At 42.9% G+C, this 72,089-nt stretch overlaps 3 protein-coding genes across 4 annotated transcripts; 1 reads left to right on the top strand and 2 right to left on the bottom strand.

The window, feature by feature from the left end:
* Nucleotides 1–33,211: 33,211 nt before the first annotated feature.
* zgc:171971 (uncharacterized protein LOC569690 homolog) lies at nt 33,212–43,800 on the top strand. 2 transcript variants are annotated; one of them, XM_056297150.1, is made up of 9 exons: nt 33,212–33,409; nt 34,374–34,580; nt 35,249–35,295; nt 35,417–35,571; nt 36,011–36,135; nt 36,602–36,713; nt 37,206–37,489; nt 40,577–40,729; nt 42,804–43,800. In XM_056297150.1, the coding sequence occupies exons 2-9, from the start codon at nt 34,392–34,394 to the stop codon at nt 42,945–42,947; spliced, it is 1,209 nt and encodes a 402-aa protein (XP_056153125.1). In that variant the 5' UTR covers nt 33,212–33,409; nt 34,374–34,391; the 3' UTR covers nt 42,948–43,800. The 2 variants fall into 2 exon arrangements, with proteins under 2 accessions (XP_056153125.1, XP_056153126.1); XM_056297151.1 differs by lacking the exon at nt 33,212–33,409 and adding an exon at nt 33,686–33,822.
* Nucleotides 43,801–46,967: 3,167 nt separating this feature from the next.
* Nucleotides 46,968–56,254, bottom strand: tfam (transcription factor A, mitochondrial). Its single transcript, XM_056297389.1, has 7 exons — nt 56,042–56,254; nt 54,756–54,898; nt 52,129–52,199; nt 51,101–51,250; nt 49,862–49,957; nt 49,255–49,311; nt 46,968–48,694 (listed from the first exon to the last, which is right to left on the bottom strand). The coding sequence occupies exons 1-7, from the start codon at nt 56,122–56,124 to the stop codon at nt 48,443–48,445; spliced, it is 852 nt and encodes a 283-aa protein (XP_056153364.1). The 5' UTR covers nt 56,125–56,254; the 3' UTR covers nt 46,968–48,442.
* A 5,740-nt stretch (nt 56,255–61,994) lies between these two features.
* LOC130127058 (ubiquitin-conjugating enzyme E2 D1) lies at nt 61,995–70,412 on the bottom strand. The gene is made up of 7 exons (XM_056296604.1): nt 70,208–70,412; nt 69,106–69,169; nt 68,378–68,409; nt 66,474–66,549; nt 65,909–66,016; nt 64,562–64,655; nt 61,995–63,632 (listed from the first exon to the last, which is right to left on the bottom strand). The coding sequence occupies exons 1-7, from the start codon at nt 70,229–70,231 to the stop codon at nt 63,587–63,589; spliced, it is 444 nt and encodes a 147-aa protein (XP_056152579.1). The 5' UTR covers nt 70,232–70,412; the 3' UTR covers nt 61,995–63,586.
* Between the last annotated feature and the right edge of the window lie 1,677 nt (nt 70,413–72,089).

Here is a 72,089-nt window from a genome sequence, read left to right as displayed (position 1 = left end):
ATTTCCCCCTGGTCTGGTAGACCAAGCTTTCTCTCTGTGGTCTGACAAGGGCATAAAGACTGTGGGTGACTTAATGATGGATGGCACTATGATGTCTTTTGATCAGCTCAAAAAGAAGTACGATCTTCCTCAGAATAACTTTTTTAGATATTTGCAAATACGCAGTTTTATCACCTTGGTGATCAAGTTACACTCTAATGGTTTCTCTCTTTCAGCTGTGGAGAAAGCTATTCAAAATTCTGACACCCGAAAACCTGTCACCAGGTTTTATAGGGCCCTGTCAATCTCCAAACAATGATTGTACAGCTCGTGTCAGGTCTTTCTGGGAAGTAGACTTGGGAAAGTCTATATCAGATGATGAGTGGGACAGTGTCTGGTCAAGCTCTTCAGATTGCTTATTTCCAACAAAGCCAGGGAGTTGCAATTTAGGGTCATACACAGGCTTCAAATCACTCCGGTGAAACCTAACAAGTTTAACCCTTTACATTCAAAATACTGTAATAAACGTCAAATCACTGTAGGGTCATATTTCCACTGTATTTTTTAGTGTCCTTTTATTAATGATTTCAAGGTCAAAGTATGTAAAGAAATTGATACTATATTCAAGAAAAAAACTTCCCCTTGAACCTATTGCATTCTGGGAATACATTCAGCTGCACTAAATCTTAGCCCTTCTTCACTGAAGCTGCTTAAGGTGCTTCTTTTCGGTGCAAGGAGATGTGTGCTTCTTCAGTGGATTTCGGACTCTGTCCCTACAGTTTCACATTGGATTCAGTGTGTTATGGAACTTATCCCTTTAGAAGCTATAAGCTGTATAGCTTCTAAAGGTTCAAGGACAAACCATTCAAGTTTTTTCACATCTGGGATCCCTTTCTGGACTATATTGGAGATGACGGGGCCCAGGCCCTCCAAAGTGGTCTATGGTCTAGCATGGCCTGAGATCTCGTACTACACCTCCATATAGGTCCTATTGTGATATGCCATTATCTCATCACCATACCTGATTACCCAGGTTATATAGTTAACTGTATTAACTTTCTGTCTTGATGTACGCCTGTGTTTAATTAAATTTTGGACCTCTCACCTGGCGTGTCCCCTTTGGGGCGCGTCGATATGTATATATACAGTGCATACGGAAAGTATTCACACCCCTTCACTTTCCCCACATTTTGTTATGTTACAGCCTTATTCCAAAATTTATTAAATTCCTTTTTTTCCTCATCAATCTACACACAATACCTCATAATGACGAAGGGAAAAAGGTTTTGTAGAAATTTTTGCAAATTTATTCAAAATAAAAAACTGAAATATTGCATGTACGTAAGTATTCACACCCTTTGCTTATGACACTCAGAATTGAGCTCAGGTTCATCCTGTTTCCACTGATCATCCTTGAGATGTTTCTACATCTTGATTGGAGTCCACCTGTAGTAAATTCAATTGATTGGACATGATTTGGAAAGGCACACACCTGTCTGTATAAGGTCCCACTGTTGACAGTGCATGTCAGAGCAGAAACCAAGCCATGAAGTCAAAGGAATTGTCTGTGGACCGCCGAGACAGGATTGTATCGAGGCACAGATCTGGGGAAGGGTACAAAAAAAATTCTACAGCTCTGAAGGTCCTGAGGAGCACAGTGGTCTCCATCAATCATAAATGGAAGAAGTTTGGATCCACCAGGACTCTTCCTAGAGCTGGCCACCCAGCCAAACTGAGCAATCGGGGGAGAAGGGCCTTGGTCAGGGAGGTGACCAAGAACCCGATGGTCACTCTGACAAAGCTCCAGCATTCCTCTGTGGAGATGGGAGAACCTTCCAGAAGGACAACCATCTCTGCAGCACTCCACCAATCCGGCCTTTATGGTAGAGTGGCCAGACGGAAGCCTCTGCTCAGTAAAAGGCACATGACAGCCCACTTGGAGTTTGCCAGAAAGCACCTAAAGGACTCTCAGACCATGAGAAACAAGATTCTCTGGTCTGATGAAACCAAGATTGAACTCTTTGGCCTGAATGCCAAACGTCACGTCTGGAGGAAACCAGGCACCTCTCATCACCTTGCTAATACCATCCCTACAGTGAAGCATGGTGGTGGCAGCATCATGCTGTGGGGATGTTCTTCAGCAGCAGGAACTGGGAGACTAGTCAGGATCGAGGGAAAGATGAATGGAGCAAAGTACAGAGAGATCCTTGATGAAAACCTGCTCCAGAGCGCTCAGGACCTGACTGGGGCGAAGGTTTACTTTTCAACACGATACCGACCCTAAGCACACAGCCAAGACAACGAAGGAGTGGCTTCGGGACAAGTCTGTGAATGTCCTTGAGTGGCCCAGGCAGAGCCCAGACTTGAACCCCATTGAACATCTCTGGAGAGACCTGAAAATAGCTGTGCAGCAACACTCCCCATCTAATGTTACAGAGCTCGAGAGAATCTGCAGAGAAGAATGGGAGAAATAACCCAAATATAGGTGTGCCAAGCTTGTAGCTTCATACCCAAGACTTGAGGCTGTAATCACTGCCAAGGGTGCCTCAACCAAGTACTGAGTAAAGGGTGTGAATACTTACACTACCGTTCAAAAGTTTGGGATCACCCAAACAATTTTGTGTTTTCCATGAAAAGTCACACTTATTCACCACCATATGTTGTGAAATGAATAGAAAATAGAGTCAAGACATTGACAAGGTTAGAAATAATGATTTGTATTTGAAATAAGATTTTTTTTACATCAAACTTTGCTTTCGTCAAAGAATCCTCCATTTGCAGCAATTACAGCATTGCAGACCTTTGGCATTCTAGCTGTTAATTTGTTGAGGTAATCTGGAGAAATTGCACCCCACGCTTCCAGAAGCAGCTCCCACAAGTTGGATTGGTTGGATGGGCACTTCTTGCATACCATACGGTCAAGCTGCTCCCACAACAGCTCAATGGGGTTCAGATCTGGTGACTGCGCTGGCCACTCCATTACCGATAGAATACCAGCTGCCTGCTTCTGCTCTAAATAGTTCTTGCACAATTTGGAGGTGTGTTTAGGGTCATTGTCCTGTTGTAGGATGAAATTGGCTCCAATCAAGCGCTGTCCACTGGGTATGGCATGGCGTTGCAAAATGGAGTGATAGCCTTCCTTATTCAGAATCCCTTTTACCCTGTACAAATCTCCCACCTTACCAGCACCAAAGCAACCCCAGACCATCACATTACCTCCACCATGCTTAACAGATGGCGTCAGGCATTCTTCCAGCATCTTTTCATTTGTTCTGCATCTCACAAACGTTCTTCTTTGTGATCCAAACACCTCAAACTTGGATTCATCCGTCCACAACACTTTTTTCCAGTCTTCCTCTGTCCAATGTCTGTGTTCTTTTGCCCATCTTAATCTTTTTCTTTTATTGGTCAGTCTCAGATATGGCTTTTTCTTTGCCACTCTGCCCTGAAGCCCAGAATCCCGCAGCCGCCTCTTCACTGTAGATGTTGACACTGGTGTTTTGCGGGTACTATTTAATGAAGATGCCAGTTGGGGACCTGTGAGGCGTCTGTTTCTCAAACTAGAGACTCTAATGTACTTATCTTCTTGCTCAGTTGTGCAACGCGGCCTCCCACTTCTTTTTCTACTCTGGTTAGAGCCTGTTTGTGCTGTCCTCTGAAGGGAGTAGTACACACCGGTGTAGGAAATCTTCAATTTCTTAGCAATTTCTCGCATGGAATAGCCTTCATTTCTAAGAACAAGAATAGACTGTCGAGTTTCAGATGAAAGTTCTCTTTTTCTGGCCATTTTGAGCGTTTAATTGACCCCACAAATGTGATGCTCCAGAAACTCAATCTGCTCAAAGGAAGGTCAGTTTTGTAGCTTCTGTAACGAGCTAAACTGTTTTCAGATGTGTGAACATGATTGCACAAGGGTTTTCTAATCATCAATTAGCCTTCTAAGCCAATGAGCAAACACATTGTACCATTAGAAAACTGGAGTGATAGTTGCTTGAAATGGGCCTCTATACACCTATGTAGATATTGCACCAAAAACCAGACATTTGCAGCTAGAATAGTAATTTACCACATTAGCAATGTATAGAGTGTATTTCTTTAAAGTTAAGACTAGTTTAAAGTTATCTTCATTGAACAGTACAGTGCTTTTCCTTCAAAAATATGGACATTTCAATGTGATCCCAAACTTTTGAACGGTAGTGTATATGTACATGCAATATTTCAGTTTTTTATTTTTAATAAATTTGCAAAAATGTCTACAAAACCTTCTTCGCTTTGTCATTATGGGGTATTGTATGTAGATTGATGAGAAAAAAAGGAATTTAATCCATTTTGGAATAAGGCTGTAACATAACAAAATGTGGGGAAAGTGAAGGGGTGTGAATATTTTCTGGATGCACTGTGTATATATATATGTATATAAATGGTAGTGTGGTGTGGATGCGGTTTGTAGCAGTTGTAGCTGCTTGGGGGGTCGCCAGATACTGGTTGCCTTCATGGGGTATAGGCTTAGTGTTTGAAGATTCACCTCATTCTAGGTAATGGTCTATCTAGCTGGGGGATGTGTTTGAGCTAATTTGCCACCACCTCTAGTAGTTAGCCCTTCACCAACACTCATGAGAGAGAAAGTGCACGAAGTTTGCCAGAGGTTTTCACAGGCTGCACTGTGACGCGCGCACTATGAGCCGCGCTTTACCTGATCCACAGCTTGAGCTAAGTGGTAAAAAAAGAGGACTGCACAATGCCATTGTTATCCTTACCAGATCTGTCTGACTTGCCTTTTTCTGTTTCCTTAGAGGACATGTCTAGTGCACAGCAGGCAGATTCCACCTTGAAGGAGCTCCTTGACAGTGCCTGTCCTGTGGGTGAGGGGTGTCAGGAGTGATTTGTGACAGAAGGGTACCAGCATGAGTTAAAGGGAAGGTTTACAAGATAGTTGTGAGACCAGCTATGTTCTATGGTTTGGAGACAGTGGCACTGATGAAAAGACAGGAGGCGGAGCTGGAAGTGGTAGAGCTGAAGATGTTAAGATTTTTATTGGGAGTGACGAAGAAGGACAGGATTAGGAACAAGTATATTAGAGGGACAGCTCAAGTTGGACAGTTTGGAGACAAAGCAAGAGAGGCAAGATTGAGATGGCTTGGACATGTGTGGAGGAGAGATGCTGGGTATATTGGGAGAAGGATATTCAGTAAAAAGAGAGAACAAAAAGAGAAAAAAACCCAAACATAAACTAGACCTAAAACATGAATTAACAAAAGCACAGCATCATCTCTGCGGCATTTGTGACACTAATAATTCTACAGTCCGTCAGCACATCATCAGTCCTTGAAGGAGTCAGCAAGTGACCCATTTTACAGCTCAAACCTGGAAACCAAAGAGATGTCCCTAAATGAATTATCTTGGTACAAACAGCTAAAAGAATCCAGAATGACTTTCATATTTTGGTGTTTTGCTTTGAGACAACAATGCATCCAGAGATTCCATGACATAGCTTAATCAGGCTGGTCTTACAGATTAAATAGACGTGAATATTCTTTACCAGGTTTATTTAGGAAAGCATTTTTGGGAACGTCTTTGCTGTATATGCTGGTGCTTTTTTATATTTATATATTTTTTTATCCACTTATATAAAAGAAAGAACAAAACACAGGGAAAAATGTGTACAGGTAGGGAGTGATTTTTTTCTTTACAACATAATCATTGATTTGTGAAAATAAAATCAGGCCTATGGGGTGCTACATAGTCAAACCATTTTTCCAGTACCGGGTTAATTGTTCCAATTTATGATTGGAAGATGCTGTTATCCTCTCCATTTTATAAATGTCCATTGTAATTTCCATCCATGTGTTTAAAGTTGGGCTCTCCCGTGATAACCATTTCCTGCTAAGTCTTTTTACTAGTCACCAGCAGTATATTCATTAAATATTTATCTCCTTTCAACCATTCTTGGGGTATATACCCAAAATATATGGTCTTACTATCTAGGAGTATTTCACATTTAAAAATGTCTTGTAGGGCATTGTGTATCACTCTCCAATAGTCTTTGATAACAATCCCAGAAAATATGGTAGTGGTTTGCATTTTGGTTTCCACAGTTTCTCCAGCAAACAGGGAGGTTACCATCATAATGTGATTTCTGAGAGGGTGTAATAAAATACCTTATCAAGTTTTTCCAACCAAACTCCCTCCATTTCTGCGAACTAGTACACCTCCATATTGTCTATTCTTCCTCAGATATAATTGTCCCTCCTTCCTTCTCCCATTTTGTTTGAATGTATAAAGTCGAATGTATTTTAATATTTAACAATTTCATGCATATTTAATATATGCATGAAATGATTCTGCTATCAGTATCTGAATTATATGCTTTTCTAAACAGTTATATCGGACTAGTACTTGCCTCAGTTACATTTTTCATCTTCATATTAACATAATGTCGCATCTGCAGATACCTATAAAAGTCTTGTTTTTCAAGTAAGTGTTTCTTTTTAAGCATTTCAAAACTCAGCAGTGTTCCTTCTTTCATTATATTGCATAGAGCTGTTATTTCTTTAGCTGTCCAGTCCTTAAATCTAGTATCCAGCTTATTTGGTGTAAAATCTGAGTCATATGCACACCATTTAAGAATTACAGTAACTCCCTCTAGTTTATATTATTTTACAATAATTTTCCATATTTTGAGAGTGCATTTCACCCATGGGTTATTCATAGTATTCTTTATAACTTTGTAGATTGTTATCAGCTAAGATTGCTTGTATGGGGATGGAAGGTATCCTCTCTTCAATATTTTTCCATTGAGCATCACATGATGGGTTACACCAGCATATCATAGCTCTCATCTGTGCTGCAAAATAATAATCTCTAATAGAAGGATCCCCATCCCCCCCTTTTCTTTGGCCAACTGCAAAGCTTTGAGACAAACCCTAGGTCTTTTACTTTGCCATATGTACCTTGACAACATTTTGGCCCATTCATTGAATTGGTTTTGGTTCATCTCTATTGGAGATACAATAGACTGGGCAATAAATTCATTTTAATGGATTCGATCCTTGAACGGAGACTAAGGAAAGGAATTAGGTTCCATCTTATGTCTTCCTTAATTTTTTTAGTTATAGGCTAATAATTGTATTCTGATAGTTCTGCCAAATCGTATTCTAATAATTTTTCAAATATTTGGGCATGTTGATGCCCAAATATTTGAAAGACTCCGTTTGCCATGTCAAAGGCTATCTACTTTCAATTTTTCTTCGTGGGCTATAGTTATATGAAAGTAATTGGGTTTTATCTATGTTGATCATCTGCCAAGTCTTAAACTGCTTTAATACTACTGTGACAACCCCGGAGTCAGCCCGGCTTCAGCACCATGGCCAGTGACCCAGCACAGCCCAGAAACGCACCTGGCCCCAATCGCGAGAGGGAGACTGAGCGACACACCTGGCCCCAATCGGAGGCTGATGAGCCCCAGGATAAAAGGGAGCCAGAGACAGCCGCCCAGGGGGGAGAGGGAGGTAGCGATAGTTGTGTTGGCTGCCCAGCATAGGAGCCAAGGAAGATGGGAGCCAGCCGGCTGAGACGAGGAGCAGTAGTCGTGTTGAACGTTTTTCGATTTGTCTTGTGAAGAAATGCCCACAGCGGGCCAACCTGCCGACGGTCTCTGTTTCGTTGTTGGGTCGGGTGCTAAAGTTCCCCCGTGGTTGTCACAGTCCTCTCTCTTGCAGCCGGCGTCAGGGGAACCTGCCAATAGCCTTTAGTTAAGTCCAGGCTTGTAATGAAACGGGCTGGCCCTAGCTGCTCAATGAGCTTGTCTACCCGGGGCATGGGATAGGCGTCAAACCTGGACACTGCATTCAGCTGCCTGAAATCGTTGCAAAACCTAAAAGTCCCATCTGGCTTAGGTACAAGGACTATGGGGCTAGACCAATGGCTCTGAGACTCCTCTATCACCCCCAACTTCAGCATCTTTTCTACCTCCTCCTGAATGGCTGTCCGCCTCGCCTCTAGGACCCGGTACGGCCTCACCCGAACGGTCACCCCTGGCTCGGTGTGGATGTCGTGAGTCGTCACTGTAGTTCGCCCAGGCAGCTCTGAGAAGACGTCCTGGCGCTGCAGGACCACTTCACGGAGATCCTGCTGCTGGCTGGGCCCCAACATGGCTCCCATTGGAACCTCGGGGGGGGGGGGGGGGAGTGGGTTAGAAACACTGGACCGGCCTGTGGGACAGGGTGAGAGTGCCACTTTTTAGGCAGATTGACATGGTAGAGCTGCGTAGGTTTCCGTCTCCCCGGCTGTCTTACCACATAGTTCACCTTCCCCACCTGCTCAACCACCTCGTAAGGCTCCTGCCACTTGGCCAGGAACTTACATTCAGATGAGGGGATTAGGACCACTACCTTCTCACCTGGGTGGAAGGTACGCACCTGTGCCCCTCTGTTGTACACCCGGGCCTGGGCTTGCTGGGCCTGTTCCAGGTGCGTCCGCACCACCGGCCAGATCTGGGCCAGCCTCTTCTTCATCCCCTCCACGTGTTCGATGACGGAGTGGTGGGGGGAGGGACGGCTCTCCCAGACTTCCTTGGCCAGGTCGAGCAGCCCCCTAGGTCTCCTCCCATACAGCAGCTCGAACAGGGAGAACCCAGTGGAGGCCTGGGGTACCTCCCGGATGGCGAACAGCACATGTGGCAGGAGCTGGTCCCACTTCTTCCCATCAAGGTCGATTACCTTCTTCAACATGCTCTTGAGGGTCTTGTTAAATCTCTCCACCAGCCCGTCTGTCTGGGGGTGGTACACAGACGTCCTCAGCTGCTTCACCTATAAGAGACTCAGGAGATCCTTTAAGACCCTGGACATAAAGCAGGAGCCCTGGTCTGTTAAGATTTCCCTGGCAATCCCCACCCGGCTAAACAGCAGCATCAGCTCCCTGGCTACAGACTTGGAAGAGGCGGCACGCAGTGGCACAGCTCCAGGATACCGAGTGGCGTAGTCCCCCATCACCGGTAGATATCTGTGGCCTCTGCTGGTCTTGGGGAGGGGCCCCACTATGTCCATAGCCAGTCTCTCAAATGGGGTTTCAATTATCGGCAATGGGACTAGGGGGTTGCGCACGGTAGGCCTGGGTCCATTTTTCTGACAATCGGGGCATTCCCTACAATAATCACAGACTTCCTTCTTCAATCCAGGCCAATAAAACCTTGCCTCAATTCTCTCCCAGGTCTTCTCCATTCCTAGGTGCGCCCCTAATAGGTGGGTGTGGGCCATGTACAGTACTTTGGTTACATATGGCCGGGGTACGACCAGCTGCTCTACCACGTCCCCATTGCTTTTCACTACTCTATACAGTAGATTGCCCCGAGTGGTGAAGTGAAGATAAGCAAGGGGACTCGCCGGATCTAGGGGCTTCCCATCGTGGACTTGCACCTGCGCCCAGGCATTCCTCAGGACCTCGTCCTCCAGCTGTGCCCCAGCAGCAAATGGGAAGTCTGACAGCGTGGTGAGGGGGGAGCTGTCCGGGTCCAGGCCTGTCTGCTGAGCTGGGGCTGGCAAGGCCGCGGCGGTGTCAGGGCTGTCCATGGCGGGCGGTTGCGGTCTCCGGTGTCTCCAGGAAGGCCTGTTGCTCACGCTGGGCTATGTCATCCTCTCCTCCAGACCCTTCATCAGTCGAACGCTGTTTATTCTCCGACTGCCTGACCTCCGAGGGGTCCGAAGTGCCCTGCCTACCAGTAAGAGTGGGGTGTCAGGATACGTGGGCTCTTCTCGACACGGGCAGTCACCTGTCCCTGGTCCGACCCAACCTCGTCGATGGCCCCCCAGGGGAGATGGTGGAAGTGACCTGCATACATGGCAACGTCCGCAGCTACCCAAAGGGTACGTATGCGGTCCAGGCGGGGGTGGTCCCAGAGCTGCCGGTTCCCCTCCTCCTGGGCCGAGACTGCCCCCTGCTGGAGACGTACTGGGGTGAATGCCACGACAGAGGCCGAGGCCAGCCACGCACCACCCGGAGGCGCAGGGACCGTCGTCCCGCTGCGTGCGCAGCTCTGAGATCCCCCACACACTCTCCAGACGATGGTGGCGCAGCTGGGCACCCGACACACCGTGGCGCTGCCCGGAGGGACACCAGCCAGCCATCTCACCAAACAAACACCGGAGGACGACGTGACGGCGTACCTGGAGGTCTTCGAGCGGCTGGCAACGCGAGAGGACTGGCCCGAGGCACAATGGGCGAATATCGTCACCCCGTTCCTGACGGGAGACGCGCAGCAAGCGTACCAGGACTTGGACACTGTAAGTTCAGCCGATTATAAAACTGTTAAGAAAGAGATTCTGAACATTCATGGACACAATTTGGCTACTAGGGCCCAACGGGTTTTTTTGTGGGAATATAATGGCACCGAGCCGGTGCGCAGCCAGTTGGCTCAATTGCGAAGGCTGACACGTAATTGGTTGACAGAGGGGGATGGCCCAGACGTGGTTGACAGGGTCGTACTTGATAAATGTGTACACTCCCTGCCGCCGGAGGCCCAAAGGTGGGCCACCCAGAAATCCCCGACCTCAATTGATGAACTAGCTCAAGTGCTGGAAGCATACCAGGTAGCCCAGCAGATGAAGGGCGCGGCCACCCAAAGTGCTCGCCCAAGGGAGGCGCGGCCCAAGAGACAGGTGGGGGGTGGGGAGCGGGGCACGCCAGCCCCGCCCACCACCTCCCAGAGAAGAACCCAAGCACCATCGCCCCGAAAGGACTGGCACTGCTATTCCTGTGGACAGAAGGGACATCTAGCTCGCCAGTGCCCCGGCGGAGGCGAAGCATCCATGCCCACATTCTCCACCAACTGTGACAACCACGGGGGAACTTTAGCACCCGACCCAACAACGAAACAGAGACCGTCGGCAGGTTGGCCCGCTGTGGGCATTTATTCACAAGACAAATCAAAAAACGCTCAACACGACTACTGCTCCTCATCTCAGGCTCCCGTCTTCCTTGGCTCCTATGCTGGGCAGCCAACACAACTATCGCTACCTCTCTCTCCCCCCTGGGCGGCTGTCTCTGGCTCCTTTTTATCCTGGGGCTCATCAGCCTCCGATTGGGGCCAGGTGTGTCGCTCAGTCTCCCTCTCACGATTGGAGCCAGGTGCGTTTCTGGGCTGTGCTGGGTCACTGGCCATGGTGCTGAAGCCGGGCTGACCCTGGGGTTGTCACACTACCCTGATCATAACAAATACCTATGGGTACAATTCAAGGTCTAGTAATGATGTCCTACTAATGGACCTAGAATGCAAGGTTAAACAGTGGCTATCTAATTATCCAGGTGCTTACTTGCTAATAGGAGGAGACTTTAATGTTGTTTTAGATGAAGCTGTTGACAGGTGACCCCCATGTCAAAGATCTAATCAAAATTCCTCTTTAAAGCTGTTCATGGGTAGTGGAGAGAGGAATTTAAAACTGACAAGAGTTTATACTTCAAGCAACAAGGGCGGATCTATCACGTTTAGATTACTGGCTTGTTTTTAAAAACTTGCCTAAGGATTTGTGTACAGTCAAGGTGATGGCAACTCCACTTACAGACCACAAAGCCATCTACATTAATGTCAGACTTGTGTCTGATTATGGTAGTATAAGAGGTTGCTCTTTCTGGAAAATTAATAACTCTGCTAAAACATGCTATTGTTAAAATGGAATTGGAACGAATTATTACCTTTCATTGGAATAAAGCACAAGCTGAGGGATTGTTTGATTGTAATTAGGCGCTCCTAAAATATGAAAGTGGTAAATATTTAAGGCAGTATGGAAGTGATTATGCCAAAGGCTGATACGCCATGGAAGAGAAGGTGGTTTCTGAAATTACTTCCCTCACTAATTTGCCACCAGAATGATGACTTGTATAGAGAGGGCTGAGGAAGCCTTTCTAAGATCCAGGTTGAAAATGGTGGGAACATGGAGAGCAAATGTCAGATTTTTTTTTTTAATTAGAAAAGCAAAGAGCAAAATATAATATTTTGTCACAGCTGAATATTAATGGGTCTTTTACTGATAATGCAGATGCTATATCTAAATTTTGTTATAATTACTATTCTAATCTATAAAGATCAAAGTTCAATGAAAGTAAATTCACTTTGTTTAGCTAACATCTCGATGAATTTGATCCCATAAGTAAGGAAGACTGTTTATCATGTGAAGCTCCAATATCAGAAGGTGAAATTAAGGAGGGCATCCATTCACTCAAAAACAATAAATCACCTGGTAATGATGGTATCACAGCTGAATTTTTCCAATTATTCTCTGATTTACTCACACCATTTCTTTATAAGTTCTATTCAGAAAGTATCCAAAATTCCTCTCTTCCTACTACAATGACACAAGGAGTGATATGCTTAATCCCCAAACCAAAAGAAAGATCTGCTTCTGCTGGACAATTGGAGACCAGTAACTTTACTCAATAATGACTATAGTGTTTGCTATCATTTTAGCTAAAAAATAATGCAGGTCTCAAACTCAATAATTGATGGAAATCAATCTGGATTTATGAGCAGTAGACATTAACAATATTATTAGATTGGTCTTAGATCTCATAGATTATTCTGATCTAATTCTAGACAAAAGTTTCATATTTTTCCAGAACTTATGCAAAGCTTTTGACTCCATAAAACATCCTTTTATTTTTTATTCTCTAGAACACTTTAGTTTTGGGACATATTTTTGTAATGCTACGAAAATTCTCTGTGTTAATTGTTATAGCTCAGTTAAACTAAAACATGGGACAACTCAAAGATAAAGATAGGGGTGAGTGCAGATGACATTGTGATCTGTAGCAAGAGTAGGGCGCAGGTTGAGGAGGGGTGGAGGTATGCACTGGAGAGAAGAGGAATGGAAGTCAGTAGGAGCAAGACGGAATGCCTATGGGTGAATGAGAGGGAGGAGAGTGTAATGGTGAGGATGCAAGGAGTATAAGTGACGAAGGCGTATTGTCCAAAATTACGGGGCGTGCAGAAGAGAGGTGAAGAAGAGAGTGCAGGCAGGATGGAGTGGGTGGAGAAGAGTGTCAGGAGTGATTTGTGACAGAAGGGTACCAGCAAGAGTTAAAGGAAAGGTTTACAAGATGGTTGGGAGACCAGCTATATGGTTTGGAGACAACATAGCTGGTCTCATAACATAATAGTGAAAAGATAGGAGCCGGAGCTGGAGGTGCCAGAGTTGAAGATGCAAAGATTTTCATTGGGAGTGACGAAGAAGGACAGGATTAGGAACGGATTATATTAGAGGGACAGCTCAGGTTGGACGGTTTGGAGACAAAGCAAGAGAAGCAAGATTGAGATGGCTTGGACATGTGTGGAGGAGAGATGCTGAGTATATTGGGATAAGGATGCTGAATATGGAGCTGCCAAGGAAGAGGAAAAGAGGAAGGCCAAAGAGGAGGTTTATGGATGTGGTGAGGGAGGACATGCGGGTGGCTGGCATGACAGAGGAAGATGCAGAAGAAAGGAAGAGATGGAAATGGACGATCAGCTGTGGCGACCCTATGGTAGTACGTAAGGGCACATGTGGGTATCCCTCATTTCATGTGACTAGAGTGACAAACAAGTGTGGCAAGTAGCACAAGGCCATATAACCAGGACATAACATCAGTAGAAGATAAACTTGTTTATACCCAAAAGTATGATAAGTGACATTCCATTATGTAAGTGTAGCCATTATTATGCAGAAAACAGTAGCAGCAGTAGTAGTAGCATATCAAGACAACCATTAGACTGTCAAAGGGCGCTGACTGAAGACATCCTAACGTCATCCTTACATCGATAGAGAGGCTCCTGCTCCGCCAACATGTCCTGATCAACAAGAACCCTGATTAACAGCAGGACATTGACTGACACAAGTAGATTGTTCACTAGATTTGTAAATGGTATAAAGACAGGGAGGCTTTTGTCTGATTTACAGTCACTCTCCAGACCTGACTCAGACTTTGTTGATTCGTCAATAAAAGTCTTATTTTGAAGGATCCTCGTCTCATTGAGTTTTTTTTGCAAGTTCTCTGTATCACCGGCCACCACAACCCCTAACGGGAGCGGTCACTAGTAGTAGTAGTAGTAGTAGTAGTAGTAGTAGTAGTAGTGTTAGGGTACCTGCAATCTGTTATTACTTGTCTACACATTGCAGCTAAAGTATGATAGTAAAAAACATGAAGCTGAGTTGAAATAGAATAGAATAGAATACACTTTGTCATTTGTACATACATACAATGAAATTCACTCTGCGTTTAACCCATCCTAGCTGTGTAGCTAGGAACAGAAATTGGAGCTAGCAAAGTTAGAGCTGCAACACGCTAAGCTGGATTTAATTAAGACAGGCAGAATGACAGGTGATTCAAGTATGGACTTTCATATATATCCTGGTGATTCTTGAGACTGGTTTGATGCCAGCAATTTGCGTCTTGTCCCACCGTTCAGTGAACAGGACCCAGACACCTTTTTTTCTCTGTTTGAGCATATTGCTGATGCTAGGCAGAGGCCTGATGCGGAGTGCACTTTGTTATTGCAGTGCATCATAACTGGGTAGGCACAAGAGGCATATGCTGCTCTCAGTTCAGTCGATAGTCATAGCTATGATAAAGTGAAGTCTGCTGTGTTAAGGGCATATCAACTGGTGCCCGAGGCTTACCGGCAACGGTTTAGGTCACGGAGAAAGGGAGATAAACAGATGCATGGTGCGTTTGCTAGGGATCTAGCCACTCATTTTCACCAGTGGTGCGCCGTTTTGGAAGTGGAAATGTTTGAGGGCCTGGCCGATCTTACTGTGTTAGAACAGTTCCAAGACTCAGTCCCTGGCTACATAGCCACCCACATTAATGAGCATAAAGTTAAGACTGCTGCGGAGGCTGCTCTCCTAACCAACAAGTATGTTTTAATGCACAAAAACACATGGAGATGTGCACACTCGCAGGCAGTGTATGGCAGGTGGTTCACATTCCATGAGGTAGGCTGGGTGGAGACGGGAGTTGAGTACATGCAAAAATTATCGTGGGTCAGGTGGGAAGTTTGATCCCAACGGAGTTTGTAATTACTGTCAGGGGAGGGGCCATTGGAAGGCAGAGTGTCCTGTTCTTAGAGGTAGGAGTAAGTTATCAGGAGGTAGGGGGCAGGGAAAGGCTGTAGCGTTGGCCACCTCTATCCAAATTGATAATCCTTTCGCACAGTTTCCGGAGCACGTGCAGCCACCAGCATCCTCATGTCGCTGTGCCGGTCCTGATCATCCTGATTTCTCACTATTTATTACAGAGGGTCATGTCTCACTCGTGGAAAGTAATGTGAAAGTCCCAGTGAAAATCCTGCGGGACACTGGAGCTGTAGATTCTTTCATTTTAGAATCAGTACTCCTTTTTCTGCTAAGTCTGACACCGGTGATAGTGTACCAAGGTACGGAGCATGGGCTTAACCATGTTGTCTGTCCCACTTCATCAGATGATGCTCATGTCTGACCTGGTGCAGGGGGAAGTGGTGGTTGGTGTCTGCCCAGCGCTACCAGTTGAGGGGATTCACCTCATTCTAAGTAATGGTCTGGCTGGGGGATGTGTTTGGGTAATGTGCCACCACCTCCAGTAGTTACCCCTTCACGACACTTGTAAGAGAGGTAGATGAAAGTGCATGAAGTTTGCCAGAGGTTTTCACTGCCTGCGCTGTGACGCATGCTATGAGCCGCACTATACCTGATCCACAGCTTGAGCTAAGTGGTAAAAAAGAGGACCGCATAATGCCATTGTTATCCTTGCCAGATCTGTCTGACTTGCCTTTTTCTGTTTCCTTAGAGGACGTGGCTAGTGCACAGCAGGTGGATCCCACCTTGAAGGAGCTCCTTGACGGTGTCTGTCCTGTGGGTGAGGGGTCCAGCCTTGCGCATGGATATTTCATCCAGAATGGGCTGTTGGTGAAAAAATGGGTGCCTCATGGGGAGAGTTTTGTTGGTGATGCTATTGTGCAGATTGAAATCCCCGAGAATTTTCACAAATTGGTGTTGGAACTCTCTCATGATAGGTCGGGACATTTGGGGGTGAGAAAAACGTACGACCATATCCTGAGATATATTTTTTTGGCCTCGTGTGAAGAAGGCTGTTGCCGCTCATGTCAAAAAATGTCACACTTGTCAATTGATGGGGAAACCAAATGAAAGCATCAAACCAGCACCCCTGTATCCCATCTCAGTAATTGGTAAACCATTTGAAAATCTTATCATTGATTGTGTTGGTCCCCTCCTGTGTTCTAAGTCAGGCAGTAGTTATTTACTTACAGTCATCACCGCTATCCCGCTGTGAACCCATTGCACAACATTTACCACTCGGGCTGTAGTAAAGCCATTGTCACAATTCATTTCAGTTTTTGGTATCCCCAAGACTATTCAAAGTGATCAGGGCAGTAATTTTTCTTCTTACATTTGCCCAGATTTTGAAACAGCTTCATGTTAAGCATAAGCAGTCCACAGCTTATCATGCGCAGAGCCAAGGCGCTTTGGAAAGATTCCACCAGTCAGTAAAGTCACTAATGCACGCATACTGTGTGGAGTTGGATCGAGACTGGGAAGAGGGGTTGCCTTGGTTACTCCTAGCAGCCAAGTAAGTGGTACAGGAGAGCAATGGGTTCAGTCCAAACGACCTCATCTTTGGTCATACTGTGCGAGGGCCACTGGCTGTCCTGCAGGATGACTGGAGGGTTGAGGAGGACCCTCCTACCAACCTTATCAGTTATGTCCACAGTTTTAGACACCGACTCTATGCAGCTGGGGAATTGGCTAAACAGAAATTAGCAACCTTCCAGGATAAGATGAAGCATCTGCATGACCGCAGGATCAAGAAACGTCACTTTTCAGAGAGAGACCAGGTTCTCGCTCTTAGACCTATAGTAGGGTCACCTCTTGAAGCAAAATGTGTTGGGCCATACGCTGTAGTCCAGCAGGTTTCAGATGAAAATTATCTGATTGCCACTCCGCATCGCAGAAAGTCAAAGCAGCTGTGTCATGTCTGTTTGTAAGCAGCCATTAGAGTAACTTTGTACATGACAAGTAGAAAAAACCAGTGAAGCTACTTGTGAATGAAGAGTTGAGTACTCCACCATAAGTGGTTTGTCAGTGCATTGATAGGTGTCATTGTATCACGTGTCACATTACTTTGTACGCTCTCTGTTCTCACCGCTCCATCAGATATGTTTTAGTCAAGAAATACAACTTGAATGCGTCTCACATCTTTGACTGGGAAGTATAATAAGAGGCACCTGTATCAGTGCTGAAAGTGGGGGGGTGACACATAACAATATTACAATCTGCAATTTTCGGCTTTGTTAACGCTGGAATTGAAATTGACTTCAGTTAAATTGTGTTGTATGAGGTCTCCTAGAGAGATTAAATGTAACTCATTATTACAACAATACAATAATTACAACTTCCCGCCTTGTCTCTCTGATTCTACCTTTGGAGTTTGGTTCTCAAAGGGAATCAAGTCACTTTCTAATTTATACGTTGATGGAAAATTCAGTTCATTTACACAACTTTCCCAAATGTATGATCTGCCAAAGTCTCACTTTTTCAGATATCTCCAAATCTGACACTTTGCCCAGAAAAACATTACTTCTTTTCCAAATTTGCCAACAGACAATACAATCAATCACATTCTTTCTTTATCCCCAGACTGCAAAGGCTTGATATCAATTCTTTATGACAGAATAGGTCATATCTGCCCTCATTCATTGAAAGTTGTTTGGAGACTTTGGGAAGAGGACCTTGGAGGGGAAATGGTGGATGATGACTGGCAGGCTGCACTTGGCCTAATACATACCTCCTCACCATGTGCAAGACACAGCTTAATACAACTAAAGGTTGTTTTGAGAGCACATTTGACCAATGCTAGACTGGCCAAAATGATCCCTAATGCAGACCCTTCCTGTTCTCGATGTAAAAGTCAACCAGCAGATCACACACATAAGTTCTGGTTATGCCCTAACCTTAACACATTTTGGACCAGTATTTTTAACGCCTCTAGCAAGATGTTTCAAAAAGACATTCCTCCTAACCCCATGTGTGCTCTATTTGGTTTTGCTCCAGAAACTCGTACCCTTAAAGGCAAAGCACATGTAATCATAGCATTTAGCTCCTTGCTTGCTAGAAGTCTCATTGTTCTCTCATAGAAGCGACAAGCACCACCTAATTTTTCCAGATGGATTAAAGACATTATGCAGTTTTTCAAACTTGAGAAAATCAGATACACCCGTCAAGGCTCTATACAAACGTTTATGAAGATTTGGACCCCCTTTTTCGACTATTACAAGAGCTTACAAATCCCACTCAATAAGGAAGATTAGAGTTAGATTGAGGCAGCAGAGAACCCCCCCCCCTTTTCTTTCTTTTTTGTTTGTTTGTTGTGTTTATTTTCCTTTTTCTTTTTACTATATGTATGTGTATTATGAATAATATATATGGCAAGATACATGTGCAATCTGTGTACTAATCTATGTATATGGATTAGGCATAATGCATTTATGGTTATGTAGTTCCATATATATTCATGTGTGTGCATAAAAATGTATTGTGAAAACCAATAAAAATTGTTAAAGAGAGAACTATAACTCATTGAGTTGAACACGGACAATCATAAAGGCATAGTGGCAATTCAGTCAGCATTTGATATGAAATACATGGAAGCATACATTAACTGAAGAAATTGCTGCAGGTGGAAAACATTACAGCATTGCCAAACTTTCGACTTCTCAAGATTAAGTAACGACAGCCCTATTTTCAGTACTAAAATCCTTTACAGATAGTTCAGACATTGTATTATATATACAAGACATTTTAATTAATTGCAAAGGACGTGGTGAGGCAATATACCAAATAATGAATGACCTTTGATTTTTGTTGCTCTTGAAGGACCTCAATTGCTTCCAGCTGATCAAAGACAGAATTTCCCCACTTCCCCTCCCCACTCTCACACAAGTAGCACCTCGCTGTACTGTCACTCTGTACATCCGCTGTCATTGGTCAAATGTCAGCAGTAGCCCAAATGATCAGCAAATCAAGGCAGTGTGCCACGATGCCAGTCACTCACTCACTACGACGATGAATGGAAGCTGATGCTACTGTGTTTGGGCTGTAAAAAATAAGCCCATTTAGATATAGCCCATGCTTTTCTTGTGTCTATTTGGTGCTGTTGCTGCTCTAGGTTCCACCAACATTTAAAACAATCTGTTCTAAGGATTTTTTTAAACAATAATATTCTCATCTTTATTGTGAAAGATAGGGAGGATTTAGCCCCGTTAGCCCATTTATACCAGCCGTCCCTGGTTATATGGTTTGGAGACAGTGGCACTGACGAAAAGACAGGAGGCGGAGCTGGAGGTGGCGGAGTTAAGATGCTAAGATTTTCATCGGGCGTGACAAAGGACAGGATTAGGAACGAGTATATTACAGGGGCAGTGCATTGTACGGTTTGGAGACAAAGAAAGAGAGGCAAGACTGAGATGGTTTGGACATGTGTGGAGGAGAGATGCTGGGTATATCGGGAGAAGGATACTGAATATGGAGCTGCCAGGGAGGAGGAAAAGAGGCAGGCCAAAGAGGAGGTTTATGGATGTGGTGAGAGAGGACATGCAGGTGGCTGGTGTGACAGAGGAAGATGCAGAGGACAGGAAGCGATGGAAACAGATGATCCGCTGTGGTGACCCCTAACGGGAGCAGCCAAAAGTAGTAGTAGTATTATATATATCCATCCATCCATCCATTATCTTAACCGCTTATCCTGCTCTCAGGGTCACGGGGATGCTGGAGCCTATACCAGCAGTCATTGGGTGGCAGGCGGGGAGACACCCCAGACAGGCCGCCAGGCCATCACAGGGCCAACACACACACAGGCACCCATTCATTCCTAGGGACAATTTAGTATTTCCAATTCACCTGACATTACATTACAGTTATTTAGCTGATGCTTTTATCCAAAGCGACTTACAATAAGTGAATTTAACGTAGGAAATCAGGAGAACTACTAGTCATCAGAGGTCTTAAGCACATCTCTCTAAACAAGCATCTAAGAGCAAAACCAGTGCTAAAGTAAAAACGCAAGAAAGAGATTATTTTTTTAAATGAGTGAATACAATAAATGCTAAGAGCAAGTAATGGTAGTAGTTCTTGAAGAGGTGTGTTTTCAACCTGTGCCGAAAGGTGGGCAGCGACTCTGCTGTCCTGACATCAGTGGGGAGTTCATTCCACCACTGTGGGGCCAGGACAGAAAAGAGCCGTGACCGGGTCGATCGACAGCAGGGGCCTCTGAGCGACTACTACTGTAGGCTAGTACAAGAGTCTTAAAATTAAACTGGATGCGAGCAGCTACTGGGAGCCAGTGTAGGGACATGAGAAGGGGAGTTGTATGGGAGAATTTAGGGCGGTTGAACACCAGACGAGCTGCAGCTTTCTGAACAAGTTCCAGAGGTCTGATGGCCGATGCCGGGGCGCTAGCAAGGAGGGAGTTGCCATAGTCCAGCCAGGAGATGACTAGAGCCTGGATGAGCACCTGTGCCATCTTGTCGGTGAGGAATGGGCGAATCCTCCTGATGTTATAGAGGAGAAATCTGCAGTAGCGAGTGACCGATGCAACGTTTGCAGACTGCACCACAATGTCGCCTCGTGGAGCAGTACAATCCGGATCGAATCCTGCAGCAGGCGGAAATATGCTCGGTTACAGTGACCATCGTGAAAGACAAAAAATCGTGCAGTCTGATCCCGGCATTAGAGTCCTTCGAGATTATGTGACGACCGATGGAGCATCGAAGGTCTTTCAGCTAACAAGCTGTGTGAAAAGAACAGAGGCTGTTTTCCAGTGGAGCCACATTTCAACGCCGGTTAATCAGGAAAAAAACTGTGTATTCTGGTTCTGATTCTGATTTTTCCGAACCTGCACCCCGCGTTGTTCGTCAGACAACAAGGACTCGGAATAGCGATCTCAAGTAGGGCTGGAATTTGGGCAAGAGTTAGCCTTAGTGGTGTAGTGGCAGAGTTAGTTTTAGATGTTGGTCTAATTATCTCACGTGATAAGTGTTGTTAGTTGAAGCATGGCAGGGCAGCATGGTGGCCCAGTGGTTAGCACTGTTGCCTCACATTAAGAAGGTGCTGGGTTCGAACCCCAGGCCATCCCAGGTTCTTTCTGTGCATGTTCTCCTCATGTCTGCCTGGGTTCCCCCATCAAAAGACATGCATGTTAGGGTTAATACCCCTGCCGGAGGCATGGCAAGAAGAATTGGAGTTGGTCCCCGGGTGCTGCACGGTGGCTGCTCACTGCTAAACTACACGGCTGCCCACTGCTTCCAGTGTAGTGTGTGGTGGGATGGGTTGCAGAGAATGAATTTCCCCACGGGGATTAATAAAGTACATCCTATCTTATTAAATCATCCGTGATACACACTGTTATTCACAAAGGGGATGTTACAAAGGCCCATTGTTAGCTTTTAATTTTTCTCTTTTTGTTTTAATCTTCCCTTTTTACTTGAGAAAAGGGCTATTGATTGAATTCATTTGCTATTCAGTTGCGCACACTGATCCTCATAGAGTTTGCTAGACAGACCGTCTTATCTTTTGTTCATTTTCTACTTTCATTTTGTTTTATTATTTCAGGCAGATTGCGCGCACGCTTCTCTCTCTCTCTCTCTCTCTCTCTCGCTCTCATTAACCTTATCACACTCCTATCCTTCGCGGCTGCATGCAGCCTTTCTCTCACAAACACCTCCTTCTTTCAGTGTGTGCGCATGCACACACACCCACACACACACACACACAATATCTGCACAGCCTCGCTACCTCATATCACCTTTCGTGCCATGATCATTACATTGCTGCTCAGTTATTGCTTGTAACTGTTTACTATTAGTCGATTTTATTATTGATTGTTCTAATAAATTGTTTCCATTGAAGTAAATCATTGTCCTGCCTGTTTTGTGACAGTACTCACTGAAGCCATCCTATGCCAAGTAAAGGACTCCAAATGGTGCAACATTGATTATTCCATCAACTTGAATGGTTCAATTATAACTATTGAACACCAAATGTAATGGTTAATAATTTCATGGGAGTGATTCATGAGACTGATTTTATGAGACTGATTTGATTATTCCATCAATGTTAGTTTAATTATAAAATAATAAACACAAAAATTAATGGTTAATAAATTTATGAGACTGATTTGATTACTCTGTTGCATCCACAGTTTTGTGGTCAGTATTAAGCAGTGACTACCAGCTATGCCTGTCAGCACACCAAACACAAAAACAAGCAATTAAAAGAAACGATAATCCAGATATGCCAATGATGTAAAAATAGCATACATGTATATCTGGTTGCCCATAAACAGCATGCTTCATTGCAAGAAGCATTTCATTCTGTATTACCGAAGAATATAGTATATGGTGTGTAAACTTTGAGTCCTCCTGAATTGATTTAAAGCATTAAAATAGATTCGACAATAAACTATGAAGTCTTGCAAATGTCACTGGATTTACAGCTCCCGCAACACCACATGTGCGCGAATTTCACATGGAAATCCATGCGCCAAAATCTCATCTATTTACAGTAAGTGTGCAAGCAAAAAAAGCAATAAGGGTATTTCTTTTTAATAACCCGGAATATTGGGCATTTTATACAGATAGGTGTGTCTCAGATATAAGATACTGAAAAGATTTTAACTCCATGAGTAGGCACTAATTTACTGTTCAATAAGAATGTTAATGTTTTGTTTTTTTAAATTTTTTTTTATGATTTCCTGGCCAGGGGATACTTTTTATTTCCGCAGCACCTATCACCCCACATATTTAAAGCTATGTGTCGACTGTGCACAAACATGTTTGCCATCTTATTATAGCTATGTTTGTATGTAGAATGGGCTGCTCGCTTCAGCAAGGCACTGGTAGTTCCCGGTTGACCTATAGGGAGACAACTCAGGTTCCCGGACACCATCGCAGCACCTCCGCTCAGGCCAGACATGGTCCGGATGTTCATGGCAACCAAGCAAGTGGTTTTGCTAGAGCCAACTGTCCCCGGGGAAGATCGGATGGATGAGGTGCAAAAAAGGACAACAGCCAGATGTGCAGATCTGGTAGCTGAGTGTTGAAGGAATGGTTGGAAGGCCCACTATGAGGCGGTTGAAGTGGGCTGCAGGGGCTTTGCAGGCCAGACTCTACACTGGGTTCTGGGACTCTTGGGGATTTGTGGGCTGCAAAGAAGAGCCATTAGGAACATCTTGGAAGCTGCTTTAAAGGCTTCCCATTGGCTCTGGTTGAAAAGGGGTGATGCATGGTGTAATGGACACAAGTTGGGGCTTGATCATCCCCGGCTGGTTCGCATGGATGAGGGTATCTGATGTTAAGACCCGAAACATCTGATGACCCTGGGTTCATTACTGACGATGTGTCCAGGTTGCTCCACGTGGTGTATCAAAGAACTGTTTCATCAACCTTTAAAAAAAGATTCACGTGTTTGTGTACATACTTTTGACTGGTCAAGTTGCCATGAGAAACCCGCCACAGCGGACCATCCGTTTCCATCTCTTCCTGTCCTCTGCATCTTCCTCTGTCACACCAGCCACCTGCATGTCCTCTTTCACCACATCCATAAACCTCCTCTTTGGCCTTCCTCTTCTCCTCTTCCCTGGCAGCTCCATAGTCAGCATCCTTCTCCCAATATACCCAGCATCTCTCCTCCACACATGTCAAAACCATCTCAATCTTGCCTCTCATTTTGTCTTCAAACCGTTCAACCTGAGCTGTCCCCGAATATACTTGTTCCTAATCCTGTCCTTCTTTGTCACTCCCAATGAAAATCTTAGCAGCTATCTTACACTTATATCTGATTACATTTAGAAACAGGGTGCTCAGGCATTTTAGCTCGAGGTTGCTCCAGTGGTTGAAATATGCTTTGATTGTTTCCAGCCTCTCATGTAAGTTGCTTTGGACAAAAGTGTCTGCTAAAGGAATGACTGTAAATGTAAGCAGGTTAAGTATTCTGAATACGTATGGCAGCTGACCAGATAGCTGCTGCTATATGCAAAATCAAAACATGTTAATAATGACGTGTTTCTCTGTGTCTAAGCACATGGGCGGTCGAATTTCACTGCACCTCTTTTCTGAGTTTGGTATAAATACAACCAGTTATGTATACATCATATAGTGATCTATACTTTTGATGTCAACATGAGATTATAATTACACTAGAAAAGGTATTTGAAAGGTAACGTGTGTACATTTAATAACGTACACACGTTTGACAAATCAAAAATGAGGAGGAATTAATCTAATAAATTTAATCTGTTTATGATTTTACCATTATAAGCTTCTTTTAATGTCGATTTTCAGAGCGTCCTGGAACATCACGTACGACGCCTGCTAGATCTCGTGTTAGTACACCATGCTACAAAATGTTGAATGAATGAATGATGATTTATTTCCAACATGTAAACAAGCAGGATATAACATACAGATCATCCATTGCCAATAATCTGAAGTGATCAACAAATCCACACATCAAACTAAGAGAACAAATCTCCATATCCATCAGATTATTTGTTACATGTTGGAAAAGGCGTAGAAGGAAGTAGGCACTTTTTTCTACCCCTTCTCACCTACTCTTAAGTTAATTCAGCTACTATGTGCAATATCTCTTGTAACTCCATCCATCCATCCATCCATTATCCAAGCCTCTTATCCTAACTAGGGTTGCGGGATGCTGGAGCCTATCCCAGCAGTTATTGGGCAGCAGGCGGGGGAGACACCCTGGACAGGCCGCCAGTCCATCACAGGGCAGACACATTCACACCCAGGGACAATTTAGTACGGCCGATTCACCTGACATACATGTCTTTGGACTGTGGGAGGAACCCGGAGCACCCGGAGGAAACCCACGCAGACACAGGGAGAACATGCAAACTCCACACAGAAGACGACCTGGGATGACCCTCAAGGTTGGACAACCCCGGGGTTCGAACCCAAGGACCCTCTTGCTGTGAGGTGACCGTGCCAACCACTACGCCACCGTGCCGCCCCGTTTGTCATAACAGTTACTCAAAAACACATGCAGTATGATAATGTGGTATGACTCCAATTATTTTTATCCTCTTGTAACTTTCAAAATACAAAGTAAGTGAAGGAGAAAGAAAGATTGTTCTAATGACCAATATTTGACCCCGATACATTAGGTTTATTCTGGAAGTAACAGTTTACATAGAAAAAGCTTTGAAACAATACCATTAAATCTTAACATACCTGTGATTCAGATATAAGATATGCCCAGCAGTGTGTTGAATACTCAGACATCAAGGTCCTAAATGATTTTTCCATTTCTTTGTTTTCCAAGTGTCTTCAAAAGCTCTCTGAAGAGCATGTACAAGCCTTCAACAACTGCTATCTACAGGAAAAGCATAAAATATTTTTGTTTAAAGGCCACAGTGGAAAATCACTGCAAATTAATTATGATATAGTTGAAGAAATATCTGTCAACCAGCCTCAGTGCAGAATTTGGTCAATAGTCATATATTATGTGATGTAATAGCCGGGGGCACTCTCCCAAAGCAGAGAGCAATGCAATAGTTCAACACTGCAAGATTATAGCACGCCATACACTATACCCTCTGATTCCTGGTTCTGGATCCATATCTGCAGAGTAACTGGTACAAACTTTGTGCCAGAGGGCTGCGTTCAGTTATTTACTATGAAGCCCCTAATGGGACATGAGCAAAATTTTATTTTCCCCCAGAGTTTCGCGTGCGCACCTGAAACTTTCTCGTGCGCACCTGAAACTTTTTCTTTTTCTCCCCAGTTGTATCTGGCCAATTACCCCGCTCTTCCGAGCTGTCCCGGTCTCTGCTCCACTGCCTCTGCCAAGCCGGGGAGGGCTGCAGACTACCACATGCTTCCTCTGATAGATGTGGAGTCACCAGCCGCTTCTGAAACTTTCTCGTGCACATCTGAAACTTTCTAGTGCTCAAGCAAGTTTCTGGTGCTCACGAGAAAGTTTCAAGTGCGCACAATATAGTTTCAGGTGTGCACGAGAAAGTTTCAGGTGCGCACGCAAAACATGGGGAAAAATAAAATTTCGCACGTTCTTTTGGGGGCGCCATAATTTTCCTTATGTATGCAATCACTTGCTTGAATCCTTCCTCTGAATCTCTTTGAGACTTGAAAAAAAAAGAAACTAAGCTATTACAGGTACTATTACTATTGGCTACTAAAACTATTTGAAGTAAAGGACTAGCTTAAAATTACTCCTTCAAAGGATATGTAAAACACTGGTTGAAGAAATATAATCAGTAGTCACACATAATGTAAACCTTTGAAAAATGTTTAGACACCTCAGTTACAAAATAAATAATGCAAAGGTTCTGTGCTGTGCAGTAAAAAGCATTGCTCCCCAGATTTTTCTTCATCTCCAAAATCACTGATTCCAAAATCAATTGTGCAAATCATTTTAAACATTAGGAATGAATACTAAAAGCTACATCAGAATCGTTTGCCTTTTAAAAAACTGAAAGCTCTTCCATATTAAGACAGCTTGATTTGAAAGTGTACCTTTAGATACATCATTTACAGAATTTTCTATTTCCTATTCCTTTTTAAAATACCAAATTACCTTTCCAGAATGTAGAGAAAAATCAAACCACACTATTTGTAAGCTATATTGAATAGATATATGTACTTTGAATTTGAAGGTCTTAATCCAACACCAACTGCTGTGCATTCATTTAGATCCATATTCTTTTTGTAGCTTGACTCCCAATGCAAAACGAAGTTTGAAGTTTTTCTACTTTGGTTCCTGATGTGTTTGAACATGACATTTGTTTAGCCAGAAGGAAGTGGGACATTACAAGGTGAGAAGTGAAGACTAATAATACTGTAAAAATGAATAAAGTATGGCACTCTTAACAATGTTGCTGTAAGAAATGCTTACAATTGCAAAAAGTGAAGAGTGGTACACACTGAGTCCGTTTTCACTTTGTTGTACAGAGGACACAACGTCAGCAGATGGGAAAATCTTGATGTCTGGAGTCTGCTCATCAAAGGCAGACTACATCGGTGAATTTACCCTGACCATGATGTTACATCGATAGTATCCTCTGCTAAGGTTTCAATAATCTTTTGCTTTGGCATCTTTTAAGTTTTCTTTTGGTGTAAATATGGCATAGAGTGCATCTCCATTTTCAGTGCCTTTTATGCCATCAGCGGGTGTGGGCTTGGCTAGTACTTGGATGGAAGACCCGCGAAAACTGAGTTGCTGCTGGAAGTGGTGTTGGTGGGTCCTGACTCACTGTGGTCATTAAAGATCCCATGGCACTTATCACAAAGTAGGGGGTTCCCCGGTGTCCTGGCAAAATTCCCACCCTGGTTCTATCCATCTGGCCACCTAGTCATCCCTCAGTGTAAATTGGTTCAATGATTCCTCCCTCTTCACCTCAAACTGATGTGTGGTGAGCATTCTGGTGCAAAATGGCTGCCGTGCATCACCAAGGTGGGTGCTACACGTTGGTGGTGGTTGAGGTGAGTTTCTCCCCCTTCAATGTGAAGTGCTTTGGGTGTCTAGATAAAGAGCTACATAAATGTAATCTATTATTATTTTAAAGACCCTTAACATCATAGAACCAAAATCAGGTAGAATCTAGTTCACCACAGGACTTGTAAATGCTACACGTAGTAGTATTGCCTTTTTTGATCAGTCCAACAGTGACTCTACAACAGAACTCTCGTAAATGGATCAACAGATGTCAGTGTGCTATAGCATTATCATTATTATTGATACCTCTTTGCTATATATAGTACCTAGCAATTATTCTAACCAATAATAAATAACAAGCATCATGCTGGACGAGCTCTTAATTGCTGCTTTGTTGCTAGTGTTCAATCTAATGATTTTCAGCTCTGACATCGTTCTGTTCTCTCGGGAGTTGAAGAAGGGATCATCTGTCAAGGGCGTTCTATCTTTTGTGTGGAGACAGACATCTTTAGAATAGCCAGTAATTTAAAGGCCATACATCAACATCAGCTCTTCAACTGAGTTTTGTGCAGGATCCGTATCCGTAAGTTAAAAATAACCTTGATAAAGCTAAAGTGGGTTTTATTTATGTAGGAGGCAATGATTATTGTAATACAAAGCTCCCAAACCTGAAGGCATTTTTGGTTTTCATTACTTGATGATGCAAATATGACTGGAAATGTACTACAAGAAATCTGATGAATACACATGGTTAGAGTATTGTACAATGGGTTACTATAGGCAATGTAAAATGTAGAGACTAATCCAATCACAGCTTTGGAGACTGATCCAAGGGGGCTTAGTTAAGATGTGACCCAGCATAAATTCAAACAGCAATGACAGCAGAAAAGCCTTAAATATTACAATGCGTAGAGATTTCCATTATAACAGCTGCTATAACAGCACATCCTTGCATGTTGCTGCTATAACAGCACATCCTTGCATGTTGTGCAATGTGGCTGCGTCATATGACTAACAGTCCCCTACAACTGGGGAATGATATCAGCGTGTCTGTCCGTCCATCTGTCAGTCTTGTGGGATATCTCAGACACCATTAGCTTTTTGGTAGAACTTTGGGGGACAAAATAACAATGTCTGGCTCAACACGGCGACCAATGCAGGGTAAAAAATCCCCCAACTCTAAAGGGAGGGGAGTTTCCTTCCTCACTGACAAACTGGTATATCTACCGGGGCACCCAGGTAGCATGGTGGTCTATTCCGTTGCCTACCAACACGGGGATCGCCGGTTTGAAGCCTGTGTTACCTCTGGCTTGGTAGGACGTCCCCACAGACACAATTGGCCATGTCTGCAGATGGGAAGCTGGATGTGGGTATGTGTCCTGGTCACTGCACTAGCGCCTCCTCTGCTCGGTCAGGGAGCCTGTTCAGGGGAGAGGGGGAACTGGGGGAATAGTGTGAACCTCTCGTGTGCTACGTCCCCCCGGTGAAACTCATCGTTGTCAGGTGAAAAGAAGCAGCTGGCGACTCCACATGTATTGGAGGAGACATGTGGTAGTCTGCAGCCCTCCCCAGATCGGCAGAGGGGGTGCAGCAGTGATCAGGACAGCTCGGAAGAGTAGGGTAATTGGCTGGATACAATTGGGGAGAAAAAGGGGGGGAAACCCCCCCCCCCCCAAAAAAAACTGGTATAACTAGTATATCTATGAAACACATCTGTGACTTTTTTTCTTGAGTGATTCTGAATCAACTTGGCACATCTAGGGCAGCATGGTGACCCAGTGGTCAGCACTGTTGCCTCACAGCAAGGCTTCTGGGTTTGAATCCCAGGCCATTCCAGGTCCTTTCTGTGTGGAGTTTGCATGTTCTCCCTGTGTCTGCGTGGGTTTCCTCCGGGGGCTCCGATTTCCTCCCACCATCAAAAAGACATGCATGTTAGGGTTAATACGCCTGTCTGCACCCCTGACCAAGGCAATGGAAAGAAGAACTGGTGTTGGTCCCTGGACGCTGCAGCTGCCCACTGCTCCTATACAATAGGATCGGTTAAATGCAGAGAACACATTTCATTGTAACCTGTAAAATGACAAAAATAAAGTGGCTTTCTAGAGTTCGTCCCATTTTTTTTTTTGACTTTGCCCAGGCCAATCAAGGATTTTCACATACTTTCACACACTTATTCTGAACTGCTTTGGCTGTATGCTGGTTGTCCCTGTCCTGCCACAACATACAGTAACTGTATAGTCACATTAGTCTAAGGTCTTTGGCAGATTGCTTACATATGGCTCTGTTAATTACTGCATCTGTTCTTAAACCAATTAAGAAACTTGTCAAATCTAATTTCAGCTGTCGATAAAACATAAGCTTTTACAGCTGCAGGTCTCTTACCTCTGATGTATATTGGTTCAGGACATGTGAGGTATGTGTACTGTAGACAAAATGACTCCATTGATTTGTGGACAGGCATTACGGCACGCATTTGGGGTTCTGAATCTTTGTATTTCGATTTTCATTGCAGCAAAACGATTATTTTCCGGGTGACTTAAACCTGTTTGGAAATAATGGGAGTGGAACATGCATGGTTAGTTCCCAGAATTTTTTTTTTTTAAGAGGTGTCATGGTCTCGACCTTTGTGGGGAAAAAATAATTCAATTACACCCAAAAGTAAATACTTATTATGTGAAAATGTATATTTCGGGGGTGTTTTGAGCTTGCTTTCATATTAATCGATGTATGCATTGTGCTGTTAAGTCATTGCAAATAATTTGACTTACCAATAACAGTCTAGACATTTGATTCCATTTAATGTGAATATTAGTAGGAATTGATAAATTGGAATTGCTTTGCTGTGGTTAAATAAGATAGATATTGATATTCTCAATTAGATGTGTACCCCAGTGAAAGCACCAGTAAACATCCCATATCTATTAAAGAAACTGGATAAAAGTTGTTTTTGGCAGGTATAGCGACTATTGTATTTCAATATTATTTGAATAGGTGACCTTCCACTGGGTGGCAGCAAAAAAAAAAACTATTATGAAACCAGACTCAGACAAACAAGGTCAGGGAATCCCCTGGTTAGACTGGTTTAATATCAAAATTCTTTCATGTACTGTTTTGTTTCCAGTTGCTCGGTCCTTTCTTTTTATTTTCTCAGCTGTTTTCTATCATTTAGTGCAGTAGTTCTCAAAGTGAGCTCCGCTATCAATCATAAAATTGTGCTGTATCATTAAAAAGTGCATATCTAAGTGCAGATGGGGACCATTTGCTCCAATAAAACGTGCATATTGTGACCATTACTTCCACCTAGTGGCAGTAAGTGGTATTAATATGATTCATTCATTCAAATGGAATTGTATTTGTGTTTATCGCTATGAAGCATGTCTTAAGTATTTAAGTTGAAAAGTTTTATAACGTCTTACTGTAAGATTTTTAATGTAACACATTTATTTTAAGGTATTCAGAAACAGCCAGTCTGTTTCATTTGCTGAGCACATTTTCACATATCAGGAATTTTAATCGATGTGTTGCTATGAACTGAATAAGTCAAAAGTTAAAAGCAGGTGAATGCAGAACTACCTTATCTTTATCAAACTTGAAAAAAATCTTTCCTAAATTGTCTAAATCTTCAGCCGTGATACCGTCAATAAAATCTCTCTCATCGTCCACGCCAAGTTGAAGAAATCTTAATTTTCTGGCTCAGTGAATTTACCAAGCACTGTTCTGACAAGGAGATTATAGAGTATAGATTGACTATCGCAAACTATTCTCTTCTCTCACGTGTCTTTTCTCTGTCTGAATAATGTCTCCTCCTTTCTCTTCTTGTGTGTGTGAATGGTGTGACGCGAGTCTCCCTTGTGTACACGTGCAGTCTGTCCTCCCTGGTATCCATGATGATGATGGTGGCCACCACACACTTCTTGGCATTCTCCTCATCACATTATTTATATATATATATATATATATATATATATGTTATAAATCCATATGATTTTATCCCGTTTCAATGTTATATCCTTCTCTCTCTCCAATGTGTGACTACTGTTTTTTTCTTGTCTCTTCTCCCGTGTATGTGAACGGTGTTATGTGTCTCCCCTGTGTGCATGTGTAGTCTGTCCTGTCAGGTCTCCATGGTGATGGTGGTCGCGTGACTCAGGTCCTGGGCTGTTCTAGTGGCGTCTGCACACTGCTTGGCATCCTCCTCACCATATTTTTCATATATTTTATAATTCCATTATAATTCTGTTATCCTCTTTCAATGTTGTAATCTGTAAATTGTGCAAACACAACATCCATTGCACGTTGTCCGTCTTGGGGGAGAGAGAGATCCCTCCTCTGTTGCTCTCCCTGAGGTTTCTTCCTATTTTTTGCCCCTGTTAAAGTTTTTTTTTTTCAGGGAGTTGTTCCTTATCCGTTGCGAGGGTCTAAGGACAGGATGTTGTGCTGCTGTAAAGCCCACTGAGGCAAATGTGTAATTTGTGATATTAGAGCAATACAAAGTAAGACTCGTCTATGCCACTCAAGTAGGTCAAAGATTTCACCCATCTTAACAGAACATTTTGAAGTCAAAAATATTTAGCAATGCACCTCTGTAAAAAGTTCAAAATGTAATATGGCCAAGTATAGAACACACAGTCAAGAATCTAACGTTGCTGATTTTGTGATTTTGAATGTACATGTAAGTTAGCAACATTAGCTGACAATAAAAACAAAGTAGCAAGGTAACGTTTGTTGCAGGGCAGCCAGCTAACATTAGCTAGCTAGCTAGCTAGAGCTAGCATAGTTCTAATGACGCCGTTACTCACCCTCGTAGTTGTCGACGTAGCTCGAAATCCATCCAGCCATTATCCAAACCGCTTACCCGCTGTCATGGTCGCTGGAAATATACATCTTAAACCCCTTTTCTTTTTTCGCTCGTCTGAGCTACCAAAGAAGCACTCACGGTGCGATGTACATCGTTGACCGTGATTTTAGGGAGGTCCTGCAAATAGCGAGTGTAAGACAAAGCCATCTCTTCTCTCAACAAATCAGACCGGAGGTTCTTGTGCAAGTACGCGTTCGGCTGAAGGAAGAACGACGCCATCTTATGCACTCAGGCTATCCAAAAGCTACGAAGGGATGAGACGTCTCCACGTCAGCTGTCCCGCCCAAACAGCTACGATTGGTTCGCGGAATTAATTGCGTCATTTTTGTAAAAATGCCCGAGCATAACCATGCCCAATTCCAACCCAATATCAGGAAAGTTTACAAAAACTTAAATGACAATATTTATCATTTGGATTGTAACTAATTTCTAACACTTTTAGATGCTTACTATTATGTACATAAAACCTGAAATTATATAGTTATAAGTGTAATCGGTTATTTTTTGCCCGGTGCGGGATTCGATACGGGTGTACTGCACCACAAGGCGACGACACTAATCGCTCGGCTAAAGGGGCGGACACGTTAGCTTGGGACTAACGTGTGTTATTACTAGTTTACAGAAGGCTATTGTGGGTTTGAGTTTCAAGTGGCTGTAATATCCCAACCCTAACTCTTAATTTAACCGAATGCTAATGTGAAATGGCGTACAAATGGGGAGCCCTAGCTGCCTCTCTCGCCAACTTCTATCTAATCTGTCGGTCTGTGGGTCCGTCCGTCCGTCCGTATCGAGCGCTAGTTAATACGCACGTAGGTAACCAGTGAAACACCGCCACCCAGCGGCCGTAAACGGTGCGTTCAGCTTCATGAACAATAACAAAAAACCTCCTGCACGGCAAAGCGGGACGAGGACGGAAACACGCAGAATATGCCCCGAACCCGCAACTCCGGCGAAAAACGATATCAGTGAAAATCATAATAGATGAACGCAAGAAGGTGTTCGCTAAAGAAGAAGCCTTCCACAAGATCCGTCGTGGATGTAGCCGGTAGGCGTCAGTGGAGTTTCTTTTCGGCGGCCTTCAACATTTTCACCAGTAAGAAACACAACTGTGTTCCTCTTTTCTTTTTTCCAACTTGAAAGGCGAACACCCGGCGCCGAGTCGCGTTAAACGGTCGGCTGGTTTTCGCGGCCTCTCCAACAATCGCGCACGTTTGCATCGGCCGCGTAATTTCGTTCGCGGCTCTTTACGTGTTGTGACATTACGGACAAAATGGAGGCAAATCGGCTCAGGTGTCAAGTTTTATTAGTCCGAAGTGTTGAGATGTACCGTTAGTTGGTATTTTATGGAGGGAGGAAAACGATCTGTGGCCGTAGGTTCTGCTCGATAGACCCCGGTAGAGGACGGGACCGAGTCCGGACACTCCCCCCTCACACCGGGCCCGGGGGTGCCTTAATAAAACGGACAGCAGGCAAAAACAGCCCAGGATTATCAGTCGCTTTTAAAACGTATTTTTAACACACACACACACACAAAGCGTTGTAAACATCTACACTGTCGTGTGTTTTTGCTGTTTATGTGATTTTTTTTAGCTCCTTTTTACGTTGCTTTTGTTGCTGCCCTTACAAAACAACAAGTGTGCCGTTGGTACGCTGCTGTAGGAGTTCAGATAAGACAGTATACTGTGACGTGCTCTACTTATCCATGCACGTCACAATACTTACCAGACGTACACTTCAGAAAAGTACAGCGGGGCTTCAACTTTTGCCGCTGATACTTTCTAAATACGTTTGGTACTGTTGCACGTGTCTTAGACCCAGGAGCGTATAAGATAGGAACTAGTTCATGATCAGGTTTGCTGTTTTCAATGAGCAGATATCTCTAAAAAAAAGATCTTGGTGGGATGAGACCTGCTGTTTCCACCTTTGCTTTATTTTGTCTTTTATTGGAACTCACAGTGTTTTGTAAAGTGCTTTGTAAAATGGTAAAGAAAGGTGCTACATTATTGAAGTTTGTTGTTGTTGTTGTTGTTGTTGTTGTTGTTGTTGTTATTGTTTAGGTCATCTTACTTCACAAAATGACTGACCCGGGGGATGCTGATAGTGTGCCAGGACCCTCCAGCCTCAGCAGGACCGGGATGAGTTTTACCTCTGGCAGAGGGCTCGCGGGACGGGTGACGGGGCTTTCCTCTCCCCCTCCTCCACCTGGAAGGCTGTCCTCCCTGAGATCCAGGGACCTGACTCTGGGTGGCTTCAAAAAGCCAAAGGTAATTCCATAGCTGAAAACGGAACAAAAAAACATTTTTGGGCACAGTGAAAACGTATAATGTAACGTGTTGTAAGGGAATAATAGTAATGTGTTAACTGAGTTAACAACATATAGACATTTTGATATGATTTGACAGGGCTGAGTGGTATCGGAATAAAAACACTTGGCAATTTTCGTGGTATGTGTGACATTTTTAAAGGATAAAAAGTTGCATAATTTCAATAAAGCTCCATTTGCAAAGAATTTATCATTCTAAAAATGACAAAGGGGATTTTAGAGGGAAAATAAGGCAGTTGTCCAAGCAGTCATTAAATCAGACTAAATTATATTTGTCAGATATGCTAGAATGTTTTTCTTCCAGAGTAGTTTTAAAAAAGTGAACCTTGCTTGATTTCATTTTCTATCAAGCAGAGTTTAAGCCTAAAATGATTGATGTGCCCAATTTGCTTTACATTATATATTTTACAATGTGACTTTTGCACTGTGTCTAACTGCAATATCGACTCTGAAACGCTATGTTGTTTAGCCCTATAATTTGAACCAATCAGATGCATAAGTGAAGTAGCAATACATAGCATCTCACTGAACTGAAAGGATTGTTTTGGATTTGAATCGCCATGCTCCTGCCTACTGTCTTCCCATTTCACCTCCCTTTCCTTCGACCAGAAAACCTTTGAGCCGAATATCAACGCTGTGAGGAAAAGCAAAGATGAGTGAGTGATTGTTAGTAAAAATACTGTAGTGTTTTGTAATGCTTGTTTTTTAAGTACTGTATGTTGTGACCTCCCCATGAGATATGATTTCATAATCAGTGGGTTTTTTTTTCTTTTCCAGTTTAAAAGAGGAGATTAATATAACACATAAGAAGGACCGAAGAGAGAGGGAGGAGAGGAATAGAGAGAGGAGAGGGAGGAGGAGAGAGAGACCTCAGACCATCCAGTCTCACTCCATCTTTGAGCAGGGTCCTGCCGATACCGTGCGCAAAACAGGTTCACACAAAAGATTATTTTCTTGTTGCTTTGTTACAGGAAGTGGGGAAGAGTGTGGGGTCGACAACTAAGGACTTTGTTATTAGGTCCACACCACACACACTGCACCACACACACTGTCCTCTATAGGAGAGCAACAATCTACTATTATGGTTAATTTCACATTTGAAAGGGTAAAGTGTGAGTACAGCAACCATCTACATCATGTCCTCTTTCCTCCCTTCAAATTTCCTTTGATTAACCAATCAATCGATTGATTGATTGCTTTCTTTTATCTTGTATATTTTATTATTTTCTATCTTTCTGAGTCATTTTAAACTGCTACTCAACATCATTGTAAATGAGGGCCAGCCAGATTTTTCGAGTTTAAATAAAGGCAGTAATAATAATCAAATAAACAATCCACCAAGAATTGTCCTCTCCTCTCTTTCCCTCGTAGCCTGGCATGGTGGTACTGATCTGTGTGACACCTCAACCGCTTCTGTTTGTAAACTGATAAAGAAGGAGGGGGCAGACTCAGAGGAAGATGAGGATACAATACTCAGTAAACTGCAGCGAGACGATGTGAGTACTTCCTGCTTCCTGCTATATCCACATTCTTACACACTGTGTGTACAAAATCTTAGACACAAGCCCAGCACACTGCTGTGATCTCTATTGGAGTTCATCTGCTCAATTCAGTTATGAAAAGGGGATGACAGCCATGTTTGCATCCAAATGTTGAGTGAACTTTAACTATACAAACTGAACCTGCTATTCGAAATGGCCTGCTAAGCCATTCACAGGTCAGAATGTATCAGCAAATCATATAATAATTGTAGACAGTCATAACAAGATTCAAGAATGATGTTTAATTTTTTTTAATGTCTACTGGCATAGCTATGACATCATATGGAGTAAGATGCGATTTGTGTTAAATTGGGTATCACTGTTGTTTTATATCCAGTTCTTGATTTTATCACTAGTTAACATTAATGAATGCTCTTCAGTTAATTTAATATTTTTTATATATTTTTGTTCCCAAATTCAGTTTATAGATGACCCAGGTTTAAGGAATGATTCAAAACTCAAACCCATCCAGCTACCTCTGTACCAGTCCAGTAACTTCTTTAAGACAGAAACACCAGCAGGCACCACAGAATGTAAGAAACTCAACCTGCCAAAATTGATATTTTTGATTGTCATTGTCTTAACATGGAGGCCAAGAGAACCATCATCAGTCTTTTCCTTTGTACTCATCTTTTGATTTAGAAAACTTTAGACTGTGTGGACTCACTTGTTTATCACATGAGCAATCATTCAACACCTAGCCATCGTTCTTGTTGAATGTTAGTTTGTAGGGTGCATTGTGGAAAAAATAAGCTGTCCTTATCACATGCCAATTGTGCTTGATTACTTAAAAAATATATACTGCTTATACTACTTCCTTACTAAATGATTTATACTAATACCAATTATACTTATAGGCATGTCCGGTCATACGTAGCCAATATCTGTGGCTTGGATAGATATTTATTATATGTTCCCTGGTATTTTGTGGATACTAAATGTTGTGTGGCAACTATATTTCCTCCATTCTACTCCATGACTTCATATACTGGGCTAAACTGTGGTTCTGATGCTCATTCTGACAGGTAAAGAGGCGCTACCATCCAGCTCACCAGGCCTTCCTCTCTTCAGAACAGCCACCCAGAACAGGACAGAGCTCCCCAGACCAGAGCACCCATCACTGGCGGAAGTCTTCCAGGAGCTCAGCTTGTCTGGCAGAGAGGAGCTGTTCTTCATCCAACTGCCTGACTGTATGCCTGGCAGCCCCCCCGTCTCAAAGGGCGATGCTGGTATTTGCCCCATGCCAGAGAAACCTGGCAAGAAAGAAGGCAAGGCACAAGACAAGAGGACTGCTCATCTAAAAGTTCAAGTGAGTTTAAAAAACAAAAGAAAAAGGAACACAATCACATTTGAAAAGGATGGGCCCATTCTTCAACACATTTGTGAAAGTCATTAAGGGCAACGTAAGTGTTGTTTCTCAACATAACATGCTTAAGATGAGTTCTTTCTCATAAAATACATTGTTGGGTCGATTTTCCTTATTTAACTTTGTACAAACTGGAAGCCCAGTCTTGCTGTCCTCCATCCTCTATATCTGCTGTTATATACTCCTCTCTTCCAACCAAGATTTCAATGTATATCAAAAGTCTTTTTGTGCTAAATACTTGAAAGATTTGGTATCAATTTAGGAAACATTTCAAATTTGTAGCTGCATCTCCTTTACGTCCATCATGTAACAATCACCTGTTTCCTCCCTCATATTTAGAGTCGACTTTTTCAGTATGGCATAACAAAGGTATACAGTGTTTCCTTGATTTGTATTCAGATGGTATTTTTAAAAGCTTCACTAACTTGTCATCACTGTATGAATTGCTTGGGTACTTCCATGTTAGACACTTAGTTTCTAAATGTTTTTCTAATTTTCCCTCTTCCCCTCTTCAACAGTCATGGGATGGTTTGCTTACTTTCAAGACGCTATGAATAGGGATTGTTTCAAAGGTGTATAATCGCATTCTGGATCTTTGTGAACAGTCCAACGCTAAAATAAGGGCTGCTTGGTAGGGATGGGTACCGAAACCTGATATTAAATAGGCACCGGTGCTAAATTATTAAAGACTGTAGTATTGATAAGCACCGACGTTAACAGTTCTGCTAGAGGTACTGGAGAAATTAAGAAATTAAATGTCCTATTTATTTAGGCTGCATAATCGTTATCTTGTACCTTTTATCTCACCAGCTCCATTTCTAATTTGCAATAAGATTAAGACATTTGTCAGTGATGCGTTTTCACTATTCTCAATCCAGAAAAGAGATCTGTCTCTCAGAGCCTGTCGTACGTGTGAGCCAAGAGGCAGGGCCAGCTCTCTCTCTCTCTCGCTCTCGCTCTCTCTCTCGCTCTCTCTCACTTTCTCTCTCTCAGATGCTCAGAGCCTGCTCTTAGTGACAATCAGTGGCGCCGTTAAGTGGGTATAATGTTATGAAGATTCTAAGGGCGCCAGACTAGAGGGGGCGCCACAACGGTGCTCAAATTGTTTTTTATAAATTTATTCCTAGTTTTTCCCCTTATCCCACCCAATGGCATATGGCCGATCTTGTCGAAGACCTCTCTGATTCGCGATCCACAGGAAGGAGAGATCCACAGGAAAGAGCCCACAGGTTCAATCTGGGCTATGGTAGTATCACATTCCTTTTTGTTAAGAGCATTTTATATGTAAATTTGTCAAACTAAGAAGATGGGTCCCTTATTGGAGAAGCTGTTGATGAGGGGATTGTTGGGCAAGCTGGTAGCATGGGATGAAGGTAGAGGAAGGGGTTTAATGTTTAGAGAATTCAGGAAAATAATAAAATAATTATTTGATTAATCAAATAAATAAAGGGCGCACAGTCATATTCTTTATGAGGGCGCAAAATCCCTGGCGGCACCCCTGGTGACAATGGCAGAGAGAACTAAACGGTCAAAAGTCTGGTTATACTTCACTAGAGTCGATGCTGACAATGCTCGTTGTCACAAGTGCAACACGTCTTTCGCATGTAAGGGTGGAAACACAAGCAATCTTTTGAAATGTTTAGCAAAAGTGCATCAAATGCCGGCAGCGAAATGCAGTTTTCAGCTGCCTAGCTCATAGTTCATCTCTTGTCCCATCCACCTCAGGTGTGTTATGCATGCTAGCAGCCTGGAGCCTACACGGAGTTGACTAAATTATACAAACAAGGATTAATAAAAGTAACGCTCTGTCCAGACATGAGAAAATAAAGCAACGTTAATTCTGTTCTTAATTTGTTTTGTCTTTTTCCCTTAAAAAAAACAACAACAAAAAGAACAGATAAGAGTACCTTTAAAGTACCAGATCGATAAGCAGCATCGGTAAGAGTAGTAGCACTGTTGAAATTTTAACAATACCCATCCCTAACTTTAATGGGAATACATCTACAACCCAGTCCATTGATTGCCATCTTTGGGACCCCGGATAAGTCAGCTCGATTGAATTCTATGCGAAAATAAATTATTAATTTCACATCTTTACTTGCTAGATGTTGTCTACTCCTATACAGTAGAAATCTAACCCTCCCTGTGTTTTACAGTGGCTCAGAGACACTGTTTTTTCTCAAATGTGGGAAAATTAAATATACAGTGAGTGGACACGCTGATAAGTTTTTTCACAAACGGCAACCTTTTTTATCTTGCTTTACAGACTTTCAGGTCCTGCCGGACTAAGGGCTGGTTTGTTAAATTTTGTTATGTGGGGTGTCCGGGTAGCATAGCAGTCTATTCCATTGCCTGCCAACACGGGGATCGCTTGTTAGAATCCCCGAGTTACCTCCAGCTTGGTCAAGCGTCCCTACAGATACAATTAGCCGTGTCTGCAGGTGGGAAGCCGGATGTGGGTATGTGTCCTGGTCATTGCACTAGCAGCTCCTCTGGTCAGTCGGGGCACCTGTTCGGGGGGGAGGGGGAACTGCGGGGGAATAGCATGATCCTCCGACGCACTACGCCCCCCTGGCCAAACTCCTCACTGTCAGGTGAAAAGAAGCAGCTGGCGACTCCACATGTATCAGAGGAGGCATGTGGTAGTCTGCAGCCCTCCCCGGATCAGATCAGCGGAGGGGGTGGAGCAGCGACCAGGACGGCTCAGAAGATAGGGGTAATTGGCCAGATACAATTGTGCTCTTCACTCTAAATGAGCCAGGGTGGGGTGTGTGAATGTTGGTGTGGTTGGGTTCCTCGGGTTTTGTATTTTCTTCCTTTTTATGTACTATTTGAGTGTTATTCGCTTTCATTTTTCTTTTCTTTGTTAATTTTTAAAAAAATGTACATCCGCATGCTCACTCTTATATGATCTGTTAGTTTTCAATAAAAATACTTTGGAAAGAAAAAAAAAGATGAGTTATGTCCCACGGGTTATCATAAGCTTGAGAATTTACATTGATGTTTACTTCTTCATTTACCTCTTTCCAGGAGGCGGTGGTTAAGGAGAGCTGTCCTGTCCTTTCTTACTTCTCCGAGGGCCTGCTGGGTAAACTACACATCAGGAAGTCGGGTAAGGTTCAGCTGAAGCTGGGACACATCGTCATGGACGTGTCTGAGGGAGCCGCGTTCTCATTCCTACAGGTGTGTCTGCGTGTATTTGCCCATGTTTATGTAGTATGATATAATGCCTTAAGTTTCTATGTTTTAGGCATGTAGATCATGCTTATTTAGTGCAACACACAGTGAATAAGCCAGTAAGAGTTTGATATAGACAATACATAGCTGTCGATAGGCTCACATTGGCTCTTAGGGGGCTTAGACCATCTACGTTTAATTAGATTCACTCCTCAAATGTGAATTGTTGGTATAATCTTCATATCTCACTGCAAGATGTATTAAAGCCTCTCACATACAGGAGTCTAGAAATAGAGGGTGTCATCCATAGTTATTTACTGTGGCAACTGACATGTAAGACAGGGTTTAAAGCAAATGCAACAGCATTTATTTAAAAGTGTAGGGGCCAGGATTGGGGATGAAAGAACTTCCAAGTCTCCCCAGAACAGAGATATTGTTTTGAGGAGGTCAGTGACTGTCGTGCTGGGGCAACAAAGAGGAGGGTAAGTGACATTTGAGGAGGGGGAATTTTTAACTTAGTCGATTTATCTAATGTCCAGCTTATTTGCCCTTGGCAGTCCACAGTCAGTTCTCCCAAGGTTTTTACTCAGTATCAAAAACAGCCAGAAACAGTCCAGTTAGTTGAATTCTGCATAATTTGCATAAAGCCAGCTAATCCTCAATTCAGTACTCATCGTCTTCCTTTCCAGTGTTCACTGCCACTGTGTCAACTCTAGGCAGGTTGCAAGCAGCTTATTGGTGATGATGGGCTGTGGCTTTGCTCTCTCCAGGTTTAGAAAGCTGGCAGTGGTAATGCTGCTCGTTGATCACTGTATCGAGCTGGCGCCAATAAAGAAGGTGTTACTGCCTCTATGCTGGTGTAGGCCACTTGATTCGCCACACTGTTGTTTTTTCCCCCCCACCTCAATTGTATTTGGCCAATTACCCCACTTTTCCAAGCTGTCCCGGTTGTTGCTCCACCCCCTCTGCTGATCCGGGGAGGACTACCACATGCTTCCTCCGATACATGTGGAGTTGCCAGCCGCTTCTGTTCACCTGACAGTGAGGAGTTTCGGCAGGGGGACGTAGCGCATGGGAGGATCACGCTTGTCCCCCCTAGTTCCTCCTCCCCCCGAACAGGCACCCCAACCGACCAGAGGAGGCGCTAGTGCAGCGACCAGGACACATACCCACATCCGGCTTCCCACCCACAGACACGGCCAATTATGTCTGTAGGGACGCCCGACCAAGCTGGAGTTAACACGGATTTGAACCGGCGATCCCCGTGTTGGTAGGCAACAGAATAGACCGCCATGCCACCAGGACGCCTACTATCTGTTTTTCACTGTGTGAATGTTAAGCCTCTGAGATTATGACTGTAATGTAGGTCTCGCTAAATAAACTAGACTTGACTTGACATTATTATACAAAGCTGTTCCTCCTCAGCATCCATCCATTGTAGCTCAGCAGGAAATGGCCACAGTGATTTTGTAATTGACAGAACAGAAACCACTTGTTGACCTGGTGTTTTGTTGTTGTTGGGATAAGAGTTATTATTTGAGTTGTTTAGTTTCCCTACAGTACCACCTAACTACAGGAATTTTAAGGCATCTGTTACATATTTACTGAAAGTGTGAATCAGGTCTAAAGACGTTGTTGTGCTGTCCAACCTACTTATTATAACTTATTACTATGACCAACTGCACAACTGCAATAGTGGACTCACTACTGCCACACACACACACTAGTCCAATTTCAAATTATTCAGAATCCCAACCTGCAACAATGTCAGGATTTATGTTTTTCATCTACTGTCAAATACTTCGTCTTGTCTTCACTATGTGTAACGTCTTATTACTAGGGATGCACCGATTGTGAATCTGAATGGATGATGTTGCTCGTGTGTTAGGGCAGTAGCTCAGTTGTTTGTGTGCTCGAGGCAATGGTGTGTGATCTCGGTTCTGGAGCAGAAGCGGAGGGGAGGGTTAGTTGGGTATTTATAGGAATGCTGGAAGTGGCATGGTTGAGGTGTGGTCCTGCCCCTGAAACTGGCTAGATAAGCCTCAACTATGGTAACAAACTCTTCTCTCTCCTTTTGCAGGAACTAGTGTCTGTGCGTCTGAATGACAGTCAGACAGGAGACATGACAGTGTTGGGGAACGTCAATCACAAACTGGTCTTCTCACCTGACTTCCAAACGCTACTCCAACACACTCCAGCCCAGCCACCAGCAGGACACAGATGATCCAAATATTTTTACTTGCAAACTTGACTGTGGCACGGAGCTCATCTGTCATCCTATTCCTGACTGTTAATTTGGAAGGACATGTTTATTTTAATTTTTGCTATTTTATTTCCATTATATTTGTGAGAAAATGTTACATTGGAAAGAGACAATAGAGGCACAAACCATCAAGGATGACAACAACAAATGCTATTTATAATTGGATATTGGATATCTGAGGCACGGTGGTCCAGTGGTTAATCCTGTTGCCTCACAGCAAGAAAGTCCTGGGTTCGAAACCTAGGCCGTCCCAGGTCCTTCTCCCCGTGTCTGCGTGGGTTTCCTCCGGGTGCTCCAGTTTCCTCCCACCATCAAAAAGACATGTATATTAGGGTTAATACTCATGTCTGTGCCCCTGAGCAAGGCAAAGGAAAGAAGAACTGGAGTTGGTCCCCAGGTGCTGCAGCTGCCCACTGCTCCTATACAACAGGATGGGTTAAATGCAGAGAGCACATTTCATTGTAACCTGTACAATGACTAAGTAAATTGGCTTTCTTCTATTGATCGTGCATGTTTTACACTTTCATTTGCCCTAAACTCAGGACACTGTTACAAGGAAACTTCTCACTGAATTGGGATTATACCCAAGTGCTACACAATTCAGCATAGCACCCGTAAAGATTAAACCGGCTTTGGAAAAGAGACTGTACCCTGAGTTTTTCCAATACAAGACAGTTTGAACTGCTGACTGTTAAGATATACACTACCGTTCAAAAGTTTGTGATCACCCAAACAATTTTGTGTTTTCCATGAAAAGTCACACTTATTCACCACCATATGTTGTGAAATGAATAGAAAATAGAGTCAAGACATTGACAAGGTTAGAAATAATGATTTGTATTTGAAATAAGATTTTTTTTACATCAAACTTTGCTTTCGTCAAAGAATCCTCCATTTGCAGCAATTACAGCATTGCAGACCTTTGGCATTCTAGCTGTTAATTTGTTGAGGTAATCTGGAGAAATTGCACCCCACGCTTCCAGAAGCAGCTCCCACAAGTTGGATTGGTTGGATGGGCACTTCTTGCGTACCATACGGTCAAGCTGCTCCCACAACAGCTCAATGGGGTTCAGATCTGGTGACTGCGCTGGCCACTCCATTACCGATAGAATACCAGCTGCCTGCTTCTGCTCTAAATAGTTCTTGCACAATTTGGAGGTGTGTTTAGGGTCATTGTCCTGTTGTAGGATGAAATTGGCTCCAATCAAGCGCTGTCCACTGGGTATGGCATGGCGTTGCAAAATGGAGTGATAGCCTTCCTTATTCAGAATCCCTTTTACCCTGTACAAATCTCCCACCTTACCAGCACCAAAGCAACCCCAGACCATCACATTACCTCCACCATGCTTAACAGATGGCGTCAGGCATTCTTCCAGCATCTTTTCATTTGTTCTGTGTCTCACAAACGTTCTTCTTTGTGATCCAAACACCTCAAACTTGGATTCATCCGTCCACAACACTTTTTTCCAGTCTTCCTCTGTCCAATGTCTGTGTTCTTTTGCCCATCTTAATCTTTTTCTTTTATTGGTCAGTCTCAGATATGGCTTTTTCTTTGCCACTCTGCTCTGAAGCCCAGAATCCCGCAGCCGCCTCTTCACTGTAGATGTTGACACTGGTGTTTTGCGGGTACTATTTAATGAAGATGCCAGTTGGGGACCTGTGAGGCATCTGTTTCTCAAACTAGAGACTCTAATGTACTTATCTTCTTGCTCGGTTGTGCAACGCGGCCTCCCACTTCTTTTTCTACTCTGGTTAGAGCCTGTTTGTGCTGTCCTCTGAAGGGAGTAGTACACACCGGTGTAGGAAATCTTCAATTTCTTAGCAATTTCTCGCATGGAATAGCCTTCATTTCTAAGAACAAGAATAGACAGTCGAGTTTCAGATGAAAGTTCTCTTTTTCTGGCCATTTTGAGCGTTTAATTGACCCCACAAATGTGATGCTCCAGAAACTCAATCTGCTCAAAGGAAGGTCAGTTTTGTAGCTTCTGTAACGAGCTAAACTGTTTTCAGATGTGTGAACATGATTGCATAAGGGTTTTCTAATCATCAATTAGCCTTCTGAGCCAATGAGCAAACACATTGTACCATTAGAACACTGGAGTGATAGTTGCTTGAAATGGGCCTCTATACACCTATGTAGATATTGCACCAAAAACCAGACATTTGCAGCTAGAATAGTCATTTACCACATTAGCAATGTATAGAGTGTATTTCTTTAAAGTTAAGACTAGTTTAAAGTTATCTTCATTGAAAAGTACAGTGCTTTTCCTTCAAAAATATGGACATTTCAATGTGATCCCAAACTTTTGAACGGTAGTGTACGTCTAACAGCCTCCTACACAGCAGCAACCAAAACGTAAAATGGCATGAAATATAGCCTCTACGGTGTGTTTCCTGCCATAAAATGGCATGAAATATAGTCTCTACAGTGTGTTTCCTGCCATAAAATGGCCTTCCTGTCCTGAGGCACTTTTAAAGTCTGCCCTACTACACAAACATTGTTATTCATATTTGTAAATTTGAACATGTTCACGTTTTTTAAATCATGTAGGTACAGCATATATCTCATATGTGTAATATCAGCAGAGACTGACAAAGTATTGATAAAGCCTTGTCTTAAAATAAATTTCCATTTTACTGTTTTATTACTGGGTTATTTAGTATATCTTAATGTATTGCCAATGAGTCAAGCATGTTTTAGTCAATTTTTTTTTAAACTCTACTTCGAACTGTGTGCTTGCCCATCAAGTCACTGTGTGAAGTGAAAAATTTATACCCTAAACAACTACTACTACCAGTTTCGGCTGCTCCTGTTAGACGTCACCACAACAGATCATCCGTTTCCATCTCTTCCTGTCCTCCGCATCTTCTTCTGTCACGCCAGCCACCTGCATGTCCTCTCTCACCACAACCATAAACCTCCTCTTTGGCCTCGCTCTTTTCCACTTGCCTGGCAGCTCCATATTCAGCACCCTTCTCCCAGTATACCCAGCATCTCTCCTCCACACATGTCCAAGCCGTATCAATCTCGCCCATCTTGCTTTGTCTCCAAACCGTCCCAACAGGTTTTTAATGTGGTTCTCAAGGTATTTAGGAATGCTTGTTTAATCATCTTGATTTTTCCAGTCTAAACTCAAAGACAGGAAGCAAATTCTTCTGATCAGTGCTGAGAACAATGCAAAACCACTTCCCATGTAGCTAAGAAATGTAGGAGGTGTGGTGTGGCCCTGAGTCAATGGCTGTGTTTCTGAACGTTGGGTATCGCTAAGTTGTATTCTTGGTCTTAAGCCATGCTGTCTACTCAGGCTGACAAAACATAAGTGCTCTTTTTTTACTTTTAACTACATTTGCTGCCAAGTATTTCATATCAAAAGCTAAACGACTTTTATTTCAGTGTCTGGACTTGGCGTTTGACCATTTGTGTGGGTTGTGCTTCTTTTTTTGTGGATCCCCCCCCATTTTCCTCCCCAATTGTACCCGGCCAATTACCCCTCTCTTTTGAGCCATCCCGGTCGCTGCTCCACCCTCTCTGCTGATCCAGGGAGGGCTGCAGACTACCACATGCCTCCTCCGATACATGCGGAGTCGCCAGCTGCTTCTTTTCACCCGACAGTGAAGAGTTTCACCAGGAGGACGTAGCGCGTGGGAGGATCACACTACTCCCCCAAGTTCCCCCTCCCCCCCAAACAGGTGCCCTGACTGACCAGAAGAGGAGCTAGTGCAGCGACCAGGACACATACCCACATCCAGCTTCCCACCCGCAGACATGGCCAATTGTGTCTGTAGGGACGCCCGACCAAGCCGGAGGTAACACGGGGATTCGAACCAGCAATCCCCGTGTTGTTAAGCAACGGAATAGACTGCCACGCTACCCGGACGCCCCCTGGTTGTGCTTTTTCTTAAAGCCTTAGATGTTATATTGGTTATTTTTTTAAAAAGGAAAAAAAAAGTGCCAGCAACTGCTGGGACAGGCTCCAGCATTCCCGCGACCCTGAGAGCAGGATAAGCGGTTTGGATAATGGATGGATGGATGATGTAGTTTTGTAGAAAAAAGGCATGTTTATTCTGAAAAGAACAGTAAAACCAAACATGAACTACAACATGAACTAAAACGTGAACTACAACTAATGTTGCCGGGCTACAACAAACGACAATTTGAAGGAACAAGGTTTTTACATCATCCTCTGTTACATCGATGTGGCAGAAAAACACCACTTAACGCTCTAACCAACGCAACACAAGGGCTGTGTTGAAGCCACAGAGGAGAAAATGTCTTGTGCCCCAAAGCCTGATTGAGGAAATCCGTCATGCTGTGGCTCCTCCATTGAAAAACTGTCAGTCAAGAAGTACTGCAGTTCACTCAGCCCATGCTTGGGGCCGTGATGAATGACAAATATGTCGCCGTTTGAGGTTGCTACGTCAAACAATACAGCGATGGACATGTGTTATACACAGATGATGTCTCCAACCCAGTGCCATCGAAGGCCATGTGCACGCAGGTTTTCATTCCAACCAACTGCTACACCTGATTTGACCATTAACCAGCAAAAGTGAGAAATAACCTCTTGTTTTGTTTTTGGTTGGAATAAAGAATTACTGCTTCCATGTGGCTCTAAATTGCAAATGGACTCATAACTTTAGATGCACTGGGGAAAAAAAATTTGGTCAGTTCATATTTGGACAACACTGTTGCCTGTTGTCTCAGAAGTTTCAAGTTTCTATTTTCAAGACCGTCTGGCATGAAAATAGTTTCACAGAAACAGCGAAAACAAACAAGACAATGGAGGTGCAGCGTTAGCCGGTGAAAACCACAGCAATCCGAAATTTCTTTAATCAGGGCTTTGTCACAAAACACGAAAAAGTGGAACCGTTTTTTTTTTTTTGCTTTCGGGACGGAAACTCTTAACATCCGTTTAAGTACCCTGTGGTTACATTCAGGTCAGTGAAACTTTTGGGAACATTACAGATGGAAATTTGTCGAGCACAACCTGTGCATGTTTTTTGAGGCCTCATCCGGTCACCCTGCCCTGGAATTTGTGTTTCTGAATTTCAAAAGGTTAATTTCTTCGGGTGGTACATACTGGACAATACAGATGTGTGTTTTTTGTTGTTGTTGTTTTGGGGTTTTTTTTTACAAAAGACAGGCATTGGTTGTCACTTGTACTTTGCATCCTTAGTGGATTCGACTAATTGATTGTCGTTTGTGAATCACTGAAGGGAAAACATTCATCACCATGTCTTGAAGTCATTCAAATTCTGAACAGATTTCCATCTGAATGTTCACAAAAGCTTCGTCCTGTTGAAACCAATCAAGCATTCCTGACAACTGGGAAAACCTAAAACAACACAACAACAAAAAAAAGAGCAGAAAGAAGTGTTAGGGTCTGACACTTCTCGGTGTCAAGTTGTCATGGACACTGAAGCCGCTCTCAGTTCAGTAGACAGGCACGTTTTATCTAGTCTGTTTTCCGGACAGTTTTTGACGAGCCAGGCTTTTTCCCCCCTGCTGTTTTTGACTTCCCTGACGCAGTCTTCTTCTTCACACCCTGAACTTCAGACTTAGCCCCCTTTGCTGCCTTCGCTCTCGGGGCATTCTGGCTTTTCTCCTGGATGAGGTCTTCTCGTCCGATTTCTCTCATTTGCACCTCCCAAGACTGCATCTCGTTCTTATAACGAATTTTATCGTCCTCCGCCAGCTGCTTGTACACCTGGAACACAGAAAGACAGGAATGCCTTACAAAGTGATACAAAGCAAAATGGAGTTGAATATAATGTCTATACAATTTCTAGCTTTATTTACATGCAACGGCAATACATTTAATTTTCCTACAGGGATTTAATTCATCTGACCTCTTGAAAAATGTGTGTGTGTGTGTGTGTGTGTGTAGGCATACACATATACAAACACAGGCATATACGATAATTAATTAATATCCATCCATTATCCAAACTGCTTATCCTACTCAGGGTCGCGGGGATGCTGGAGCCTATCCCAGCAGTCATTGGGCAGCAGGCGGGGAGACACCCTGGACAGGCCACCAGGCCATCACAGGGCCCTCCCACCCCCCCACCCACCCACACACACACACACACACACACACACACACACACACACACACACACACACCCCTAGGGACAATTTAGTGCAGCCGATTCACCTGACCTGCATGTCTTTGGACTGTGGGAGGAAACCAGAGCACCCGGAGAAAACCAAATCATTAATATGTAAACAAAATAAAAAATAAAGAATCAAGTTTTTGTGTCCAACCTGTTTCTGCTGACCGAACAGATTATTCCAGCCCTCCACCACTGACTTCAACTTTGCCTTAAAGAAAACAACAATGACACTAATAACCAATATTATTCCCGTTGAAATAGTCTCTTTGTTATAAGCTTTGAAAATGTCTTTTGTAAGGCCAGCAAACTTATTTTTTGCATCAATACAAATACATTTTTGATAGGGTTAGAATGTTTTTTAAGCACCATCATAAGTTTCACAACTTCAACTTATGCACAATTTGTAGCATTCACGATCTGTACAGCAGATTGACTAGCGTTGACAAGAATACCGATGCAAAAGTTACATTATCTTAACTAATATTAAGCTACAGCAACATCAATAGCTTCACTCAGGTTCAACTACAGTTTTGTTTTGTTGGGTTTTTTTGAGCGACAGGGAAGGTGCTGAGCCAGTGGCAATACCACTGCCATCTCAGTTTCATTTCAAGTGAAGCTGTTGGACTTGTACCGCTCAAACACCACAGCAATTACCACATATCACAGTTGAGGTTATAGTGTTAGTAAGTTAAACCAAAGACAGACTATCTCCAGGATTGTAACTTTAAATGATATTTGATGGAGCCATTGTTATTTACCCCAGCAGTGACTCCTTTGGCCTCCTCAAACTGCTCTGACATGAAGATGTTGAACGCAGAGCGTGCACGTTTGGGCTTCCCAAACATGTTTAACTCCTGGAAGTAAGAAAATGAGATGAAGATTAACAACTTGCCTGCAACTGAATCTTTTTTTTTTTATTAATTATTTCTGATTTTTCCCTTTTTTCTCCCAATTTAGTGGCCAATTGATCCCTATTTTAATTCAAACACCCACCCTCGTATTGCATGCGTTCGCCAACTGCATCTCTCCGGCCGGCAGTCTCGAAGGAGACGCCTCCCCACTTTCGTGACAAGGCGAATCCAAGCCGAACCACTGTTTTCCCGACACACACAGAGACGCATTCACATGACGAACACAAGCCGACTCCGCCCCCCTCCCGAAGACAGCGTTGCCAATGATTGCTGCTTCATCGAGTCCGGCCATAGTCGGATCTGACGAGACCGGGGCGCGAACCCCAGTCCCCAGTGGGCAACTGCATCGACACCAAGCCGATGCTTAGACCGCTACGCCACCGCGGACCCTGCTGCAACTGAATCTTAAGTGTTTAATCACTGCGCTCAGATCCATCTCTTAATTTAACCCGACAGCCACCTCTCGGTTCATTCTTTTCTCTATTTCTCTATCCCCCCCCTTTTCTCCCCAATTGTACGTGGCCAATTACCCCACTCTTCTGAGTCGTCCCGGTCACTGCTCCACCCCCTCTGCCAAGGCGGGGAGGGCTGCAGACAACCACGTCTCCTCCGATACATATGCAGTCGCCAGCCGCTTCTTCTCACCTGACAGTGAGGAGTTTCGCCAGGGGAACGTAGCGCGTGGGAGGATCACACTATTCCCCCCAGTTCCCCCTCCCCCCTGAACAGGCGCCCGACCGACCAGAGGAGGCACTAGCGCAGTGACCAGGACACATACCCACATCCGGCTTCCCACCTGCAGACACGGCAATTTGTGTCCACAGGGACACCTGACCAAGCCGGAGGTAACTCGGGGATCCGAACCAGCGATCCAGGTGTTTGTAGGCAACCACTACGCTACCCAAACGCCCCGTTTCTCTATCCTTTAATTGAATATCTGTCTCCTTTTCTCCACTTTTTCCTGTAAATGTACGTAAGTTTCTATGTCCACCACTTATTATATATCAATCAACCCCCACCTCCTCTAAATCCCTCCATCGCCCATCCTTCACTTCCTCCCCCTCAACCCCTCCCTTACTCACTCACCCTTTTTTTAATGATAGCCTTCTTCTTGGCTAGCCTTTGTTTCCTCATCAGAGCCAGTTCTTCAGACTGGGCTGGGGTGAGACGGGCCCGATACTGCTGAAAATCTACTTTAAACTGCTCCCATTCACGCTGACTCACGTCTTCAAATGGCTACAGGGGAAAGTGAGATACGAGGGATACAGACAGAACTGATTACTTCACTACATTTTATGTGACAAGAGACTGCAACAATCCCATTCTTTGCAAAGTAGAAGTAACTAGCTGTGTAAAGCAGCTAAAATTAAGGATGCACCGATACCAGTACTGACACTGAATATCGGGCAAATACCAGGCTACATTGAGAGTATTGGTATAGGAGATCTCATCCAAGACTAAAATCCAATTCCAAAAGCCACGATTAACATGTCATGAGTGAAAGCAAAATGGCCTGATTTTCCTGCACCTTGTTGCAGATTGAAGCCTGTATTTCTTTAATGGTGGGGAAAAAAAAAAAAAAACTGATCCTATCTCAATTACTTTGCCGACTGACAAACAAATGATCCCAGTCTGCACTGCTCAGCAAAAGTAACAGATCGGTACTCAGTATCAGTTGATACTTTGTACTTAGAATAGGCAATCAGCAATAAAAAGTGATATCTGTACATCCCTAATTAAAATGTCCATTTTCAACAGCATTGTAACCTACCAAGCTATTTGTGACAATGTAAGTATTAACATGACTAATCTATAGAGACTTACAATAAGTGCCACAGAGGAACATGCCAGCAATTACAAATCCCATTTTTCCTGGTGGACAAGTAACAGACGAGTAAAACGGAGGTCAGACTACAACAGTTCTATTCTGTGTATGACTCGGAAGGTGGACCATGCCATTCACTGTACAGTGTAGGACTGCGGTTAAGGGGCTCAATTCCAACTGGCACCATCAATATCAAGAAAGTATGCACTCATGGCACTATAAAATACGTGGGATTTAAAGATCCATCAAATAGCATATATAAATGTTAAGAACCAGAGGATGTAATTACCTTTTTTTGTTCTGTGGTCATTATTTTCCACTCTTCAGCAACCTTCTTTAGGACATCCTTATGTTTGAGATCTGAAATCAATAAAATGCAATGTTATAAACAATATATTAGAATCGTTGTTGATCCATGAGTTCCCAGACCTATTTCAGGTTATTCACTGTGCATGTTTTAAAGTTATTACACATTAAGAAACCCATGTTCTTCACTAAAACTTAATGCCCGGAGAGAAGACTTAAGAGAATTTCCCTTCCGGGGACAGGTAGCAGCATGTGCTGACGCATAAACACAAACTGTGAATACTCGGCTCAAATTGCTGCAATATAACTGGCTGATGAGGACATATGTGACACCAGAAAAGCTAAATAAGTATAATAGTGCTATCCCGGACTTGTGTATCAGGTGTGGACAGGAGAAAGGGACATCTTTACACTGTGTTTGGGGATGCGATAAAGTTAAACAGTTCTGGAGGGAGATTAAACAAGCTCTGGAGAGTATATTGGGCGTACACTTAACACTTGACCCTAAGTTTTTCATTTTAGGTTTACACCCTGATAAACATCATACACCCAGGAAAGCTATTGCTGCCTTGGATCTTTGTTTACTGCCTGCAAAAAGAGTTATTTCACTCTCTTGGAAGAAGACCAGTAAACTAAAATTCATTAATTGGATTAAAGAACTGTCCATAACTTTACCCCTGGAAAAGATTACTTACATTATTAAAAGCAAACAACTACTTACATTATTAAAGGTAAACAATCACTCTTTGAAAATATTTGGGGTCCTTTTATACAATATATGGAGAAGGTGGATCTAAGTGATGTGATGGATGTGGCAGACGAGTTATAAATGTAAGTGGTCCTCTGCAGTTCCTTGAACTAACTCCTTTAAGTACTTGATTGTTCTCTTCCATGTGAAATGTGTCTCTGAGCTTGATAATGATGTGCAAACAATGAAAGGAAGACATGAATATAACAATAGGGGAACCCTCATGAAAAGCAGAGAAACTCATTTGCTTTTTATTTTAATTATTTTTATTTTAGCATGTCCCAAATTGTATGATACCACTTTGATATCATACATAAAATGAAAAAATAAGGAATTAGCATGGTGAAAGGTCAGCAACGTTTGTGGGTTCTCTGTTATTGATGTTAGTGCTAATATTGTCGTCAAACGAACTTGTTGGTATGAAACTGTGGCACTACTCGTAACTACTTGGTAGCACTACTTAGTTTGTAGTGTGAATAAAGCAACATTTATCTTTTTATATGAATGCAGCATAATAGTGACAACCAACTTCTTATTTCATTTTATGTATGATACCAAAGTGGTATCATACAATTCGGGACATGCAGAAACGATACTAATAAATGTATCTTTCATTTCCGCTTGTGATCCCAAACAAAAATGATTGGCTGTCACTTTGTTGCTCAAGTGACTGTGGTGCGAGTTGAACATTTTTCTACACTCAAGCCACCAAGTTGCCCGGCATGACAAAGTACCCCAGAGCAACAAAGCCACAAGTTGAAACCTTCCATTGATGTTTCATTAATTCAGGCTGTCTTGTACCTTTGGTGTGAATGAGGCATTGATATCAAAAACATGCGTCTAAAAATGAAATACTCATCACCTGAGTCCTAACTCTTTACATTACAACAAACAACCCTGCTGTATGAGATGTTTTTCTGTAACCTCCCCAGCGCATTGCTACTCTCTATCCTGGAGACCATAATTGTCTACACCGCATGTCCCTCATCGAGGAGGGAGATGGCAAGAAAATCAACATGCGCACCTGTGCATTGTAGGATCTCACGCTGTCAGTGGAGTGGCCCACATCCACTCTGAAATCATCAAGAACACTGTATAGGAAAATGTCTTTCCTTTTATCTAACCACTTGCTCATGTCAGTTGTGACTTACACGCCTTTACAGTATACTACACTGTAGTATAGTATAAAGTTTGTGGCAGAGTGGTTAGTGCGGTCGCCTCACAGCAAGAAGGTCCTGGGTTCGAGCCCCGGGGTAGTCCAACCTTGGGGGTTGTCCCGGATCGTCCTCTGTGTGAAGTTTGCATGTTCCCCCCGTGTCTGCGGGGGTTTCCTCCGGGTGCTCTGGTTTCCTCCCACAGTCCAAAGACATGTAGGTCAGGTGACTCGGCCATACTAAATTGTCCCTAGGGTGTTAAGTGTTTGTGTGTGTGTCGGCCCTGTGATGGACTGGCGACCTCTCCAGGGTGTCTCCCTGCCTGCCGCCCAATGACTGCTGAGATAGGCTCCAGCATCCCCGCGACCCTGAGAGCAGGATAAGTGGTTTGGATAATGAATAGATGGATGGATGGATATTTATATTTAACTTTTTTTATCTATGTTTTTTTTATTGTTCCTTGCATTGTTATTATCGTCCAAATGTCTGACATGTAAGGGAAGGCCTAATTTTAATGTTGGACAATAAGCTATTTGCCTTTTGATATCCCTCTTGCTGGATGAGAACTCAATTGTTTCTTTGTTGTTGGAAATAATTGAAAAATATTAATAAAGATATTGCTGGAAAAAAAGAATCACATGTGACTGATACAAATGTGTAATTCATTAAATGTCAGGTACCTCACTTGAATATGTATTTAGGGCTTACCAGGTTGTTGTTTATTGAATACTGGCCTTTGTTGCTTGAGATACCTCAAGTATGCATTCATGGGTCTCTTTGGAGGAGTGGCTACTTGAGATGTAAAATTCATCCATGTAACAAGGTAGGGCGCAGGTAGTACACTGGTGGATCTGGACAATACGAACACACACACGCACGCACACACGCACGCACGCACGCAGGAAAACATAAAATTGGATTAATTTTTTTTTGCTCCACAGATAAAAGAATAAAGTTGAAAAAAAGTAGAAACTTATACCTACCCCCCTCATCCCTTCAAATCAGTGCTGCACAGACTCTCCGGCAAAGCCAAAAGAAACTAATTTTGCATCCTGTCACACAATAACACTGCCACTAAGGGGATGAGTTGTGTTACAAATTCCCATTTATTTGCAAAGGTGCTTATTCCTTAACCATATAAGGTGGAGGGTAAAGCAGAGCAGTAACAACTATGGCTACAATATCAGCCAGTGTAAACAAGTCTAGCTCATAGTAATAGCGGATCATTGTACAGGTCAGTTGTTTTGTCAGACAGTAACAATATATCGTAATGGCCATGTGTCATGTCTCAATTGACTGCAACTATCCCCATACCCTGCAGGTATGTACACCTATGAGCTTGCGGCAAGAAACTGTCGATAGCACCTTTCGTGACCGTTCATGTTAGTGCATAGAATAATCTGAATTATCCGAAATATTTTCTTCGCCACTTAACTGGAAGGATGTACAAACAGTAGAAGGCACCTTGTGTGCAGCTCAGGTTGCATTTTGGGAAAAGGTCACTGCGAGTACAGTTGCCTTCATTTGCGACTCGGGTATCTCCATACCCGGCGGGTATAGGCTCCATACCCTGAATACCCCGTGGCCCAGCAGGTATCCCCATATTATGGGAATACCTGCAGTCAGCTGAGCCTGAAGAGGTCACTTAGATGAGTGATGAAACGTTTCTCTCAATAAACGTTGTGTCCAGATGAAATGATTCAACTTTATGTGATTTCCTAACCTGGATTATTGAGCATGCATAAAAACCTTATGTTAATAAAACGTGACCATAAAATGTCTTTATGCATGCTCAATAACCCAGCTAAGAAAATCAAAGAAAGTTGAATCAGTTCATCTGGACACAACGCCCAGATGAACTGATTCAACTTTGAGTGACCATAAAATCTTAGTCATTCACTTCAATTTAATTTCATACTGCAAACATATTAGCTGATGCAAAATACTGCTCGATTGTCAGGAAAATTTATGTTTAGCTGTCCTGATCAAGTTACCTTGCGAGAGTGTTTGGGCAGAAGACGCTGAAGGCCTTCGCCAAAACTTTAACGCCAGCCGTCATAAAGCCATTAGGAGCCATGTCTGCACGAATCTGCCTGTGGAAACGTTACGCGATGCCAGCAGGAGTATCGCTATCAAGCCGTGGAAAGTCAAGTCACACTTTTTTTCGTGGACAAAATAACCCGATTTCTCAGAAATCCTTCCTCCGACACTTAACATACACAAGCAAACACAAACAGCAGAAGGCGCCTTCTGTGAAGCTCGAGTTGCATTGTGGGGAAAGGTCATAGTGCCTTCATTTGCGACTCGCAAAATGGTACTTTCGCCACACAAACTGCCATCGGCAGTTTCGCCACATTCAAACCAAGCTCATATGTGTACATTAACAAAATGCTCCTCACGCCCATAGCAAATTATGACTCAAAAATTGTGCAGAAGTAACCCAGTAGTGACTTAGTCGGTGGCTTCAGCGTTGATAGGTACACTGTCTCTTTAAGAGTCCCGACCGTGAGCACAGCTTTACGGATGTAGAGCGGGGATTTCACAGCGAGAGTTTCCGGGTTCACTTGACTAAATGAAAGAAGAAGTGAGACGATTTAGCCAAGCGTTGCCAGCGTCTAAACCTTTCTTATTTTCAAATCGCCGCTCTCTGGCATGTTTTCCTGCCAGCTGACGGATGGGACGGGAGCCGGGTAGATAACCTCATTCTCCTTGGACACTGAAGACGAGTTGGCCACCATCACATACGTCTGTTCTTGGTTCACTTGAGTATCGCAGAACACATTTCTTCGATATCGAGCGCTATAATATTTTTTTGGGGGTACCCAATTTTTGTTTTGTTTCGACTGTTTATTGGGAGTGTTTTCGCGTGGATCGAGGATTATCAGATCAAGGATAAAGACATTCCTTTCTATGAGGTTTAACTGTTCATTGGTTCACAGCAGTAAAAAATTCACTTTGGATTAAGACTGAAAGAAAAAAAAATGTTGAACAAGAATTTGAATTCATGTTTGTTATATTGTCATTCATTCATGTCATTCATTCACTTTGATTTATAAGTCATAACTTACAAATTACAGCAGAAGATAATTTATTTTATTTTATTTCTTTTGTGCATTTACTTAAAACAAAGGATTGACATTTATTTGAGGGAGGATACGTTCCAGCCCATTAGTTAATTATTTGGACTTAGAAGCATACTACTACTACTACCAGACCCTGGAATAAATTTGCCGTTACAGTACAATTTAAATCTGGTCTCAAACTGATTTATTTCTGTTTAAAATTTGACAAATAGATGCTAGGTTACATAAACGGTTTACTGTGAGCTATCTAAAGCTTAAAGTAATAGATTTAGCAGCTACAATTAGTTTGTAATTGCTCCAGTACGGAAGACAAGAATGAAATGAATTAATAAATGGCATGTATTTATACTCCCCTCGCTCTGGTTGTAATACAGTGGGGAAAATAATTATTTGACCCCTTGCTGATTTTGTAGGTTTGCCCACTTACAAAGAATGCAACGGTCTATAATTTTAATCATATGTAAATTTTAACAGTGAGAGACGGAATCCCAAAGAAAATTCCAGAAAATCACATCATATGAATTTATAAAAATTAATAACCACCTGATTTAGAAAAATAAGTATCTGATCCCCCACCAAACAACAAGTATTCTGGCTCCCACAAACCAGTTAGTTTTTCTTTAAGATGCACCCCCAATCCCAAGTAATTACCCACATAAAATACATCTGCATCACCTCATTACCTGTATAAAAGACACCTCTCCACACCCAATCAAATTTCAACATCTCCACCATGGGCAAGACCAAAGAGCTGTCTAAGGACACCAGGGACAAGATTGTAGACCTGCACAAGGCCGGAATGGGCTACAAGAGAATTGGAAAGACTCTTCGAGAGAAAGTAACAACTGTCGGTGCAGTTATCAGGAAATGGAAGGAACGCCACACCACCGCCAACCTCCCTCGGTCTGGGGCTCCACGCAAGATCTCACCTCGTGGGGTGTCCCTGATCATGCGAACGGTGAGGAATCATCCCAGAACCACAAGGGGAGAACTGGTTAACGACCTGAAGGCAGCTGGGACCACAGTTACAAAGCAAACGGTTAGCAACACACTACGCCGTCATGGATCAAAATCCTGCAGCGCACGCGAGGTCCCACTGCTCAAGAAGGCACATGTACAGGCCCTTCCGAAGTTCGCCAATGAACACCTGGACGACTCAGAAGAGGCCTGGGAGAAGGTGATGTGGTCGGATGAGACCAAAATAGAACTTTGCGGGCTCAACTCAACTCACTGTGTTTGGGAGGTGAAGAACACGGAGTACAACCCAAAGAACACCATCCCCACCGTCAAGCATGGGGGTGGCAACATCATGCTTTGGGGGTGCTTTTCAGCCAAGGGGACAGGACAACTCCATCGCATTGAGGGGAGGATGGACGGGGCCATGTACCGTGGAATTCTGGACCAACACCTCCTTCCCTCGGTGAGAGCGCTGGAGATGGGTCGTGGATGGGTGTTCCAACACGACAACGACCCAAAGCACACCGCCAAAGCAACCAAAAAGTGGCTGAAGAAGAAGCACATCAAGGTTCTGGAATGGCCTAGCCAGTCTCCAGACCTGAATCCAATCGAAAATCTTTGGAGGGAGCTTAAAATTCGGGTTGCCAGGCGACAGCCTCGAAACCTGAATGATTTGGAGGCTGTCTGCAGGGAGGAGTGGGCCAACATCCCTACCGAAATGTGCACAAACCTTGTCAGAAACTATAAAAACCGTTTGACATCTGTGCTGGCCAACAGTGGCAAATAAATTCATAAAATTCATACAATGTCTTATTCCACTTTTGTTGGTCATATTCTGTCTCTCACTGTTAAAATTAACCTATGCTTAAAATTATAGACTGTTGCACTCTTTGTATGTGGGCAAACTTACAAAATCAGCAGGGGGTCAAATAATTATTTTCCCCACTAACTACACCGATCAGCCAAAATATTGAAACCACTGACAGGTGAAGTGAATAACATTATCTCGTTACAGTGGTACCTGTCAAGGGGTGGGATCTATTAGGCAGCAAGTGAACAGTCAGTGCTTGAAGTTGATATATTAGGAAAAATGGGCCAGTGTAAGGATCTGAGCGACTTTGACAAGGCAAAATTGTGATGGCTAGATGACTGGGATCAGAGCATCTCCAAAATGACAGGTCTTGTGAGGTGTTCTGGTCTGCAGTGGTCAGCACCTACCGAAAGTGGTCCAAGGAAAGACAACCAGTAAACTGGCGACAGGGTCATGGACGCTCAAGGCTCATTGATGAGTGTGGGGAAACGAAGGCTAACCCATCTGGTCTGATCCCACAGAAGAGCTACTGTAGCTCAAATTGCTGAAAATTGTAATGCTGGCTACGATAGGCAGGTATCAGAACACACAGTGCATCACAGCTTGATGTGTATGGGGCTGCGTAGCCGCAGGCTGGTCAGACTGCCCATGATGACCCCTGTCCACTGATGAAAGCACCTACAATGGGCACGGGAACGTCAAATCTGGACTACAGAGCAATGGAAGAAGGTGGCCTGGTCTGATCAATCACGTTTTCTTTTACATCATGTGAACGGCTGGGTGCGTGTGCATCATTTGCCTGGGGAAGAGGTGGCACCAGGATGCACTATGGGAAGGCAAGCTGGCAGAGGCAGTGTGAAGCTCCAGGCAATGTTCTGCGGGGAAACCTTGGGTCCTGGCATTCATGTGGATGTTACTTTGACATATACCACCTACCTAAAATATTGTTGCAGACCAAGTACACCCCTTCATGGCAACGGTATTTAGCGGCCTCAGGTGGTTTTGATGGTTTGGCTGACCGATGTATACTGAAGTCTAACATACATTGTATTAACCAACAACTCAGACCAATGTTCCCCATATCTGAAAAATGTGATCATCTGACATCTGAGACAAACAGATATCCCTATCTCTTTGAGTCCATGACACCAGGACAATTAGTATTAAACAGATGGCTCTCTATACAGTGGTGCCAAAGGTAGTTTCATAGATTATATAGCACATTTTGGACATTAAAATTAAATGCAAACACACATTGCATTAAGTGAAAGTGCCAAGACAAAAGAATTAATGATAAAAGAAGAAAACAAAGTGAAAAATATCTGGCCAAGCAGATGTTCTCAGTAGATTGATGTCATGCTCATCTGAGGTCAGAGAACCTGTTATGTCTGAGACATAAACCCAGTTCCGTTTTTGGTGGGAATTAAATCCCTAGCTGGTCCTGGGCCTCCTAACCCAGTTGTGTTCAGGCGGGACTCAAAACCCCCACCCCCGACACACACACACACACACACACACATCGGCTGCTGTGGTGATGGGCTTCAAACCCACTCACACACTTGTGAAATTTTCTTTCCTCTGGTTCACCAACCTAGTTCTGTTTGGGTGGAAATCATACCTCCAGTTCTGGGACTTTGAAACCAGTTCTGTTCAGTGGGACTTGAACCGTGGTGGCCCTTGAACCCACTCAGTCACTTGTTAACATGACAATATAACCTGTCTTCTTTCCTCTGAAACTCAAACCCAGTTCATTTTCGGTGGGAGTCTAACTCCCGGCCCCTAGGACTCTTAAACCAGTTCTGTGTTGTGGGACTCAAACCCACTAATATTGGCTGTGGAGGGCCACAAACCCATTCCCTCCCTTGATATATGTGATCGCGTACCCAGTTTTAGTCCAGTAGAGATTACGCCAAAAAAAACATCTGGGCATATTAGGGAAAAAGCTCCTCACAACTTCTAAGTTACACACTACCCAGTTATAAGCAATGGCGGAGACTACCATGTGGAGACTACCAGGGACTGTTCCCCTGTTAGGTTTACCCGTCCGTCTTTCTCCCAAGGACAAAAATTCACCACTTTTATATGTAGACTTAAACTAACATGTCTCACAGCCAGAAAACGTGTGACAATGTGATCTGGCTCAGTTGTATTCAAATCTGAAACTAGATCATGTTTCTTCATCAGTCAAATCATTCTATGCAAAACTGATCACTAATTATTGTCATACATTCAGCCTAGTGAATGGTGAGCAAAGAGCTTTTTCGACATTATCTTTTTTTTTTTTTTAAGTATGAATCCGTACTGCTTGGGCAAGTCAGTATGAACCTCTTTGCCAAAATGGCGAGGTGTTTTTTGTTTTTCTGTGGCATCTCTTTCTCTTTCCTTACTCTTTGTAGTTGTCTAGCCATTTAGTTTACCCCATCATGTACCCTCTCAGCCTACAGGTGAGTCGGCCAACCGATGGAAGTCCATGGGTGCCTCTATGGCTGGGACATTTAAAACTCAATTTGACGACATTAAGCTAACGTACACATAACTTAATGATGTGCAATACAAATGTTCAGTTGTAAATTCAACTGCTGTATACTGGTTACACATTACTGCTGTTGTTGTGGTTGTAACATAGTTATATAATATAGTATGTAGTGGTGGATGGTAGGTGAATATATAGTGTATACGTCTGGTACATAAGATAATATTGTGTAATATCGTGTGTGTATGCAGTATTGTAAATAGGCATGATGGGTTGTGGAGTTGTGGTATGGTATATATGGTATAGTGTATGGGCAATATGGTATAAAATATGGGCATTGATTAGTCAACCATAACAAAACTCTGTATAGTAGCGACAGACTTGTTGTGCATACATGCTCGCCTCCAATGTCCCGTTTGTTGCTCCATTTATTTCTTCTGTTTTTTTTTTTCTGTGAGTGGTGTTTGCAAGTGCTGCAAGCTGCTGCATACCGGAGTCAAATTCCTCCTGTGCATAAAGGCACGCTTGGCCAATAAAGTTGATTCTGATTCTGAAAAACCTGCCTTCTACCAGATAAACATAAGCCAGTGTAATAATAACCAACTTAGGCCGCTTAGTAAAGATAAAAACCGCACCATTCTTTAATTCAGTACAAAAGGTGCCAAACAAACCTTAAAAGCATCTGAAAGAGGTTGTTTACACAGAAACAGCAAATTAGATTTTTGTCCCTTCGTGGCTCAAATCATATCTGCAAAAAAAAAAAAAAACCAAAAAAAAACACTCTTTGATCTAACAGAGGATAGATAGATAAATTGATTGCATCACAAATAAATTTTCGGTCAAACACGACATAATTTTCAAATATAGGTCACATTAGGTGCAAAATCCTGTGTGCCTGTGTAAATCACACCAACGAGCCGACGCCACTATTCCCAGAGTAAACAGGTACATAAATAGCTTTTAATGACAGCTTGACATTATGGAGCTTGGATGATTTTCCTTCTAAGTGACAAAGAATAAAATAAAAAATGGGCCCAGAGAAAATCTGCCTTCAACACAGCAGACATAACTGAATGAAAATAACAATTATGCACCTAGAAAGATGGAGAAAATAAAAGGAGATTAAAGAGAAATAATGTGATTTGATTTTGTGATCGCTCACAATTTCTGGGCAACTGTAACAGTACGTTATTTCATTCATCTTCTGTCACCCGTGAGCAAATGAAGGCGAGGTGTTACAATATTTGAGATATTTTGACATTTTGAATTTTAGTTCATCCCCCCCCCCCCCCCCCACAAAACATTTGAATGGAGATTGCCCTTCAATTTTCACATTAATGTGTCCATCATTTCTGCCTTGGTGCTTACCGGAGTGGCTTCAACTGGGAGGCGAGTTAGCTTCTTGCACAGTGACTCACTAGTTACGGATGGACACATTTGGATGTTGCCGGGATTAAACACATGACGTTAACAGTTACGGGAATGTTTTTTTTTTTCAGCCATCAGACCACCACGCTACTCTGACACCATGCCTCTCAGATACCCTTACAAATGCTTTTCGGCATCATTAGTAAAAGCCCATGGGTACTGCTGAAAACCAAGATATTAGCTTATACCTAATGGGCCTCCATATGAGGTCTGCTACAGATTTGTTCAGATGGCGGAAAAACACAGGCTGCTTTTTTCCCCCTAAAATTCATCGATGCCACACAGTGATGAAAATGGAAAGCACCCGACAACCTGTGTTTTATGAAGCCAAACACACACACACGCATGCGCACGCGCACATGCACACACACACACACACACACACCAACTTATTGTTGATGTGCTTATAATTTGTTGACTTTTTTTTCTGTATTTAAGTTGTTTGTTCCCTGTAATGTACTTTATGATGAATGTTTCTGTTAAAAGTGCTTTATAAATATATATCACTCGACAAAACAAAAATGACACTAAAACTTTGAAATGTCAAAGTATCTCTCCAACAATGACACACAATCATCAGCTGTGCAAAGTAAACGTCCTCTGCGTCCTTTCAAAAAACGAAATACTCTGTAAGTCATGGTCTCAGAATATTAATAATGTTGAATGTTGATGACAGCACAATATAATTGATGTTACCTATTACTTTATGATTCCATACTATAATTACAGTGTGTTATGACTTTGAAAAAAAAAGAGAGGAAAAAGAGCAACTCTGCTGTTTTTCATACTACATGGCATACTTTTGGGTCCATTCTTTTGCTTGTTTGTTGTATCTGAGGGAGACAGAAAAGAGAGAGACACTGTGACTTTCTTCTTTTTTGTTTATATCCAACAACATAACACTGCGGGTTATGAAGAACTGAGAGGTAGTACTCCCACATAATGAAAAATAGCCGGTGAACACGTAAACACAGTCCCTAAAAAGACAGGGTGTGGTGCGGTCAGGTATGGCTGGGGGTTTTGCATGGCAGTTTAATGACAAGACACACGTGAGAGTTGTGCCAATACCATTTTTTCCCCAACTGTGTTTCATCTCTTAGCTTAGGATACCTGCTACTATAAAGAACCAGTCCAAGTATCTGCATTTTACATAAGCCAATCTGGCTGTTCTGCAGTAAATATATATATATAAATTAAAAAAAACAGGCTAATCTTGCATTACATCTAATCTTGCGTTACATTTTAAATCTTTTTTAGCAGGGCTGTAAAACTATAGCCATAGTAAATGTCTGTATATTTAGGTCTAATGCTGTGATCAAGATTATCGATTAGGATTATTTGGGACCAAGATTAGAGAAACTTAACGTTAACAGAATGAGAAGACAGAAATCTGCAGCAGCATTTGCCCCTCTGTACTTGTCCTGTGCAAACTTTGCAATACTTTTTGAGGTGAACGAACTGAAGTTTAAGATGATTTTCACCATTTTGCACACTGAAACAACTAAATTGCCTCAGAGCCTACTAGTTACTATATGGTAACAAACGAGAAAGACATCTGATCTTACAGGTTTTCACTTCAGATCTAGAGGCGATGAATGCAGGAAATTTGCGAGGGTGAGTACATTTTTGATATCCACTATAAGTCTGGTATCAGTGGGCTTTACAAATACCAACTAGAACTGTCAAGGTCTTGTATTTGTCTGCTAACCTAAACCTGGGACTAGTACACCATTTTTCTATACACCGCCATCAGCATACTCACTTTTCTTTGTCGTTCTTGTAGATGTGTGCTATATCTGGGACTAAGGGGTCATCTGGGTTGGGGTCACAAAGCAACGAACATATGGACAATAGAACTGAAACACAGATAATTTCAAAATCATTACATTAGCGACATGCTGAAAATAAGCACATCCCAAAACATGTAGTGTGGACCTTCTGCAGGAGGCCAACATACATAACAAGAGTTGCAGTAATGTTTCTGTGAAACCTGGTCTGAGGGTGGGAGACTAAGTTCCTACTTCTTTTCCATTTAAAATTCCTGACTTTATTTTATTTTTTTACTAGGATCTGAAATTTATTTGGTTTATTTTCCAAACTTTTCATACCATAATTCTGCACAAGCCATGTGTCTTGGGCTGAGAAGATTTAGGACCCTCTGAACTAAAATTAACTAAATGCTGCATTTATTGCGACAAAATCTAACCTGATGTAATAGTAATGACAGTAACCTGGCTAAGAGATTTATTCAAAAATGAAACATCCACAATTTCAAGTGTTACCCATCTAAATATCTAATCAAGTAACTACTGACATCAATGTTTTCAGGGGGAAAATAAATCAACTTTCAATCTGATTTGTCATTTTTGCAATTGATTTCAAATAGCCTCTTTTTAAAACTGATTTAGAGCATTTTGAAATGAAACCCTCTAAATATCAATGACATATTGAGATCCATCCATCCATTATCCAAGCCGCTTATCCCAACTAGGGTCACGGGATGCTGGAGCCTATCCCAGCAGTCATCGGGCAGCAGGCGGGAAGACACCCTGGACAGGCCACCAGTCCATCACAGGGTCCGTCTACACACACACACACACACACACACACACACACACACACACACACACACACACACACATTCACACCTAAGGACAATTTACTATGGCCGATTCACCTGACCTACATGTCTTTGGACTGTGGGAGGAAACCGGAGCACCCAGAGAGAACCCACGCAGACACGGAAAGACCATGCAAACTCCACACAGAGGACGACCTGGGATGACCCCCATGGTTGGACAACCCCGGGGTTCGAACCAAGGACCTTCTTGCTGTAAGGCGACCACACTAACCATTGCACCACCGTGCTGCCCTACATATTGAGATGCGTAATCAAATTAGGTTTCCAGTATGACCACTTAGTTAATTTATCTTGGCAATAACTTCAACAGCTATAAAGAGCGAACACGTGATACATCACATGATCTTCATATTTCTGCCACGTGTACTTAGGTTAAGTTTAATTTCAGTGCTTAGACACTTTAAGGATACTGCTAATATTAGAGTTACTTTCTGAAGTCACCTTAACAGCTGTTAGGGCTGTACATACCTTTAGATACTGTTAGTGCTGGAGACCACTGTGACCGTAGAATGTCCAAACAGATACTCCCATTGCTGTTTATATTTGGGTGATAAATTTTTGTTGTAAACGCTACCTGTAAAAAAAAAAACCAATAATAAAACCAAAAACGATTAAATTTCGTTCATGAAGTAATTTTCACGCAAAAAAAAAAAGACATGAAGAGATGATGAACCAGTTTCAGTGTCACCCAATTATATATTATTAGCAACAACTTCATAAGAGGAATTCCACATCTGTTCCAGATTCAGTCCCAAGGTTATCTCTCACTTTGGCAGTAATGCTCTTGCAGTGGTGGCCTGCAACTAAATGAGTACGGAGGTAAAACTTTATGCTTAAGTAATAAACTATCCTTTCAAACACTGCCAACAGTCTTTTGTTTACTATGGCATTGAATGGACACAAAGGCCAGACAGTTACTGAAGTCAGACGGTATATTTTATGAGGCCCTCTAAAGCCTTTGGCCTGAGCCTCACATTGTGCGAAATACATCAGGAGTCAGAGAAGTGCTGAATAACCAAACCAGCTCTTAACTTTGGTGGCTTGAAGGGATAGTCGGTAGGGAAGTGGATTGTGAGAAAGAAGACTCCTCCCTGGTATGGACTGTCAGGCTGATGTGGGAAGACACACATAAGAAGTTAGCAAGCAACCAATTATAAGGCAATATTCCTAAAGATGCAAATAAATTCTTAGTATTCGGATTATTCCCATACACGATTAGTAATCCTGCTCTAAGAGTGTTGTGTCCTTTTCTTCTTGTACATGAGCATCATACCATGTCAAATTACATGTACGTGCAAGCTTACTTAGTGACCATTAGAATTTGAACACAAGGAGCTGAGCCACATTTTCCAAACAAAATTTATAGTAAATATTTCTATGCCCCTGGAATAATCATATATTAAGGAAACAGTAAAGAACTAAGGGACAGAAACTAGACAAGCAACAATGACGAGCAGATCTGCAGTGTTGATCCATAGCCAGTTTGAAAAGTCTTTTTGCCACATGGGACAGGGAATAAATATTGGTTAAGAGGCAGAGAGACCCAGAGTAGACCAGCTAGCCACCAGGGCACACCTCAGCCAAACTGACCTCTCTCTTTATTTCTGTCTCATGAGGTGCTCAGAGAAAAGCACTCATACTCAATACAAAGACTCAATTCCACACCCGGCACCTGGAAGTCTCAAAAAGCTGTGTGTTTGGATTGGTCAGCCATGAAAAGGTAGGTTTTATTTATGAAGACTGGGGAAGGAGGGCATATTTTGTGTTATTCCATTTGGTGCCTGATGACTATGTAGACTGTAAACCAAGTCACTCCTCTTCTTGTGCTCTTCCTAAATAAAGACTGATTTTTTTTTTTACAGTGGTGCCAACCTTACATGGAGGTGACACGAAAGGTATGTAGCCTGCAACTGGGGGAACATTTTCAATGCAGAAATATACACACTTTTGCTTGATTAAAGCTACAATGTAATCAAATAATCCACTTCCTCTCGCTCCGTTTCCTTGTTCGCTCGCATAACACCTCCCTCGAAACCAGCTTCATGTGCATGCATGAGGTTGCCCATCATAACTGGCAAAACTCGTATCGTAGTTGATGATCTATGCATTTAAGAAATATTTTTACTGAGGAATCTCTTTGTTAGACCCACGTTGTTGTTGTGAAACACTTTAGTACTAATAGGCAAAGTATTTATAAAGATAAAGATCGCTATTTCCAGAGCACTGGCACTTAGTTTGTCCATCTGTACCCAAGATCCATAGAAATGCTGTAAAGAGTATAATGTACCGCAGCTGATTATCTATGCATGAAAAATTTATTTTAGTTACACCAACACTGCAAATTTGTGAAGCACTGTTTCACATATAGGTGAAGTATTTATAAAAGGTCTCTATTTACAAAGCACTGGCACCTTGTGTGAGCTCTTTCCTATGATAATTCCATGAAGAGAGTATAATGTATTGCTGTTTATAATCTATGAATGTAAAAATATTCTTTTAGTTGCACCAAAATTGGGCCTCATTCATGAAATATTCTTACGCTAATAAACAAATGAACCTCATAAATACATGTTCTTTTTATGAGGGTCGGAAATGTTTTGCAGCAGGTTCGGTTTACGTCTCTACCAGTGTAACCCACTCTAACCCACTTTGAGAGATAAACAACCATCATTTTAAGTTTCATTCACTTGTATATATACACACACACACATATATATGTTAGCAGTTAAATTATGAAAGAACAAAATGAGTCTTGGCATTTAGTAGTCACCACAGAGCGCAAAGATAAAAATATAGCTTATCATCAGATGCATAATTCATGTATGAACTGATTAAAATGATCAACTCATAATTGCAAATAGGCCTTTGACAATTTCTAATACATTATATGATCCTTGATGACAACAGAAGAGCCTACACTGATGACATAATACCTACCGGACCCATTATGGTTGCCTGCCAATGAAACACTAGGAAGGAGAGGAAGAGACAGAGACAGGCAAACATAAGTCACCACAAGATAAACATCAATAATTCATTCAGTCACAACAATACTCAACCAAATAACATCAATTTCTCACATTTTTGCCCTGAAGCTAGTGCCTTGTTTAAGATATGATGCAGACCTGGCTCCAAATGTGACCCGTTCCTTTAATCTCACAGTTATACATAACTACCCCCCCCCTTTTTCTCCCCAATTGTACCCGGCCAATTATCCCACTCTTCTGAGCCGTCCCAGTCACTACGCCACCCCCTCTGCCGAGCCGGGGAGAGCTGCAGACTACCACATGCTTCCTCGGATACATGGGGAGTTGCCAGCCGCTTCTTTTCACCTGACAGTGAGGAGTTTCGCCAGGGGCACGTAGTGCGTTGGGAGGATCACGCTATTCCCCCCAGTTCCCCCTCCCCTCTGAACAGGCACCCCGAGTGACCAGAGGAGGCACTAGTGCAGCAACCAGGATACATGCTCACAGCTGGCTTCCCACCTGCAGACACAGCCAATTGTGTCTGCGTGAGCCGGGGGTAACACGGGGATTCGAACCGGTGATCCCCATTATAACAACTACTTCTTACTGCTTCCACTACACTTTCCAAGCAATATGAGAAGCCTCTCCTTTCAGATAAGCATTAGCAAACTGCAGCATGAGTGAAATCTGTGCACTCACTGTCCTCCCCCACTGGTCCAGCAGAGCACTGTGCTGGAGGGTCTCTCTGCAGGTCTTGGAGTTCCTGAGAAACACACGCATGCGCGCGCGCGCACGCACACACACACGACAGCAGTCATTCTGAGTCAAACAAAGATCTAATTTAGGTTTAAACTAGCTGGTGTTGTCTCCATAATATCAATCCAAAGAAACAGTTTACCTACACATCTTATGGCCAAACCAGCTATTCTTTTCATTGAGGAAAAAAAAGAGGAACTGCGATGCCGCTTACTCCACATATAGCATGTAGCTAAAGATGTAGCAGCTTTAAAGTTAGTAAGGTTGGTCTATGATCAGATGTTCACTAGTTCAAATCCCAGAAAGTACACACGAAATCTGTGAGAACAAGTGACGCACCTCTCCATACTACACTCGAGTTGTTTCGAGTTTGTAGTACAACTGCTCGACAGCTACGAGGAAGAAGACTGAGGTTGTGCTGGGGGAATCTCTATGCGTTAACAGGGATAAATAACTCCATGAATGTGGATTACGGCTAGAAAACAGGTTGGTATACTCACTAAGCCACATCTATAAGTAACGAGAGTACGAGACAGAAAGGAATAATGGCAAAAAGGCGAGACAATAGGGCGTTTGCATCTTAAAACAAACGATAGTCCTGTTTTCAAAATCTAAACTCCTAAAAAGGGCCCTTTGAAGTAATACCCCTGGTCTCTGCAGTGCTGCTGGTCGAGAGGATGAGGACAGAAACGCTGGCTGGATGTGTCGGGAAACACAAACAGAGACAGCCTGGGCAACAGTGACATGTTGACGTGATGGGGCAGTAAAACAAAGCTGTCCAAAGTGGTAGCTCACTAGGCTAACTTGAAACTTTGAGGTGTTAGCCTAAAAGACCAGCATGTATTTTCTTGGCCGTGTCAACAGACATACCGTACTCGGAGGACATGGAAAATTCTTACAACGCCGGGGGAAAACACGGAAAGCTTGATATAATAAGCTTATTCTTGAAGAGAAACTAGTTTTTTAAACGGGCTAAGCGGCTAATTAGGTTAGCCGCCGCTGGCTGACGACCAGAGCTAGCTAGCTAACTCCTAGGTTAACTTACCTTTTGTATTCTTTTCAGTGCCATACTGACTGACTCTCAGTTGTGCCTTGACACTATCCAACACACCCTCGTTCTTTCAGTTCAACCGCTTTATTATTGCCGGGGAAGTAATGGATGTAGTCACATTTATTCCCTGAGAAACTAAAGCGCTCGGTCTAGGGTGTGTTTATGTTTCCATTAAAACCTCTTTGTTTCCTCCTCTCGTCTGTTTACTGTCGGTCCTCTGAAGAGACGACGGAATGCCGGGAAATGTAGTTTTCACAACTCGCGCATTTCCGCTCGTCTTGCAGCAGGTGGCGGTATTTACAGGTGTCTGGTGGGGGGTCGTCGCTGCTGCGTCTTCGTTGCCTCAAGGCAAGAGGGTCTAACTAAAAACTGCAAACCCCCACGCACCTTTTGATACACACATTCATGTTGCTTTTGCACATATTGTGCTATTGTATATAGTATGTCTACTCTACATACTGATATCACTTAACTCTTAAATGCTATTATGACGCTTTGTGCTGTAATGATTCTGCATTGGCGTTTTACCCTGACTATGCACTCGAAGGACACGTTTTCATTTTGTTCTATTTCTATTTAAGCGTTGCTGAGAGGACAGTTTAAGCAAAAGTATTTCATTGCCAGCTAGTGTTATACTACTATTGTTGTGCATTGATAATAATTAAGTAATAAGATGAGTAATCTCTGACCTTGACTTCCTGGGTTCGAGCCGAGCCCACCTGTGTGGAGTTAGCATGTTTGCGTTTGGGTTTCCTCCAGGTAATCTGGTTTCCTCAGTCCAAAGACATGCTTTTTATGTAAATTGGAGTCTCTATTGCCCAAAGGAGTCATCTTTTGCCCATAGGTGTGAATGTGATGTGAGTGACTGTATGTGGGGGCCCTGCAATGAACTGGTCAAATGCCTGCAGAGAAACTGCAGATGTTTTGAGATATGATACTGGGGGGGGGGGGCACCTTCAATTGTTTGGACTGATGGAGGAAATACGGGTGTCCAGTAGAAACCCAAAACACATAAAGAACATGCAAACACTGTATGGAAGGGTTGGATTTGAATCCAGGACCCACTTGAGGTGAGTAAACAGTACCAACTACTAAACCATCCCACACTATCAAATTAAATTATATATTAAATTATATTATATTATAGTATATTGTGATTGTATTATTATGATAGTCTTATTAATAAAACATATTGATAAAGTTCTCAGTTATAGTTGACATTCATATGTGAGAGTAGAATTAGAGTATAAAGATGTAGATAAGTCCTTAAGCCCCAAGATGGACCGATTAGTAGTGAAATTATCAAATCAAACAAGATTGTGGATGGGTATACTGTTGATTCCTCTGAGAATTCCCCTAAAGTCCATAGTAAAATAATGTATTCAATGGAGAAGGAAGAAGAAGAAGAAGAAGAAGAAGGGGGTGGGGGGGAGCTTTTGTACACCATGTAACGTATCTTGAAGATTATGATGTGCTTGTTCGTTCTTATTTTGCTGTTGTTTTTATCGTGACTCGTCCACCTGTCATTCTTTTTCTCTGTAAAGCATAACATTGTGATTGGGGTGTTTATTAAAGGTGCCATGTAAATATTTGGAGCTTGCATTATCTCCAATCGAGAATTCATCTTGGCTCTTGGTTAATTCAACTGAAGACTCTGATGATGGATGGTAGCGCATAACTGAGGTGTATTGGTTACAAGCAGTAGGAGGTTCTCAGCTTCTTTCAAAGCAGAAGAACGACTACTTCTTTTCCGTTTGCGTCTCTAAATGGGATCAAGTGTGTGCCAGCACAAATTAGGTGGAACAGAATACACCAGGACCGTTCCCTTCAAGTGCGTCTTCCATTATATAGACAGAAATTGAATGTGAAGGGAGCC

This window comes from Lampris incognitus, chromosome 17, assembly GCF_029633865.1.
Source record: "Lampris incognitus isolate fLamInc1 chromosome 17, fLamInc1.hap2, whole genome shotgun sequence".
NCBI classification, from domain to species: domain Eukaryota; kingdom Metazoa; phylum Chordata; class Actinopteri; order Lampriformes; family Lampridae; genus Lampris; species Lampris incognitus.
This window is presented reverse-complemented; position numbering and strand designations above follow the sequence as displayed.

What these genes read in the sequence shown, in the direction of transcription:
- zgc:171971 (XM_056297150.1), top strand. Translation starts at nt 34,392, where the DNA reads ATGACTGACCCGGGGGATGCTGATAGTGTGCCAGGACCCTCCAGCCTC. An exon ending in GTGAGGAAAAGCAAAGATGA is followed by an intron (nt 35,296 to 35,416) that starts GTGAGTGATTGT and finishes TTTCTTTTCCAG; the next exon opens with TTTAAAAGAGGAGATTAATA. An exon ending in CGATACCGTGCGCAAAACAG is followed by an intron (nt 35,572 to 36,010) that starts GTTCACACAAAA and finishes TTTCCCTCGTAG; the next exon opens with CCTGGCATGGTGGTACTGAT.
- tfam (XM_056297389.1), bottom strand. Translation starts at nt 56,124, where the DNA reads ATGGCTCCTAATGGCTTTATGACGGCTGGCGTTAAAGTTTTGGCGAAG. An exon ending in TGCCCAAACACTCTCGCAAG is followed by an intron (nt 54,899 to 56,041) that starts GTAACTTGATCA and finishes CGTATTGTCCAG; the next exon opens with ATCCACCAGTGTACTACCTG. An exon ending in TGACCACAGAACAAAAAAAG is followed by an intron (nt 51,251 to 52,128) that starts GTAATTACATCC and finishes TTTCCCCTGTAG; the next exon opens with CCATTTGAAGACGTGAGTCA.
- LOC130127058 (XM_056296604.1), bottom strand. Translation starts at nt 70,231, where the DNA reads ATGGCACTGAAAAGAATACAAAAG. An exon ending in TGGACCAGTGGGGGAGGACA is followed by an intron (nt 68,410 to 69,105) that starts GTGAGTGCACAG and finishes TCTCCTTCCTAG; the next exon opens with TGTTTCATTGGCAGGCAACC. An exon ending in TACAAGAACGACAAAGAAAA is followed by an intron (nt 63,633 to 64,561) that starts GTGAGTATGCTG and finishes TGTCTCCCTCAG; the next exon opens with ATACAACAAACAAGCAAAAG.